Here is a 68,616-nt window from a genome sequence, read left to right as displayed (position 1 = left end):
TATTTTGAGTTTTTTTTTTATTTTCAAATCATAAATAAGAATTATTATTATTTTTGGACTAGCATATAGTGTACATATATTAATATTATTTAATGTGTAATGATTTGAATCTGAAAGGTCGTAAGTAGAGCTGGCATAATAGCTCCTCCTACACCTAAATTCATGGAAGAACCTTTGCCTTGGGATTGTTAAAGTTAATATTTTACTTAATTAATGTCGTTTTCTAGGGTTTTTTTAAAAATAATGTAAATTTTTTTTTTCAAAATTAATGTAAAAAAAAATGTTGCAGAAATACGGCAAACCGTGCTTATGAAGCACAGACGCTGCTTATGTGGCAGCGTCTATGGCAAACCGTGCTTATGAACCACAGACGTTGCTTATGTGGCAGCGTCCATGCTTTGTAAGCACGAATTGAGTTCCACGTTGGCATTTTAGCGACTGTTTTCAAAACTGTCGATATTAGCGACGGTTTTATATCCGTCGCTATATACACCGTCGGCAATAGTGACGGTTTAAAAAACCGTCGCCGATTAATATTTGCGACGATTTTGTTAAAATTTTCGCTATATAACAAACCGTCTCTATATTGCCGTAAATAATAATATTAACGGCGTGCGATTTATGTACGCCGTTAATGTCCAGACATGATGTTTTTAAAAATATTTTAGTATTAACAGCGCACATAAACATGCACGTCGTTAATAATATTTTAACGGCGTGTCTTTATTGTGCGCTACGAAAATTGCATATGTTATTAACAGCACACATAAATACATGGCAGATATTACTATCCGCAGCGTGCTATTAACCGATTTAATAAATATATTAACTTAAATTATGTGCATTGTTAATTGTAAAATATTTTAAAAACCTTATATAGCGACAGTATATTAATGACGTGCATGTTTATGTGCGCTGTTAATTGTAAAATATTTTAAAAACCTTTTATAGCGACGTTTTAACAAAACCGTCGCAAATTTTGAATCGGCGAAAGTTTTTAAAACGTTGCTATTCCCGACGGTTGTTAAACTGTCGCTATTTATGTGTGCTGTTAATAACATATGCAATTTTCGTGCTGTGCATTAAAAGCACGCTGCGGATAGTAATATATGCAGCATGTATTTATGTGGGCTGTTAATAACAATGCAATTTTCGCAGCGCACAATAAAGAAACGCCGTTAATAGTATTATTAACGACGTGCATGTTTATGTCGCTGTTAATAGTAAAATATTTTAAAAAATATCATGTCTGGACATTAACGTGCGATTAAACGATTTTGTTCGGCGACGGTTTTTTAAACCGTCGCTATTGCCGACGGTGTTTATATAGCGACGGTTTTATAGCGACGGATTTTGAAAACCGTCGCTAAAAAGCCAACGTGGAACTCAATCCGTGCTTACAAAACACGGACGCTGCTCCACATAAGCAGCGTCCGTGTCGTAAGCATGATTCGCCGTATTTCTGCAAACATTTTTTTTACATTAATTTTGAAAAAAAAATTTTTACATTATTTTTTAAAAAAAACCTCGTTTTCTATGATATTATTAAAATATCTTGATATAAAATAAAAAATAATATTTTTAATATTTTTTAAAAATGGATTTAGAGATTTATCGATTTTTATAGCAACTTGGGTTAATCATTTTCGTAAAGCGAGGACGAATACGATGTAGTTGATATAGGGGCTCCTTGTACAGTCACGCAGACGCGAGACTGGGCTCGGGGCGCGACAGAATGGTATCAGAGCCGGTCACCAGCAAGGAACACCGGAAAATAAGTGCTATGCTGAACAAAGTGCTACGTGCGATCTCATAAATATATGATATGATATTTATATTATATTAGTTGAGAGAATTATTCGTAAATTAAAAATAAATAATATATATTAGTTAATATGGAGGATTGTCGGGTAAGAGTTGGTTTAATTTAACAGCCAAATAAATAAATGTTGACAGCCAAATGTTAATATTATATGAATAATAATTAATTAACGCAGTGAAACGTCGAAGAGACATAAATTGAAATCAATAATTCATGAGTGAAATAGATTCCAAATTTAAGAAAGGCAGTCGGAAATTTCATTTCATGCATTTATTAAGATCAATAAATAAAAGGCCAGTACTTCCGGAATTATTATATTTTGTCGCTTTATTATTAAAAATTTACTTAGAATTCGGGTTAAATTTTTAAATAGTTTTAATCTTGATGGAGTGCTGTGGTAAGCTATAAAAGTTATAGCATGCAGTGAAGATATAATTTATATTTTTTTAATAGCTGTGGCAGTGTATAATGCATCTCTTTTAGTTTCAATGAATTCGAGAAGGTACATGTCTATCTGTTAATTCTATTTCATTTCTTTTAGAAATCAGTCATGTCATTTATCTCAGTCCCCAGCAGAAACAGTATTACTCGTTAGGATTTGACGTCACTATTTTATGCTCTACTTAGCCAACTGGATCAAGCAACGTAATGTCAATAACTTAACGCACAAGAACTTATCGGAAAATCACTCATCTCAATACTACTCACTCATGCATGCGTAACCCAATATCAATAATAAGTGTTCAGACATGATACCATTGTATACCCAATGATTATTTATCCAAACATGTAAATTTTATATTGGAATATGAGTGAAATTCTTTTTTTTAAGACAAACGATTATCGTTTGGATAAACAAGAATCATTGAATTATATATATATGTACTATTTTATTTATTATATTTTAATAAAGCTAGCGGTCGGTAGAAGAGAATGATTGCGTAGGAAGAAAGCTATAGAAAGCTAGGGGGAATAGAATAGAATAATAATAGTAATTTGAGAAAAAAACGAAAATAATGGGAAGATATCATTTCCGAAGTCAACATCGGCGGAAAAGCGATTTGCCTAGGCCTTCGAGTATATGTAGTTCAACCCCAAGCCAAAACAAATTATATTGTACCTTTTTTATGGACTTCAATTATCGACTTCAATAAATATTTAATTTACATAAAGAAATTAATTTATAGACGAAGAAAATAATTTATATTTTATATCTGAAATTAAATTTGAGAATGAATAAATGCAAATTAGCTAGAATAGATTCCAGCTCCACCAGTAATAACCCAAAGTGAAATGAATTTTTTTGTTATTTCTCTTGTATAATTTTGGATTTTGGTTTATTAAGTTTTCAAAATTTGATTTAGATACGTTAACTTTTAATTTCCGCTTTAACTTGTATACTTTTTAGATTTTGGTTACTTAAGTTTCAAATTGGTGTGGTACATCAATTTTAATTTTTGTTTTTTTAGTCAAATTGCTGACGTGATATCTGAGAAGTCACTAATTTCGATCCTACATCAGCAATTTTAAAGTCACATGAGCATTGCCACATTAGCAATTGGAACATAATAATCGAGAATACTATCGTGACATCGAAATTACTAATTTCTTAGATGTCACACAAAAATTGGTCCAAAATATTTTAAAATTAAAATTTGGTGTATAAATTAAACTTTGAAAATTCAATAGACCAAACCCCAAAATAGATAAATTAATGGACCCAAAAATCAATTTCCTACACCATTACTCCATATAATCACTTTGCTTTAAATTAAAAGAATTTTTTTTTTGAAAATTTAAATTTGGTCATATTTAATGAAAATATCACATGACACCAAACATAGTGTTATATCAATAAATAATAAGATGTGTATTTTAAGAGTTTGACTGTGATACAAGTGTGAGTTGAGAGTGTGCTTTGGCCAACTCAAGGTGGAGACAAATTTTCGAGCTTGAGTTGCGAGTATGATTCAACGTGAAGAACTTTGGTGCCATTTCAAAAATAAGACATGAAAATGGACTTAGATTACGAATTCTATTTTAGGGTTTTGATGTTTTTTGTGGGTACGACTCTTTACTTTTATTTTTAACTCTTAAATTGACGGAATGACCAATTCGATCAAAATTTTGAAACACGTAGGATCAAACGGAGAAGACCAAAACATAAGAGAGCCCCAAACATGCGAGTACGATGCAACAAGAATAACTTTGGTACCATTTCAAAAATAAGACATGAAATTGGACTTAAATTATGAATTTCTATTTTAGGGTTTTGATGTTTTTTGTGGTCATGAATCTTTACTGTATTTGTAACTCTTAAATTGACGGAATGACCAATCGATCAAAATTTTGAAACGCACATGATTAAATGGAGAAGACCAAAATATGAGAGAGCCCAAACATTTAGGACTTAACCGAGAATATTTCCCCTCCCTACTCGAGTCCATGTTACAATTATAAAAATGTTTATAAAAATGTGCTCGATTTTTTATGCTTACATAAAACCCCTTTTTTTTTAAATTTTAAATTTTAGACCTCAGGACAATTATTGATCGTTTTGAAACAGTTTTTCTAAAGTGATGTAATTTAATGAAGTAGGTCAGATTCCTTTCGATTTAGTGGCAACTTTATGTCATCATTAATGCTAATTGAAAGCTTTTCGCATTGTTTGGACTATGGAATACAAAGCATGGGGATATGGACTAATTTTTATTCAATTAGGAACGAAAGTAGATTCATTTCACGTAAAATAATTAGATAAAATAAAGGTTAAACAAGAAAATGATTTAAAACAATTACAAATTACGGATGTAAGAGTGATATTTATAATTTATATAATTGCTATATTTACGTGAAATACATTTACTTATCTTACTTCTACAAGCCGAAGTATTGATAGGAATATCGGAGGTTCTACTTCGTCCGATATTTTTTCGGAACAAGAAAAATATCCCCCACGAGTACGAATTACCAACAAAGAATTGCCAACTTGAGATTGAACAAAACCATGTTTTAATAATGTGGAAGAAAACCTTGAAAACCAACCTTAAGGCTAGGTTGAGCCTATACAACGACTAGTGTGATTTGCAAACTGCATTTGGTTGCCCTCGTCAAAATTTTCCAGAGGCTAAGACATACACACCTCATCCAAAAACGCATTGTTTACATCACGTTTCGATTGTATATTGCATTCAAGGTAATCCATTTCAAGGTACCATCAGCCAAGAACTTAGCTTTATTGAACCTACTTACACTCTGCGGACATTTTCTTGGTGGTAGAGAAACAATGGTCCAAGTGCCATTGCTTTCCAATGCTTGCAATTCCTATATCATGGCATGTTGCCACTCGGCTGTCACAGCAGCTTGGGAATAATTTCGAGGCGAAAATATAGGACAAACATCAACAAAGGCTTTACAAGTGGTCGACAATTTATCTGAACTTAAGAATGAGTCAAGAGCATGTGCAGTGGAAGTTTTGGACAGGGAAGGCACATTATACCACTGCTAATCACACAAATAAGCAGGTTTGTATGTGCGCGTTGTGTTCTATCAGATTTTGGACAAATGTGAAACACTACAGAGGACGAATCAACCAAATCGGGATCTGGAATTTTGTGAGCTGGTAACACACTATCAGTAAATGTATCAACACCATCTGGATGAGCAGAACATTGTTTAAAATGTCAAAAATGTGGGAGGAGATAAGTTGCTATGCATAAACTTTCCAGCTATATTGCATTGTTGTCTGACTATTAAACCAATACACACATTATCCGTCAGTCGTCACGTCGTCTATATATTTAGGCAATCCTGAATATGATGCTAAGACATCCATCGATTGATAAAAAATGTCTGGTGGTTTCCCATATGAATAAACTGAAGATGAATAAGACTCAAAACACTTGAAGTGTCATGTTACATAGCAACTCATTGAGGTAAAACATTTTTTAGCTAAGCTAATTTCATGGCATATAATCAAATGAGGCGACCGTACCTTAACGGTGGAGGAAACAAATCTAAATTCAACCAGACAAATTGCTTCTAAAAGGAATGATAGCTATTCCATGAAACAAAAGAGCAGCTGCCCTAAGGGAGATAAGACGTACAGAAAACCGTGATAAAACAGCAGAAGGTCGCCTTAGCCCAAGCTTATATATACAAATGACCAACCAAAAGAAAAAGAAAGTTTAATGCTTTGATAAAGAATGCTGTGAAGTACAGACAAGTGTTTTATCTTGATTTGTTAACTCTCAAGCAGCAAATACGGAATAATACGTGGAATTATGTGTATTAGAGAAGAGACGGCGACTCCATGAAAATCTCCAGTAGCCATGAAATGAGTTTTCATGATCTTCAAAGTTTTATACGACATGCGGCACTGCATCTGCTAAAGATGTTTGCCTCAAAGTTTTCCTTGCAAAAATGCCACCAGAGAAATAGAGAAGTTATCACTTTCAATCTATTATACGTAAGGACTCGTGGTGTACCTACCTCTTCAGCCTTGAGTCTCACCATTTACTCATGTCATTTAGAAAAGACCGAACAACTTCAGGTGATGAAGCCATGATATCTTTAAGAGTGAATTCAGCACAAGATTTACTTCCCATTATCTGCATAGATTATTTTGCATGATAATGAAAATGGTATTGATTTCAGTTCTTTGACACAAATGTTCAAGGTAATTGACATCCAAGTAAAAAGAGGTTCAAAAAGTAGTGACTAGTGAGAAAAAAAATTGCACAACCCGTCATGAAATAATCGCAAGTTCTAAATGGTGATATTCAAAATTAATCCTCTACACCTCAAACTTGGGATTTCATTCACTAGGTACATTACAAATCCACCTTGTTTCCTACCGCCGTCGGAATTTGAACCCGAATAAATAACGTCCTTCTTCAGTAAAATCAACCATTTGAGTTTAATAATATCACGTGCTAGTTAATCTCAGAAAACTCATGACGTGCTGCAAGAATCTTATCCAGAACTTCCAGGTTTGCACGTGGAGCAGAATTTCTCTGCTTTAAGTATTGTCAACATCCAAAATTGATCTAATAAACCTGATCTTACAAGAAGAATGCTGACATCTTCATGTTGATCGATGCAATCAGAAGATTCTTACAGCAAGAAGATGTCAACAAAATTCAGCAAATGGAGCTCATACTTTAGAAACAAGATGCCTCGGCCAAAACTATTGGCTCAGTTGAAGCTCAGCTTGGTGAGCTGGTGACCCAAAACTTTCCGAATAAGGCAAATAAGGGGAAATTAGCAGTTGGCCAGCACAAACTAGCGGTAGAGGGCCAGCACAGCCTAGCAGACCAGTCCAATCAACATCTAGACCAGCTCAACCAATGTTCTCAACTCCAAGAGGGTCTAGTGTGCCTAGAGGCAGCGGTAGGAGCTCTAGGAGTGAATATGAAGCCAACTGGCTTAATTACAGTGAAGCTCTGCTGCAACAATCTCAGCCAAGACAGCAACATCATCCATAGCAGATGGAAGAGCCAAAACTCACCTTACTCGTAAAAGAAAGCATCCAAACGATAGATAGATTTTGTTTACTTAGAATTTTTTTGTAAAGGCCTTAATTCTCTGATAGAAAGCACTATAATTGTAAACAGTTATGATTATAAATAAAATTGTATTATTATGGTCTGATTTTAGAAAATCTCTCATTTAGTTAAGATCAATATGATTTACTGTTTATGTTCATTGGGTGCTTGAGTATTGTCTTCGTCCAAAAATTGGAATTTGTCGTATACCTAACGATATGATATTGTCTATTTTGAACCAAAACTCTCATAAATTTACTTTTGAACTTTAACCAAATGATCTCATACTAAAGGGGAAATAATTTCATCGTATTAACTCAAGATCTTCGTTTTTATCTTCCAACGTGAGACTTTGGTTACATTCCCGACAATATTCAACTTGTTTGCTTGCTTTGGATTTATTAACCTTTGTTTTCAAGCAAAATTTCTAAAGTTGGAATGTTATTCAATTTTCTCATTATCGCCACACTATCATGAATGGATGATTCGGACTTTTCTTTATTTGATCAAGAGAGCGATTCCTTTTTTTTTTAAGTCATATTAAATTTTTTTTGGTTTGTTTTGGTTTTATGAATCTTTGGTTTCAAACAAACAGAGTAAATGTTAGATTGTTATTTATTATTTCCATTATCGCTGCACTATCATGATTTAATTACTTAAAATTTCCTTTATTTCATAAATACGACGATTCACTCTCGAATACAAGCCGTATTCAATTTACTCTATCAAGTCTAACTAGCGATATTGTCCGCTTTGACTTACGGGACTCACGGCTTTAAAACACGTATCAAGATTATCACATTCTTATTTAAATAGCCAACATCTCTTCTTTGTATGAACAAGGGCTGATAATGGAAGGTATAAGCTCATCCATGCGAGCGTACATCTGAGCGTTGGTTGAAGAAAGTATTTGCCAGACGTATGCACTAACCCACACGAGCATGCCACTGAGTGTGCGCTATGAATCTTGAAAAATATGAAGAATCACGAGAATTAAGGAAATCAAAAATTCAAATCCTACCCATTTCAAGCTCGATTTTCATGATTCCAGATATGGAAGGACTCTATTTTTAGAGATTTTTAAAGTTTTTCACGGAAAATATAAATATTGCAACCCTAATCCATTAAAAAGAATTTTTGACATTTCACAGTGACTACTGGTGCTTGGAAAAGAGGAAGCATAATTTCAAGCAAGATTCACGTCGTTCATACTGAGATTTTTAATCCTTTTCTTATGGAATATATTTTCATGGATTTAGACAATAATTTATATTTCCTGTTTAATTTTATTAATTAATTTATTTTTTGACCAATCTGAACGAAAGGCTAAGATTAAATTTAGCTTAATTACAATATCAATCAACACATGATTAAACTAAATAATACTATTAGATTTTCGTATTTAGTATGCGATTTGTGAAATATTGGGACGGTTAATAAAAATAGTTATTAATTTTAAATTAGGTTAATAAATAATTCAGGGATTTTCACCATAATTAGTGAAGAATTGAGTAGGACGTGGTTAAAATAGAACACGAGTCACATAGTTAAGTACGGTACTATTGTGTTCTTTGGTATTTTGCTTGAATTTGGTTTATTCCTACGATTAATTCCAGATTTGATTTGTTAACTTTCATTAATAATTTTGTTAAATTAGAACTTAGTTTAATAATCCCATTCACTAATTTGAATTGATTGGCCTATATTAAGTTTAATAATCCTAATTATTAATTATCGATTTATGTGAGAACAACTCAAACTCTAGATTTAGTTTATTACAATCTGAGTCGGTGCACTTGTTAATCTCGACTTATTTCGACAGTGAATCTTAAAATAAGAAAAAGGTTAAAAATACCATCACAATTGCCATTTACTTCTTGTAGTGTGCCTAAAGGACAAGTAGGTTGGAAGTTGTCAGAAGTGGGAAACTTATTTAAATATATCAAAATTTTAAGGGTCTTTTTCTATTTAATATTAAATAGATGAAAGAAATTGTGCGAGACGGTTTCAAGGATCGTATTTTGTGATATAGATATTTTATTTGGGTAATCTATGAAAACATATTACTTTTTATGCTAAGAGTATTACTTTTTATTGTGAATATCGGTAGGGTTGATCCGTCTAATAAATAAAAATTTGTGAGATCGTCTCATAAGAGAATTTAGAAATAAATAATTTTAGATGATCAAATATTTTCCAAATTAAGAATTTGAGTGAATAATCAAATGAACAAGCAACCATATCAAAATAAACACTTAGTGAAATGAAGCATAACCAAAGCAAAAATTAATCAAAGTCCAGCATTGAAGGGCACGGCAGTGGCAGGCAGCCAAGATCGCCCCGCAATAAAATTCCCCACCGTAAACCTCCCAGCCTCCACCGGATTTGTTATAACTCGGTAGCCCCTCCACCGAACTCTCCGACTGGTCCCGGAACGCGGACCAGAATTCCGATACTCTCCATAGTAGAGCGTATCCAGAGCGAAGTTACCATCCCACTCCAGCCACCCCGCCGGATCCACCAATGTATCCAAATACGTCTGCAAATAAACGGTCCTTGAATACTGCTTCCAAGGACGTCCCAGAAATGATCTAAAAGAACTTAGAACAGGCACCAACTCAGACGAAGCCATGACTCTTGAACTATGGATCGAAATCCCGGTATTCTGATTCGGGTCAGTTCTGCCTTGGGCTGTTACAACGTTTTTCTGCTTGTCCATGGGGCGGCGGGCGTAGATCATGCAGTTCTGGAGTACAACGGCGGCATTTCCGAAGATGAAATCGACGGTGCCATAAATATAGCATTCTTTGTAGAATTGGCGCTGCGAATGGACGTAGAGTGTGTCTTGGTAGCCTTCGAATGAGCATTGGTAGAAGACGGAGAGGTCGGCTCCGGAGCGTAGGGCCACTGCCTGATGGTTCTGTGGACCGGCGGTGTTTCGGAAGGTGATGCCACGAGCTATGAAGCCTTCGCCGGTCACCGCTGAGAGATTTTGTGGAATGTGTGAGCCAACTCTCAAGAATAGTAATGCATGTGAATCAAAGAAATTAAGGGCATTTGAATATTAAATGAACAGAAGCATTTAAAACAAAGAAATTTAAAGTCAATTGTTATACTTTTCCCTGAGCATAACATAGAAAAAATTTATAAGACTGTTCACGAGTTAATTTTACGAGATATCTCATTTACAATCCGATCAATGAAAAAATATTATTTTTTATGTCAAAATATTACTTATAACTTCACGTGCGTTTCACTGTATATCTCTTTTTTATTACGTAATAATAACACTAACATATTAATTCTACTTGACACATAATTAATTAAATCATTTCTCATTCAATGCCTCGAAATGGGAAAAAAGGCCATAATTCAAACTCAAATTAACTAGTTAGTTACTATAATTATAAGTCAAACAATAGGGAGGTGACGGCGCGGCCGCCAGAGTGACTCACCGACGGTGGCGGAGTTGAAAGTGGTGGAGCCGCCGCCAACGCTTCTACTTCCGGTGATAATAGTTTTCTTTAGTCCATCACCAACAAGCATAATATTCTTCAATTTAGTATCCAAATTCTCCCTATAAACACCCCTCTTTACATGTATAACAAACCTCCCACTTCCGCTCCTCCTCCCAGCCGCATCAATGGCTGCCTTAATAGTCCGGTAATTCCCCGATCCGTCCTGTGCAACCACCACATTCGGCCTAACAGACCCGACCTGCAGCAGCCTCCGGTCCCCACGCGAAACCCATGTAGGAAAGCCACCCTTATAGTAATCACTTGTTTCATGATTAGTGCGATTATCACCAAGAGCCAAGCTGTTGCATATCAGCTTGGAAACATCGTTGGACATCAATGGCAGAACGAAATCAGAAACTCCGAGCTCCAAGAACCCGGTCCGACAAGTGTCAAGGTTCGTAAGCGAAGTGCTGAGCCATGTCTGCGCATCAAAATCAGTGCACTTGCTGTTGGGGTCTATAGTTTTGTTGAGCTGCTCGATGGCGCTTTCATACAGCTTCAAGCAATCAGCCCAGGCCGCCTTTTCACGCTCATTCCGGCACTTGGGGCCGAGGATTTTCGTGTTACTTCGAGCTATTAACGCTCGTTCCAAAGCCAACTCAATGGAGATTTTTCGGAAGTCAGCTTTGTGTTTTGGCAAGAAATGGCGTGGATTATTGCTCAAGAAATGCTTGCATGGCTCGGGGTATGGGGTTTTGTTGCACCACAAATCAATATAAGGGTTTGAAAAGGACAATGCGGGGAGGAAGAAGGACATTAAAGCTACTAATGTGAAGAATCTGAGCTCGATCGCCATTGATGAGCCAGATCTGGTTTACTCTGAGTTTCTTCGTGTGTTACTGAATGGGCAATAGACCTGAAAAAGCGTGTTTATATAGATGATGAAATAAAGGATTACAGGTTGTCGTGTTGTATCACGAGAAGGACATAGTTGACTATTTTGCGAAGGCCAATTCAAATCCAAAAATTGGAACACGAGTATTCTGGATGGATTTCTTAGTTGATTAAATATGTCATCTTTAATTGCCAGCTAAAACTTATGTGACTGTATTGGGGTTTAATCGTTAATTGTAATAATAAAGGGAATATTTAAGTCAATGACCTTGGTGAGGCACAAATTTGATTATATGACCTCCTCTTTTTAAATCATATAATTTATATTTTTACCCATATCTAATAGATGTAATAAACAATCGAGGATATGAGCTATGTGCACTGAGATTTTGGATATATGGCTAAAATGAAAGCTGTAGAGATTTGTGTATCTTCGAAATGAAAGGGAATCGTTAGATTCCATTAAAAATCGAGATAGTTATGCACATTCTACTGAAACTGCTCTGTTACATATTTATGTTTGCGAATTGTTTTGCTACCATGTGTTCTAGTAAATTCTGGGTATAAACGATTGCGATTTTGAATATGCTTTCAATTAGAAAACTTATATATCCATTTGTCTTTCATTTCCAATGGCTAGATATTGGTTTGAGTCAATAGTGTATATTATGACATTCACGTTGAACTCTATCATTCTTGTTAACCGTTGTTCTTTTATATTGTATTCCCGACACACGTGGTTATCTCGAAATCAACGAGTGACTTTCGAGCCTAGTTCTTTATGAGATTGAAATATGATTTTCTATTTATTTGATGCATTTTCTTTTTGTTATATGCATTTGAAATATTGACATCAAACGTAGTTCGTTATTGTGTCTTCCAGTTATATCGTTAAATATGGAGGCTGGGTCGCTATCAGAAAGAGTTTGAACATAAATTAGTCTGTTATCAGAGTGTTGTTAACTAGGAGTCGCAACATGTGATTACTTACTAAAAGAATAAGGGGACTTGGAAGAATTACACCATCATTAAACTTTTAAAAACACCTTCTTGTTATATTACTTATTGCTTTATTTACTCTTTGTATACCATACTGTTTAAAGCCTCGCTGAAAGCCACAATATTTCAATGAGTCCAACCAATATTTTTCCTCACTTTGTTAAAACAACACAAGATAGCCAGGTGTATCGAGCCATATTGAGATTCTTTATGGCTGTTAACCCAATCAGAATTCAAAGTTAAATAGCAAAGAAAAATCTTGTTATTTCTTCTTTTCTAAACAGTTTCATCAATCTTAACAATATTGACATGATTACAAAAATTGCTGAGATGACATTAGATATTGTTGATACGTCTTACTTAAAATTAATAAATTTATCAACAATAAGCTAAATATTTAGTAAAATCAAATTTTGACAACACAAAAGGATTATGCGTCTCGTAAACCAAATGATATAATCGATTTTTTTCCTTTCCACATTATATCACATGTTTATTCAAAAATAAAATGATGTCAAATTTTAAATTCTAATTATAATGTGTTGGCTTAAGCGTGCATGTGTGAGAGTAGTACTGAGATGAGTGGCCTCATGAGAAGTTCTCGCATATCAAGCTACTGACGTTGCGTCGCTTGATCTTGTTGGCTATGTTGTTGGATATGATACAGCACCAGAAGATAGACGCACGCATCTTCAAACTCGTGGGTCTAATAACCTGATCATTAGCACCCAAGTAGGTGCACTATGTGCAACCACAAGTATAAGAAATTAAAATTATACATTGACTAATATTTATAATTTTTGATATAATGGTAAACATTTGATTCTAACATAATGTACAAGTTTGATCAAGATGATTATTATATAATAGTAAAATACTTTGTTATATGCTGAAAAAGTCAAATAAAATTTAATGATTTCTGTGTTGTGATCGTAAACAAAAACATTTATGGAAGAAAATCAAATTAGATTCAGTAATGTTTTTATTTTATCTTGTAAAAGTAGATCTTAATTGGTTTCTAAAATTGAAAATAACGTGGAGAAAATCTTTGTTAATAAAAAGAAAAGCCCGAACTTCAGGGCTGCTATGGTGGCACGAACTTTCATGTGACGACCAAATCGAATTCCCAGTTTCCAAGGCATCAACTTGTAGGGAACCAGAATAATTCAAGTTAGTTATTTAACACTTGTTTTATATATATATAAATAAATTTACAACGCTCTAATCAATTATGTTCACTGATAAATTGATATCCATTTATCAGATATTTAATTTTGAAAAATTCATCATACTGAATATATGAGTGTCAGCTTAAGATTAATTTGAAACTATAGTTATGATTATGATTACGGTTCCGACTTCGTATTTTTATGTCTAAGAATTAGAATTAAACCACAAATAACCAATTTCGATCCGGTTTGTGACGGATGCCTGCGAATGGAAAAAATCAGAAGATGATAATAAAGATATCAAATTTAGGTTAATATTGAACATTATATCATTAAGAAGATTTTGTCGTGTTTTTGATATTTTCGAAAAATGTCAATCTTTTCTCAAGATACAACTTCAACTTGCGAAATTAATAAATCACAAGTTCAATAATCATAAATGATATAAACTCTTTTCTTTTCTTTTTTTTTTTTGAAAGAAGAAGAAGACACAAAATAAATGCATGAAAAATGTTCAGAAATATGATGGAAAAGTATGTTAAATGATGTTTGATCTTCTATATATATTTATTGTTCCTTATATGTAGATACATGTTCTCTCAAGATATAGGGTGTCTATTGGACCAAAAGATTTGAAAGAAACATAAAAAAGACACCACTTGGATGAAATGAAATGACATCATAAAACTCGAAAATGAATCTTGAAACAACACGATCAATGGTGGGGCGTCACTTTTCGTGCGCTCCAACACTGCTTTCGCTGCCTGTAAATTTCCTGGCAGCTCTTTGGGCGCTCCTTTGTTGCCTGAATTTTTTCCAGACAACTTTCGGAGCGTGGTTTTTTCTTTGGTGTTATCGTTTCGAGTTTTTCTTTGCTTAACTTTCATTAATTAAGCATAACAAATTCTAATAGATTCCGCTTCTGATTCATATAAACAGAAACAAAAATCGATTCTGATTTAATTGTAGGATTTCAATTTCAATAAAATCATAGTCAAATCTGTTTCCGAGTCTTGCATTTGCATTTTATAAGATAATATCAACGATCTTTAAAAAAAAATTGGAATACAAATAACAGAACAAACGCGTGAATTTGAGCTGTGAAACGTTGAGTCAAGCAACTTAACGTACTTCTATTTGGCTACAATTTACATAGGAAAATAGATAATTTAACTGAAAATTGACAACTCTCTTACATAAAAATAATGACGATGTAACATGATTTACAGGAAGACATTGACTTTTTTTGTTTTCAATCAAGAAATTCTCGGCATGTCTTTACACGTATTTTTTTAAAAATATTTGTTCCCTTCTGAAAAAATATTTCCTATAATTATTTCAGAATTATATATATATAGTTTGTATTCAGTTGACCGTATGAACATTGAAAATTCACTGAATATTTCCATATTTAATTAACCATTATTTAATATTTAGCTCTAGTTGCTAAGTATATAACTTTTCTTTTTAATTCTGATATTAATTTGGCCAATACCTAGTTATTATGGGATTTAGATCCTCTACTGTGTTGAAAATAAAGCACTTGATGCTGTGCAATTTTTACACGAGATGATCACATGATCATCTTGTGAACATCACACCTATGAGATAAATTTAAAAAGTTGTCTGATTAAACGAGATGTTCATGTGATCATCTCATGTAAAAAGTGCATAACACACAGTGCTATGTTTTCAACACAGTAGATTATCTAAATCCGTTAATATGGACCATGTGGATATGAATTATTCATGTTGTATCTCTAAGAGATAAATGGTTGCAAGTGTCATGCCATGTTCTTTTATTTTTTACATATTTATTTAATGAAATGTATTACCAAAATCTATTTTAATATATTTATAATACACCTAATACTACCATGTCATATGGCATGCACTTTCCAAAAATTTTAAAATTAACCACATAATTCTTTATTTTTATGTAAACTTCTGAATTTTCGAATGGTTATATCTCATATAACCTTATACATCAGCGATATTTGCTCTAGACGAGTCAATATGTAATTACGTAAGTAAAACTCCCTCATAAAAAATATTTTTAAAAATAGTAAAATTTATCATACTTAAATAATTATTATAGTTAATTATTTAAAAAATTATAAAAAAAAATCATTTCAAATGTTTTACATTTTAGTGTAGTTTATAAATTTTTTAAATAATTATCTAACACAATAAATGTTATATACATCACACGTTACATGTCAATGAGCCCAAGAATCTTTAATATTTCTTTACTGTTCTTATATACTTTACCAACTTGTAGAAACTATTTTGGAATTAAAATTCAATTTTATCCATGCATAATATTTGTTATATAATTTTGACGATTAGTGTTTAACTGGTTATTGATAATTACCGTACATTTCTCCATCTTCTTTACATATTTTCTCCGACTTATCTCTGTTTTATCTCAAAACTCACATGTTTTTTTTATCTCTTATATTTTTCTTAAAATTTATTTCTTCAAATAATTAAATTATGTGAGTACGTGAAAATCATGTACGATTGTTACTAGAATTATGTTAAACATGAGGTACTCGAGAGTTTAAAGTTTAGGGTTATTACTAGGAGTGGGAAAAAAAACCGAATTTTCGGTATGCCGAGATTATCATACCGAAAGAATATCGAATTTATCAAATTTCGGTATACCGAAGATTCGGTACGATACGATAACAATACTGAATTTTTCGGTACGTTAAATATATGAAATTTGAAAATTTTGATATATAACGAAATACTGAAAATATGTATAAATTTTAAAACGTATAATATTTTAAAAACAATAAATTTTAAAAAGTAAAGTTTTTTTCGGTATAAAACGATATATACCGATACTATACCGAAATCTCGGTATACCGGTACAATTTCGATATAATCAGTATGCTAGTTATATGTACTGAAATTTTCGACATACCGAAATGGTATCAGTATAAAAATTGGTATCAGTATAAAATTGGTATCAGTATAAAAATTGTTTATACTGTAATTATCGATACGAATATATAATTTCGATACGATATGGTACGGTATAACCACCCTAGTTATAGCATGTTTCATTTAGGTGGGTAAAATTATCCGTCTTAATAAATCTTTTACAATATAATATTTAGCAAAAAAATTACAATACGTTCAATAAGACTAATCTAACTACAATATTTGTTTCAATCTTATCTAATATCATATAACACTATGATACAAAAAAAAAAAAAAAAAAAAATTATTCATAAAACATAATCGCATAACACTGATACGCATTTATTTCTTATCCAAATATTGAATTGGATTTATAAATTGCAAGTCTAAAAGTTGGTATTACAGCGTAAATGTTTGGCTAGGTCTTTAAATAATAAATTGATAGGTTGACTTTGGCAAATGAGCAATTGGATAATTTCCTGAAGATTTCTCATCACAAATATTCCCTTATTTAATTAGAAAGAGCAATGAAGATGGCAAACGTATGTAGTACAAATAAGGAAAAGAAAGGAACTAAACATTGGAATAATTGTTACAAGCCAACTATTAACTTATTTTATAATTTATTTTAAACATTTATTATTTCGAATATTAGTATTATCATGGGATCTTGAGATTGCTATGGTACATGTGAAATACCGATGTGTAATTGTTTAAGGATTAAATACCCAATATCATTAATTGAACTTACAAAGAAAATATTACATCTCCAAGCCTTATAAATTGACGTCTCAAATTATCTTCTTCCTTGACAATTTCTCCAAATATTTTATATATTTATCCTCATCATCTGGATCATTATCTAAAGACAAATTATTCAGTATACTCATGCATCTATCCACTAATAAGATCTTAAGGATAACGACAAAAGTTTTCACAATAACAAATAAGAAATATACATGCAGATAGAATGCCAAAATTTAAGAATAATGAAATAACATAAGTCATACAAGAATCCCTATTATGCAGCACTAATTTGACCATAGAAAAACAAGAGTTGGCTCACATGCTTCTCCACACGCAGAAATTTGAACCGCATGAACCAAGAGGTAGCTCATATGACAGTATTAATAACACCGTCATTAAACATTCCGACCATAGGAAAACAAGAGGTGACTCACATGATCATCACATGCAATACTTTGATCCGCATGAATCAAGAGGTAGCTCACATGACACGCTATCAACCGGAATATCAAAAGAACATAACCGAATGCAGAATTCCAACAGATAGAAACAATAAAGCACTATGACAACAATATGCATCCAATCCATTATCGTGGATCTTTTGCGAAATAACGTCGAACTTGGAGTGTACACACCTGACATCCTTATATTAATTCTAATAACTTAACCAAAAGTCTCGTGGAAACACCAAATTTATAAACATAAGTTATGTATTAGCGAACATATCTTTAAAATAATATTTTTAATCCATTTGTTTTACAAAATATCAATAATATCTAAGACTCCATATCTCTAAATAATAGGATATTTAATAAAAATATTTATTAAATGTCTAATAATATCTAAGACTCCATTTATTTTACAGTTATCAAGAGATGCTAAATTGAGATATGGTAGACCTTCTTCTCAATTCGATCAATGATTTTATTCTTCTAATTTTTTGTCTTCAACGGCGGCTCATAAGGGTTTGATTGTGAGGATTTTAACGCTAATTATTATAGAAAAATGTTTTAATATATTGGTGTATATATTTGGATAGTATCACCAAACCAAAGTTCAATAAAGAATTCAATTAACTTAAAATACTAATGACATTTATCTAAAAGGCCATTTTATTAATTAAAATATAATACCATCTCAATTTTGTTTATTTTTTTTCAAATATTATCTTGGTTAAATCTTATATTATTTTATCTACTTGCATCATTTCATTTTCTTTTAAAATTACTTGGCTAATATTTGGGATGTTACAATTTTGGAATTATTGACTCCGGCTTTCCTACAATTCAAGAGCAACTATAGCATGAATAAACTTAATTATATAACATAACACATCTGCTCAACGAGTTGCAAAATTTTGACACATTTCCATTGGAGAGGTCCAAGAAAGTGAGACAAGAAATTTCATGGATCGAAGATAAAATTTCTGTCAGAATCTTATTTCTTTGCGACAGAGACAACATTTGATTTAATAGCGATTGACAAAAGTTTTCCTCCACAAGTTTTATGATTTGAAACTTATATTCTTAATAATTTGAAAATTTATACATTTATTCTTAAAATATATATGTGTTATTTAATCTCTTAATCCATGTGATAAAACTAATACACACACAAAAGCTACTTTTAATTTTTTACATTTATTATATCAATTCATTTAATTAATTGGGATACAGTTTTGTGTTACTATGATATAATTTTCGTTATTATAAATTGTATAAATAATATAGTTTGATTTATGTATCACATTGATGAGGTAAATCATTTAAAAAAATATATTTTTATGCTTAAATTCTGATTAGTTCGTTGATATTATCTATCTGCATATGGAAACAACATAGATTCAAGTTTAAAATTAATTTTTCATTATCAAGAGGTTATTATTTTTTTCCATGCATTTTATTTTTTTATTTAGAAATATTATTTATATTTTCTTTATTTTATATGGTTCGCACAATCCCTGGCATACAATCTCTAGCACTATCAGGAGCCCAAGCTCACGTTTCCTAACATTATCAGGGACCCTAGCCCACATTTCCTAGCACTATCAGGGACCCTAGCCCACACTCCTTAACACACTATCAGGGACCCTACCCAGATTCCCTAGCACTATCAGGAGCTCAATCTCACGCTCCTTAACACTATCAGGACCCTAGCCCACATTTCCTAAGACTATCAGAGACCCTAGGCCAGATTCCCTAGCATTATCAGGGACCCTACCCCACGCTCCCTAACAATATCAGGGACCCTAGCCCACGTTCCCTAGTATCATCAGGAGCCCAAGCCCAAGTTCCCTAACACTATCAGGCACCCCATACCACATTCCCTAGCAATATCAGGAGTCCAAACCCGCACTCCCTAGCACTATCCGGAGTCTAAGCCCAGAACCCCTATCACTGTTAGGAATCCGAGCCAATCACGATCCTTGACGCGACTGAAGGATATGAAGATATTCTCGTTAATAGATAAGAGTCCCGATAAATGTGAAATTCAAGAAAATCTAATCAAGTTAATGTAAGAGTTCTAGCCGCCATTAAGGTAGAGTCGCAGTGTTTGAAGTCTCCTATTTCAGGTAGGGCTCTACCTCAGCAGGAGTCCTACTCTAACAAGATAGATAATCTTCCATCTATAAATACCATGTATGTAATATGGTTTTACACTCTCACATTCTCTTGCCTTCTTCACGTTAATATATGTATCTTTTCCTTAAGTTTGCTCTCCGGATTGATTTAAGCATTGGAGGGACACGTTGAAAAACTCTCCGGCGTCCCCTAACCATGTTTTTGTCTGTGTAGAGCCCAGAATTCCGATCCAACCTAATCAGCTGTGAAGATTTGAATATCCGCTCTCCATACCGAACTCGATGTAAAATTTCGCTATCATTAAATTTATTTTTTAAAATTAAAATTAAAATTTGATGTTCTTTGAATTTGTAAACTACATTTAAGTATCTGCATTGATTATATCATTCTATTTAATTTCGATTATGATTTTAAGTTGTGTGTTACTTTTATATATTTTATGTTTACTACTCTCATCATATTAAATAAAATATAAAACTTTTAATATACTACATTTTTGACTTTTTAAAAAAGTGTTTGTAAATTATTATTATTATTATTATTATATTATTATTATGTGTCTTAATATAACTTTAAAACATGTATCTTAATAAAAATTTAATATAATATTTTAACAAATACAAAAAATAATTACATTTTAATCAAAATTTATTCATCAAAAAACTTGAATTTTTGAAAAATGTTTATTTATTGTTTAAAATTTGAAAAACAAAATAATATAAGATTTTAAAAAAAATCTAATTTTTTTAATAGAAGTTTAACTTAATTAAGATAAAAAGTCAATTTAACAATAAAATATTATTTTCATTATTAGAATGTTATCTCAAATTATATAAAATTTCGATATAATTTTTTTATAATAATATTTAAAATTTAAATATAAAAATTGTTGGGGATCGATGTAGAGTTTAGAGGGGGGTGAATAAACTCTTCTCCTTCGATGATAGTTTATGCAAATGGTGCTAAAATCCTGTTAGAGATTGTAGCTGTTTTTGTTCAATAGTACGTCCAGCTGCCAGTAGATCACAATTAAAAGTGCGGAAACAATCCGATGGAGTAGGGTGGTGAAAAACAGTAATAGCAGTAGGTAGTAACACAGTAGTTGTTGCTGGAAGTTCGAAGATAAAATCTTCTACGTCTTCCCTTCTTCTGCTTCCAGAAGGTATCACTAAAAGACTTTGGTTTTATAGTACACACTTGTACACACCCACTTCAGCAGGGCTTTTCTATTGTCTACTGAAACTCTTAGCAACTCAATACAATAGTTCAATATAGCAATGTTCTGGAAAAGACTCTTTCCAGTTTACAAACTCTTCTACACGATTTATAAAGTTTTGCTTGAAGAGATGAAGAAACAACAGTACAAAATGATCTCCAAAGATCAGGTGTATAATATGATGCGTGTACTAGTTTTCTGCAAGTTGAGCTTTTGAAGATATTGGGAAATTTCGCGGTTGCTCAATGTATCGTTGGATAGATAAGAATGATCAGCGTTGTTATCTAAATGGTTTTGATTCATATATATAGATAACTCATCCAACGTCTATAATAAAAAACGGCTCTTTCGACTCTTGATATAAGCAGCTTTATTTCCTAAAGAGGATCTTGCAAAAAGCTTTCAATCAATCAGTTTTGTTACTTACTAAAATTAGCAGGACGAATTAAATGTTTTCGTACAGCAATTAATGTCGCAATAAATTCTTGGTACTAGATAAAGTAACGGTAACAATTAAGATCAGAAACAATCCGTTAAGTGCTGATCCAGTAGGACTAAGTTCTGCTACTGTTATACTAAGCCGTTGAGTACTGACTAAAGTACTGATCTGATAGAACAACTCAAAAGCTACTGTTTTGCATAATCTTCTGGTTGGTATTATTACTACTGGTTTTGATACTCATCACCACAATAAAATTAAGTCTAACAATTTCCCCCTTTGCGGTGATGCCAAAACCTGGAAGTTAGATATCAACTAAAACCAGATGATTAAAAACTAAATAAATAGTTCAAACAGAGTTTTGAGAAAAATCAAAAAATTTAGTCATCTGTTCCAATATCTCGGAACAGAGTACCTTCATCCTGAGGATCTTGATTTCTGTTGGATGGTTCTGCTTGAGCTTCTATCATGCCTTCTATTTCCCCCTTTTTGGCATCAGCAGCGTGAACTCGAGCAAGTAATAGATCCATTCGGCCACTGAGTGAAATAATCCCATCATGCAGAATATCCAGTGTTGGTGTGTGACGGGATACTTGATCATTCAAGGCTTGGATTGTTTGAGATTGAGATGTAATCTCAGCATTGATAGTATCAAGTCGGGAGTCTAGATTGTCAACCTTGGTGGAAACAGTTTGGAGATCCGTAGCATGAGCAGAAAGAGTTCGACGAGCGTCGAGTTGTCCAAGAACAAGATCAGCATGGCTTTTGAGAACATTTCGTCGGAAGAGATCAGCTTCGTTCTCAATTTTGGCCAATGATTCTGCGGTCTTGTGGACATATGTCATAACACTTTTTCTAAAATTTGTGGAAGCATAGACTTCACCAGAATGATCATAGGATAAATTCTTGACGGTCTGAGAAAGAGTGTCAATAGTCCTCTTAAGATCATCAATCTCAGATTCAAGATTGAATGGAGCTTCGTCTGGCGATTAGCTTTCGTTACGCAGTCGTTCTCGGATTTCAGCAATACGTGCAACGCGATCAATTTGAGTTGGTGATTCAGTAGGAACAACAAGTATCGCAGTAGAAGAAACAGGAGCAGAAGAAATAGTAACGAGAGCAGTAGACGATGCAGTAGGGAGGCCTTCCTTAACAAAAAATTGCTCAGCAGCAATGGGTTCAACAGCAGCATGTTCAAAAACAGCAGAAGGTGCAGGAAGTGTGCTTTCTTCTGGTTGACCGACTTCCGTGGCTTCCAACTGTTCAACTGGTTGAATCGGATCATTCAAGATCATGACCATCGCCTCTTGATGTTCTCAGTAGAGAAAACCTCCAAAATTTGGCAAGGAGGGAGACGGGGCAGCATGCGATTCTTCCTGAGCTTGTTCTGCTGGTTGGACTGTTGGGTGAACGGATTCATCAGCTGTAACGGTGTCTGATACCGCAAGGTGTCCCGAGTGATGGATTGAATGACTTCATCTACTGAAGCCAATTCTCGAACAGATACAAGAGAAGAGAACTGAGTAGGCATCGTGGGAAATGCAGGAGTACTGGAAACCATAGCGTTTGTAGGTGCTATAGATTGTTCCTCAACTGGCTGAATCTGATCAAGATCTAGAATAAGGCCTATTGAATAGTTCGGTCTTTCCAAAATTCTGTTCTTGAGCACTAAGTTGCTCATCCATTATTTTCAGACGTTCCGTTAATACAAGAATCACTTCTTGATCGTGAGCAGCAGTGGGAATCAGTGCATCAAAATTAGACTTAAGAGTCTTTAAAATTGATTCCAGCTTTTGATGTTTAATCTGCTCGAAAACGAAGCTGCGACGGTGCATCGCTTCAATCACATTTTCTGTCTTTGCAAATTCAAAGACCTTGCTCTCATATTTTACTAGCCTTCCAAAAGAACTTTTTGTTCTAAAAAACGTGAGGGGGTAGAAAACCCGAACCTTGTGCCATTCATTGAAGAACTCCATTTCTTCATTTCCAAAGTTCTCAGTTTCTTCTAGATGGAGATCAATACCAGTAGAGACAGATGATTTGGCAACTTGAAAATTTGGTTCTTCAATAAGTTTTCCCTTTCCTTTTCCTGATGAAGAGAGTCTTCACGGAATGAAAAACAGAAGACCCGGCAGTTGATTCACGAATAAAAATTCCAGACACGGGTCTGAAAGTTGAAGCAGTAGATGTTGTTGGAACAGAAGCAGTGGTTGGTAGTGAGACAGAGACAGTTGGTCGTGCAGAAGGAACGGCTTCTGGAAATACTTGCCTTATCGGAACAGTTTCCAGCTCAGAAAGGGCTGCTGTCTTCTTGATCCGAAGAACTGTGCGAGCTTTCTTTTTGTGGGGAGTGAGTAGCAGAGATGGTTGAGCAGCAGATTCCTCGGACATTGTTTTGTCAGAATCAGTAGAGATTACCACTCTCTTTCTTTTGATTTTCTTCTGAGGTGCTAGATCCTCAGCTTGAGCATCCCCCACTTCCTTTTTCAGAGCAATAAATTCAGCCACAGTTGGCTTTGGTCTTAACGCAAACACATTATCAGCATCTGCCATGGTGACATACGATGAGTCCGAATCAGAAGTAAGAGCAAAACCAGCACCCTTAAGCATTTGGCTGATCTGCACAGCAAAACCAGAACTCCTTCCAACCACCATTTCCTTCATTATCTTGAATAGAAAACGATTCCAATCCACCTGGTATCCAGAAGTGATGGCGACCATCCCTTGAACTTTTTCTTTCGTTAGACGATCAAAAGTACTGGCTTTCACAAGAAGTGTCTTAGCCACAATATCAGCAAATACTTGGTATTCCATTTTCAGAAGCTTCTTGAAACAAGATGGAGACAATTCTTCTCCAGAAGCTGGGAAGTTCAGTAAAGCAGTGGACATTTCCTCTTTGGAAATTCCAGAAAGTTCATTGAGTCCTGAACAAGGGAGAAAATATGTCGATCCAAGCACAGCAGCATCGATAGAGATAGATGCGTCACCCTGGGAACACACAATTTTCCCTTCTTCCACAGTAGCCTTAGCATAAAATTCCAGAAGGGCAGTTTTATATATCACAGCAGGTGCTTCTAAGAATTTTCGGAGTCCCGATTTTTCAATGGTTTGAAACATCTTTAGGAGATTTTCATCCTTGATAGTAAGGATATATGTGAAGTTAACCTGGTAAGCATTCAGGATGTAAGCTCCGGCCATTTTCGTTTCCTATAAAGAAAGTAGCTTCGAAGTAGATGTGTGAGCACGATTTCGAAAGAAAGCAGTAGTTAGAGAGTAAGATTCTGGAAACGTAAAAAGTGAAAAGAGATGAAAAGGCGGTTAAGAAAATGTACAGCCATCAATGTAAACACAAGGACACGTGTCAATATGTTTACGGTTGAGTATTTGAAAAGCTATGCAGAGTGTGTCAGAGAGGCACTAATTATTTCAAAATTTGAAAAGTAATAAAAAGAGCGGGCTGTCCAATCGTTCTTAAGAAACACCAGAAGGAGGTTTGTCGTTTTATGATAACGTCTGCTGGAAGTTTCAAAGTACTGAAATAAGTGAGCACTTTGATAAAACCAGTAGACTCGTTGTTTTATCGAAAAGACAAACCATCCTCTCTGCTTCTGATAGGGTAAAAATGTCAGTCTGAAAAACGATACTGTTCCCCCTCGATCAATGCAACTAATAAATGCAAAGATATGATATCTGAGGATAGAGGGGAAGAATCTTGGTATTCGAGTAACCAGATCGCCGTCTCTTCTGCTTCCCGTGACTCTATATAAGTGCATGCATGTTCACAAACTAAGTCATTCAATCTTTTCATCAAACCAATACATATGATAGGTGCAAGTGATCTCTCGGAGTCTTCTCCAGGGTTAGAATCAGCAGAGGAATTCCAAAGACTACTTCCAGCCTCTCGTAAGCAGATGTTTGAAGACATCCTTTTCCAATACATTAGTGCTGACAAGACCCAAGCTTGCTAAATTCTTTTCGAAGAAGACCATCATTTTCCTGCTGAAATACTTTACAACAAGAAAAGTACTTCAAGCTGCTGATATTCAACAAATGTAGTAGATAAACTCAATGTAATGCTTCTGGTTTTATGAATGAAAAAGAATCTTATTTTGGCATTTTTGTTTATTTACTGCTTTCATTGAATGAATGATGAAATAGTTTGAGTAAGAAAAACTCAGTCAGGTGAATTAGAAGACGCTTCGGCTGACTTGAGATTCTTCAATTTCTTCACCATAAATGTAACCTGTGTATAAATAAGACAACAACAAACGACAAGCTAAAAGGATTTCAAAATGTCAGATTCAAGTAATTCCGATGCTTGCAGTAGGACGCATGTTTTTTTTTATCCTTCTGCAAAGAGAACAGAGTTAACACAAAATTGATAAAATAAACCAGATGATATCATAAAATCAAGTTAAGTCAATTAAACCCAATATATTTCGAAAGTAAGAAAACTTATTCTCAGGCAGAGGTTTAGTAAAGATATCTGCTGCTTGTAAATCAGTAGAGATATATTCCAGACGAATGTCCTTCTTCTGCACATGATCTCTTATAAAATGATGTATGATGTCTATGTGCTTCGTTCTGGAATGAATTATTGGATTTTGCGTGATTGCAATGGCACTGGTATTGTCACAAAAAATAGGTGATTTAGAGGCCTGAATTCCATAGTCTTTAAGTTGTTGCATCCATAGTATTTGAGAGCAGCAACTTCCAGCAGCAAGATATTCTGCTTCTGCAGTAGAGGTAGCTATGGAAGTCTGCTTTTTACTAAACCAGGAGATCAGCCTATCACCAAGAAATTGACAAAAACCACTTGTGCTTTTTCTGTCTAGTTTGCAACCTGCATAATCAGCATCTGAATATCCAATAAGATTGAAAGATAAATCAATGGGACACCATAAGCCGACATTTTGATTTCCCTTTAAGTACTTCAGAATGCGTTTAGCAGCAATATAATGAGATTGCTTAGGGTTAGATTGAAATCTTGCACAAATGCAAACATCAAATAATATATCAGGTCTACTGGCAGTAAGATATAACAGTGAGCCAATAAGACCACGATACTGAGTTACCTCTACTGGAATTCCACTTTCATCTTTATCAAGCTTGGTAGATGAGCTCATTGGAGTAGAAGCAGCGGAGCATGCTTCCACACCAAACTTTTTCAGAAGCTCCTTAGTATATTTAGCTTGATTTATGAAAATTCCAGTATCAAGTTGTTTAATTTGTAATCCTAGGAAGAATGTTAATTCTCTCATCATGCTCATTTCGAATTGATCCTGCATCAATTTAGCAAACTTTGCACATAATTTGGGGTTAGTTGACCCCAAAATAATATCATCAACGTAGATCTGTACCAATAGAATATGTTTATTCTTGACTAAAGTAAACAAAGTTTTGTCTACTGTCCCAATTGTAAAATCATGATTGACAAGAAATTGTGAGAGAGTGTCATACCACGCTCTAGGTGCATGTTTTAGACCATACAAGGCTTTGTGTAATTTGAATACATGATGAGGTGAAAAATGATCGGTGAAACCTCGAGGTTGTTCGACGTAGACTTCTTCTTGTAGTAGACCATTTAGAAAAGCACTCTTTACATCCATTTGATAAACTTTGAAATTCTTGAAAGCAGCAAAAGCTAAGAATATTCTGATAGCTTCGAGCCTTGCTACTGGTGCGTAGGTTTCATCATAGTCGATTCCTTCTTTTTTCTAAAACTTTGAGCCACCAGTCTTGCTTTATTTCTGATCACTGTGCCTTCTTCATTTAGTTTGTTTTTGAATACCCACCGGGTTCCAATGACAGCTTGGTGAGATGGTCTAGGTACTATAAACCAAACTTCGTTTCTTTTGAATTGATTCAGCTCTTCTTGCATAGCTTCAATCCAACTAGGATCCAGAAGGGCTTCTTCAATTTTCTTTGGTTCATCTTGAGAAATGAAAGCAGCATGCATATATTCATTAATCATTTGCCTTCTGGTTCTCAAAGGCGCTGCTGGATTTCCAATGACCAAAGAAGGAGGATGAGATTTTCTCCAAATAAAAGGGTTTGAAGGGATTTCTTCCTGATCTGATATATATGGATTGATCTCATCTGAACCAGTAGCAGGTTCTTGAGTGTCTTCTGCTGGTACTGGTAAGTCTAATGTTTGTACTTCTGGTTCCACTATTGGAATGTCTGGTTCTGGATTTTGAACATCTTTAATGCTTGGTTCTGTATCTTCTTCGCTATCTGGTTTCAGATGAATCCTGTCTATCCTGTTACTCAAATTTGACAAATTAGATATTTCAGGAGTACTATTATCTTCATCAAAAAGACAACATGAACCGATTCTTCAACATTGAGAGTTCTATTGTTGAAGATTCTGAAAGATTTGCTCACAGCAGAGTAACCAAGAAATATTCCAGTATCTGATCTTGAATCAAATGCAGTTAAATAGTTTTTGACATTATTGAGCACAAAGCACTTGCAACCAAACACATGGAAATAGGATACATTAGGCTTACTCCCTTTTCATATCTCATAAGGAGTCTGATTATGCCTTTTGTTGACCATTGTTCTATTTTGCGTATAACATTCAGTGTTGATTGCTTCTGCCCAGAAGCGCTGAGAGATGTCTGCATCTGCTAACATTGTTCTAGCAGCTTCTTTAAGAGTTATGTTTCTCCTCTCAGCTACTCCGTTTTGTTGAGGTGTTCTGGCAGCTGAATATTCATGATGAATTCCCTGCTCATCTAAATATAACTCAAGTAATTTGTTAGTGAACGCAGTACCCCGATCACTTCTGATTTTAACAATAGAAGAAGATTTTTCATTTTGAATCTTTTTTAGAAGCTTGATGGGGAGGTTATTTGTTTGATCCTTTCCAGCCAAGAAACATAAAAGAATTGACTATACTAAAAAGTTTAAAATCAATCACATGCATATGTAACTTATCAAATACAAGATTCACCTAAAGACATGTAAAACGTAAATGACTACTTCTCATCAGTCAAAATAAAGGCCTTATAGTTGTACAACATGACCGTGAAGTTGACGCATACGGCATACAACAGCTGAAATAAAGAAGTTGAGTTCAAGGAATCACAGAAAAAGGATACCTATACTATTAAAATGAATAATCTATTTTTTTGTCCAAATATTCTGCCCGATGATTACGTATTGAAAATTTTGACTTTTATTATTTTGAGTTAAAATATTCGACTAGATCATGAATAAAGATCATGAATATTTAATCATCCATCGTATGTAGGATAGCCCATTATTATATTTAAGAAATTACATATATTAAGATAATCTGCTTTCAATATAAATTAAATTTATATCCAAATATATATATTTAGTACTTCGTGTAATATGTACGTATGATGTTTTTTTTTTTTTTTTTACTTTCACAAAGATTATAAATATTATTTTTTTCGATCACAAAAACTAATTTAATAAAAAGGCAATAGCAATTGGTGCAGGGATAAAAGAAAGAAACTCGACAAGGTATTTAAAATTTTTATATAAAAAAAAAAAAAACATCATGTGTACTTGACAACTACACCTTCAACGCTGATACAACTTATTTGTAACGCGTTAACAAAAACACGGTGAACATAATTAAAAATAAAAATGTGATTTATGATATACTTTCATCGCGGCTGGTCACGGCCGGAGCCAAGTCCATGCACCGGTGGTCTTAGATGGGAGTGGTGTTTGCTCCGGTGCAATTGATCCAGTGTTGGCAAAGGCCAAATCTGCGGCACTAGTTCGTTTCGTAGTACTATTTCTACGAACATGATCAGTTTGAAATTGTGTGGCAAGCGCAGCTGTGTTGGGTTTAGATTGAGAAGAATTATTGGGAGGAATGGGACATGGTGCTTGAACCATCCAGCTTCCTAGTCTCTCTGCTGCACAATTACCCCTCGATCCCATCAATGTATCTCTGAAGCCTAGCTAGTAAATTTTCTTCGTGTTTGTCATATAAATGTGCCGGTATTTATAGATCTGATATTTGGGGTAAGCCATTTTCTAGAAGCTTCGCATGCACATACAGATCGATCTCTTCGTCAAAGGTCTGAGCTGTCTGTTGGATTTTCCGTTGATATCGCTCCTGCTGATTCATCTCTTTGCTTGCATGAAATTTCAAATCTTTGTATATTAATAATAATATATCTGATCATGTTCCAAACTAAAAGTATGTCGGTCATACTACGTGGTCGGTCCGTGGAACCAAATCCTAAAAACACCTTTTTTACAATTTAAGGTTGAATATTCTTGAAACTAAAACTTAGGGCTAGATCGATCAACATTATATTTTAAGATCTACACTAAAATTATAATATATTAATAAAATCTCAGGTATACTGTTCATTTTTATTTTATAAACAGTATAATAATGGATTTGTACTATGATATTTTATTTACCTTGAAAACACATTGTTTTACATCAAAAACTCTTTTTTTTTTTTTATTATTATTCTTTTTAAGTAGAATGATTAAAGAATAACAAAAAGTTATTTCACGTCGAAGATTATTTTAATATTAAAATAATTAAAAGTGGGAGAGAGCACGTGTCCCGTTGGACAGAACAAACCCCCGCCTCCCATTTTTTATTTGACTTGATTTGATTGAGATCTACTGAAGGTTTGCTGGTATTCCTATACCACTAAAACGACATTCTAAAGTAGCTGAAAACGACTTTGGAGCCACCAACCGCCACCCTACTTCCCCCGCCGACACCAGCTCTACTCCCCAAATTGCTCCGTGTATCTTTTTTTATTATTTAAAAATCATTGTAAGAATAGAAATAATAAATAATAATTAAAATATAATACAAACCTTAAACTAATTATCCTACGTACCTACTTCTATTTTCCTTATTTTCATTTTTCTTTACCCGTGACTTCTTCATCTTTGAGTTTTTGTCGTCGAGCTTTTAAGATATTTATGTTTTAGATATTTAATTACTGGTGTATGTTGAACATAAGTTAAAATATGATAAATGATGATTATATATAAGCATATAATGTTATTTTTACTTATATATTACTATTTTGGTAACAATATTAAAACACTATTTTATCTCTCTTGTTTTTTTTTTAATCTGTTTTTCGCATACTAGATTACTATGATTCAAAATTTTGATATTGTATCTTCTTGCTCTTTTTATATAAACAATATATAGTAGGTCTCTTGTGAAACGGTCTCACGAATCTTTAGTTGTGAGACAGGTCAACTCTATCGATATTCAAAATAAAAAAGTAATACTCTTAGCATAAAAAATAATATTTTGTCATGGATGACCCAAATAAAATATCAGTATCACAAAATACAATCCGTGAGACCCTCTCATACAAGTTTTTGCCAACAATTTATCTTAAAATCGTAGTTTTTTTTTTTTGCTCTACTAAATTAATATTGTTTTTATGATCGCATTTTTGTTATTTTAATGTAAATATAATAATGATTATCATTTTGTGCATACATGTCAATTATTATATCTACTAGTATTGCTGCATATTCATTGTGCGTATAATACAATAATTATATAAATATCATGTGTTTTTTTATGAATATTGTATTTTTTAAATAATTAGTTTGGTTAGGTAAATAAAATTATTCATCCTTTTATAAAAGTTATTTAAAAAAGATGAAACAAATTGGTGAAATAATAAGCTCATTTTTACGACTAGTTATCTTCAGAAAACAAAATTTCGCCCCCTAATTCCGTACCTATTCATATCCTCGCAGCTTTTCATTCTTCACTTGCTTTTTACAGGTGCAGGATGTGTACATTCAGCTTCAATATAAAAACATAGAACACCTCAAAATTGCAGAAACAAGAACTGTCTCAATTAAGAACAAACACTAAGTTGATATATTTCTCAGATAATATATAATCGTCAGGTATAAAATAATCTTCGCTAGAAGATCAACTTCACAACTGGAGTTACCGGAAGCCCAAGAACATACATTTTCATCATAAATTTAGTTTTCGTGTCTCATTTGTATGATATGGGACCAGACCTTGACACTGCAAATCTTGGTAAAGGACTAGGACCAGTGCTGGCTGATGCGGATCCTTCTACAAATTTCGTCTTCCGACTTAAACTGTAGTCCAAGGGCCCAGACCGCCTACCGTTCCTGTGTTTGTTGTCTATGTTTCTTGCATGGAAATTGTCGGAATCATCTTGATTCTGATCATGAGCTGATGTAACCTTGAAATAACCTGAATCATGAGTACTAGAATGTGAAGCATCGCTACGGGGCTGCCTCATTGATGGAGATGCATGGGCCAGTGACATAGCCGGAGAATGATGAGGAGATGAACTCAATAATGCGAGAGGAGTGGAAGAATTTGAGTAGTATTGGTTATAGAGCGAACGGAGAATGGCATACGGTATATGAGATTCCAATGTGCTCCTCGGTAGGTATGGCGACATTTCACATATTTGATCAAGAAAGATAAGCTTCGCAACAAGATGAGACCTATTCAAATAGTGAGCCATCTTTTGAGTATATCAGCAATACAATGGAACTAAAAGAAAAATGTCAAAAGAAATAATCATCGACACAAGTAATGGTACTTGAAAATTTCAAGATACTTAGTAACATCAAATGAAAACCTCTTCGTCAGAGTCGTGATAATTACTCATAACTGCAATTATCTCTTTGTGAGGCAATCAAAACTTGAAATGATATAGCTTCTGCATCTCATGATGAGATCATGAACTCACCTATTGCTTTCACTCCAGGTATCCAAAATGATCCCTGCGCAGAACTTTACGTAGAGCTGCATTACGGACTTTATGTTTGCTTCTATTGACAAATAGTTTTGTGCTGCAGGATTCAACATTTCGCCGGCGTGGCCATTTGAAAGTGATTGATTCTGTTCATATTCTCTTTCAAGTCTAACGAATTCACTACCCACAATCACAGCAGAAATGCACCTGATAAAGGAAATTTAAATGACAAATTTCACAATCAAAAATATTCTCAAAGTACATGCAAAGAATAAAGATCACAGGATTCATTTGAACGTATCTTCAATCATCTACCAAGCAAAAAATGCTAATTACAACTTGAAACGTAAACTGAGACAGGCGGATAACAAAATATTATGCATTCAATCTTGCTTATAATAATGCTCTTCAAATCACAACAGTGAAATTATATGGACCTGGCCAAACAGTGAACATTGTTGCTGAAGCCTCCAGTTTCTACATTGAAGGTAGTAGTGTCCCAAATAGTAGAAGTCATAAATGCTGCAAATAAATATGGCAACAAGCTCCATGAACCATCACTAGCCCCGCCAACATCCTCTAATATGGATATAATCCATTTGGAATCATGATCACCAACTATGTTTACAGCGTTTGCGACCCTTTGCATCCTCCTTATTTCTTTCTTTTCAGGTATTTCAGAAGGTAAATGCTTAGCAGAACCTGCTAGCAACGAATATATTAAAGGTGCACCTTCTTCAAGCACAACACCAGAAGCTTCTGCTAAAATAGAATCAAAAGTGATGGCCTGCCCTGCCTGAATACAGAACTTAACCATGGTGTCCATATCAACAATCTGCTTAATATTTGCTTCTGTGTCAATCCTATCACCGGAATGCATACTCCCAGCTACCGCCTCCAAAATTTCACGATTCACCCTCAGTGTCGTGTCAATGCAATTTAGAAGTGCAGCTGTATGCTCCTTAAGCATCCTGTTCAACCTGTCAACTCCATAGCTACCAAAGGTGCGAACAAAGGCTTTCAACTCCTTGAGATCTGTCACCGACTCTGCAAAATATCCACCAACAGGCCTTGTACTCTTGAAGCATCCATGAAACGGTGTAAAGAGTATGCCAGCACCCGATACATCCTTAATAATGTTATCGATATACCAACTGCACACAGCTTCGGTAGCCAACCCAGTCAGCTGTTCTGCAGGTTTCTCAAACAAGTGTAATGAAGAAACCGGACCAGCATAGGTTTCTGCAAGGAGAATTTCACGAATACCCTGTGTCAGGTCCATGCTGACATGTTGTTCTGCTAGGTGGACGATAGAAGTATGTCTGTGAATAAGTGATTCTAGGACAGAAGGCCGCTGAAGATCAGTATCGGTTTTCAGCACAGTGAGCAGCCTCCTTTTGAAATTCCCGAGGATGCATTCTCTCATGTACTGCATCATAATAATTATAGTTGAGAAAAAAATTAATCAACCAAACAAAGTAATCGGGGTTTTGAAATTTGAATTATCCAGCAGCAGCAGAGGTCAGATTCCGAACTTCTCTCAAGCTGACAAAGCTGAATTATCTGACGGTTTACAATCTCATCCATCTACTAACTTCACACTTACTGTTTTGGAATCATTGAGTAGGTTATTAAGAATCTGCATTCAATGAGCAATTTAAAAAAATTATAACATCGTTTACCTCCCGAAGAACAAAAACATGGTTTAGAACGCAGATGGGTTCCATGTCATTCAATACTGAGCATAGATTTGTCAACCGTTGAATTGCAGCTTCCAACCTGTCATCCAACCGGATACTAAGTCAAACGAGAGCAATATGACGAACATAAATTTCCAGGGCATGGAGGTAGAAAAATCACATTTTGATAGCATTATTATTTTCAGGATAGCTCTCATATCCCGGCAAATGAAAACCATATGAAGCTTTTGGAGATTTTGCCGGCAATCTGGATGTCAAATTCATAAGATTTGCTGCTTGGTCTGGAAGAAGCTGAAATTTTCTTACAATTAGTCGAATAAATATACCCAGCTAAAAATTAAGCGAGTCTTGGCAGCATGGAGAAGAGGATCTACCTGCATCTCCAGAGAGCCAAATCCTCCTTCAGAGTCGAGAATATTTATTAAACCTTCCAATCCTCCCATGATGGATTCAATAAGGGATTCAACATACAGAACCGCATCACGGCCGATTTTAGTCAACTGAAACCCAAAATGTTGAAGTCATTGTAGATCAACAACAACCATTTTCATTCACAAAAATTACACCGGGTAGAATATCAAACATAACGTCCAATTTCTCCACCCTGAGTGAACTGAGGGCATGAAGGTGCTCCTTGTCATTTAGTTGGAAGCAGGTAATCTAGAGGTCAGAATCCATATTGAAACTTACAATTTGATACAAATCAAGTTCTACTAAAAGGTTCAAAATTTTCTTGTTCATAAACTTATTTTACCCTCCAACTGGTATGGCTCTTGCACAGTATGCAATATAAGACAATCAACATACAGTCCACAAACTATGGTTTCCACAACCGTGAGAAATTAAACCTTTGATATTGTTGATCAATACCTCTTCTGGGATAACTGCTGATGCACATTCTGGGAAAGTGCTAGCAACACCAAGCCAGGCACAGCAATGTTGTGGACGACCTTCGGGCCCAAACATTGTGTTACGAAAAACCTATAATACCACAAGTCAAATGAGAGCTACATATGGTTGTCTAAGAAGACTTGTACATTGTCATACTTACAGTTGTAAGATGCTGATGGTAAAAGTAAAGTTTCTTCAGACTCCCATGCTTTGACAACTGAGTTTCAAGCTCATCAACACATCTGCTTTTAGGAAAGAAATTCATTAGTACTGTCTCTTGCACTGTGAAGAAAAAATCATCTGACTTGCTTTTTCTATTGATCAACATTGAGCCGTTATAGAGAGATTCAGATCAGTGAAAACTGGAAGCTCCGGCTAGAAGCTGACCAGGACAGTTAAACTCTAGCAGTAAGAATCCTAATATTATAATATATCGTCATGTTACAGAAAACGCGAGCACCTGGACCAATTGTATGTAGCATTTCCCTCTGACAACAACCCCTCTTTTCCAGTAGATACTGTAGCCTTTTCCAAATGCCTAATGTTAATAGACGACCGAGCAGAAGTGACAATCATCAATACTGACAACCAGTCCTTCCGTAACTCCTGCGAATTTCAAAAAAGAAATAAAAATCTTTACAAGCAATTAGCAAAAAATACCAACAGCAGCAGCAAGATCAGGGCAAGCAACAATTCAAGAACAAAAACTTATTTTTAAAAAAAACATCCTTTTGACATTGGATCAGAAAATTGGAAAGGTCATCAGAGTTCAGAATCAGTAACGTACTAGCTTGCCAAGAATGCAGATCGTAAAAAAAGTAGATACTCGCTGATAATAAAACACAAGAAACACACTGAAGCCAATCCATTTTTAATACTGAATCATCCATTGAAGGGACAAATATCTTGATTTACCAGAATCAAGAGACCGAAATAGATACACGATAGTAATTATCTGCTCACAGTCATCCAATCAACATTTGGAGAAACTCAAGTTAACGTTCTCAATTTTATAATTTTCAACGTAAAGTGTAGGTCACACTTCAGTTCAGTAAATATATTAAATCAAGTTTAAAAAAAATACTTAAAATCATTACATTAATAACTGGGCAGATATGAACTGATGGTAGAAAAATGTTCAGGTAAGGAAAAGAGCGAGCAATAGTAGGTCTGACATGGAAAATACAAAATAGATGATGAAATGCTTACTGATAAATCACATGTGATGGCAGAAATATTTTCGCCCTGAGGCTTTGGTATGTTCTCTAAATGCTGAACAATCCGATGGAAAAGCCCCTTCAAGGTTGCATCCAAGTCAAGAGCCACCATCCCCGGAGTGCTCATCAGAAAGCGGATTCTTCCAGCAGAGGATGATAGGTATGACAAGGCATAGCCTCTAATGGCTGAGAGAAAATAACACCTTTTCTATCTTAGTATAAATTTCTAATAACCAGTAAAATACAAAAAGTATGTCACTTTGATAAATCGACCAACAAAATGTATTGTAAAAATATGCTGACATTTAAGGTTTAAGTCGTAAATTTCGTGCAAGCTTCTACGTAATGTTAGAATGAAAAATTATAGTTCATCAAAATTCAGATATTCTATCTTTATTCTCACAATAGAACTGATTAGAGGACCTAATAAGCACCTAACCAAACCATTGTACTGAAGAACACTCCATTTGAGAGCAAGCTGACATAAGTAACAAGCCAGAAACTTAAATATTTCATATATGATCACGAAATTGTCAATAAAATCTAATAATCTTTTTTCTTGAAAGGAACCAAACCAGCAATGTATTTTCGGGCTAGAGAGCAAAGATGGTCCATCCCATCTAATAAAAACCCAATAGTTGGATCATTTGGATCCTGAAATCAAGAACATTCAAAGGAACTAAATTAAATTGATAAGTCGCATCTTATAAATCAAGATAAAGAAATATTACTAGTCATCTTTTTTATCTTTGGTATAATATCCACAAAAGAGATGTTTTGGTAATAAATACAATTGAATCTTTTTCTTACAGATTCTACAGGCACAAATCGAGCTGCTTTTGATTTAGAAGATGCAACTCCAACATGCTGAAAGTACCATAATACCTCACTTTGGGCAAAGGCCAAGGCAGAAAAAACCATCTGCACAATCACCAATAACCATGCATTGAGTGTAAAGCCACAGCAAAACAACAAGCAGTCACAAGCACAGGATTAGTAACTTCTTTAATTCCATGTTCACTTCACTGGAACAATAATTAGTTTCCCTCATATATCAATAAGACTATAATTATTAGTTTCCGTCAAAAATCATTAAATAAGACCACAATCCCCTTGACCCAGTATTTTTTCATTTGTGCTGTTATCATCCCATACCTCCACATTGTCGGTAGAATAGTCAAATGGGCATAGTCAGCAAATGAGTTGCCAAATTTGATACAATAATTGAGGGGAATAAAAACGTGGAATACTGCGGAAATTTCGTGGAAAGTTTGAATACGCGTTTTTAACGCGTATTCATACGGTCACGGGGCTCTATAAATAGAGCTCCCCCCTTCATTCTGAAATCATCCCTTCTTCGAGTTTTCTCTCATCTTATAAGCATTTGAGTGCTTAATTTTATAATATTTGTGAGCTATTTTGTTATCCTGTATTAAGAGAGTGTGTGTTCTCTTTGGAAACACAGTGAGTGAGTTGTACACCACAAAATATTATAGTGGAATTCTTTTCATCTTGCCCGTGGTTTTTACCCTAATAATTTTTAGGGGTTTTCCACGTAAATCTCGGTGTCCAGTTTATTCTTTATTTTCGGGTTTTATTATCTCAAATTCCGCACGTGGGACCAACAAGTGGTATCAGAGCCTAGGTTTAAAATTTCTTAAAATTCTGAGTATGCTCTGTGGTTGCAGCCTAGACTGATCTTCCACATCAGAAAAGATTTTTTTGAGATTTTTTATTTAAGGCGGGATTATTTTGTCCGGTCTACTAAAATTGTTGTAAACATAATGGCGGGAAGGTACGAGATAGCAAAGTTCAATGGAAGCAATTTTATGCTGTGGAAAATAAAGATACAAACAATTTTAAGAAAGGAGAATTGCTTGACGGCTATTGGAGATAGACCGGTGGAGATTACAGATGATGGAAAGTGGAACGAGATGAATGATAACGTTGTTGCCAATTTACACTTGGCTATAGCTGACGAAGTTTTGTCAAGTATCTCTGAGATAAAAACAGCCAAAGTTATCTGGGATACTCTGACAAAGATGTACGAGGTCAAGTCGCTACACAACATGATTTTCCTAAAAAGAAGGCTTTATACTCTTCGGATGGCGGAATCTTCATCGATGACCGACCATATCAACATACTAAATAACCTATTTGCCCAACTCACTTCCATGGGGCATAAAATAGGGGAAAATGAACGTGCGGAGCTTCTAATTCAAAGTCTACCAGATTCATATGATCAACTTATCATCAACATTACCAACAATATTCTTATGGGCTTTCTAAGATTCGACGATGTCTTAACTGCGGTTCTCGGAGAAGAAAGCCGGCGCAAGAATAAAGAAGATAGGTTGGTAACCTCGAAGCAGGCAGAGGCGTTACCGATGATAAGAGGAAGATTTATGGACCGTGATTCCAGTGGGAGTCAAAGTCGAGGTAGATCAAAGTCGAGAAGTAAGAAGAAAAATATTTACTGCTTTAAATGTGGCGGTAAAGGGCACTTCAAGAGAGAGTGTACGAGTATCGATAAAAGTTCTCAAGGAAATGTGGCCAGTACTTCAGGCAGTGGTGAAATATTATTCAGCGAAGCGGCAACAGTTGCAGAAGGCAGACACAAATTTTGTGACACATGGATTATGGATTCAGGTGCGACGTGGCACATGACGTCTTGGAGAGAATGGTTTGATCATTATGAACCAGTCTCAGGAGGATCTGTATTCATGGGAAATGATCATGCCTTGGAAATCGCTGGGGTCGGTACTATCAAAATTAAAATGTTTGATGGCACCATTCGCACCATACAGGAGGTACGACATGTGAAAGGACTGACGAAAAAGCTTTTGTCCTTGGGGCAATTGGATGATATCGGGTGCAAAACTCGGATCGAGAACGGGATCATGAAAATTGTGAAGGGAGCGCTTGTGGTTATGAAGGCGGAAAAAATTGCTGCAAATCTGTATGTACTTTTGGGGAAAACACACAAAGAAGCAGAACTAGTTGTTGCATCAATTGGTTCAGGAGAAGAATTAACGGTGTTATGGCATAGAAAGCTCGGGCATATGTCAGAACGAGGGTTGAAAATTCTCTCAGAACGGAAGCTGCTACCGGGACTTACAAAAGTGTCACTACCCTTTTGTGAGCACTGTGTTACCAGTAAACAACACAGATTAAAGTTTGGCACTTCTACTGCCAGGAGCAAAAGCATATTGGAGCTGATTCATTTGGATGTTTGGCAAGCACCGGTTGTATCCCTAGGAGGAGCGAGATACTTTGTCTCGTTCATTGATGATTTCTCTAGGAGATGTTGGGTGTATCCAATCAAGAAGAAATCAGATGTTTTCCAGATCTTCAAAGATTTCAAAGCGCGGGTTGAACTTGATTCAGAAAAGAAGATCAAGTGTCTAAGGACTGACAATGGAGGAGAATATACCAGTGACGAGTTTGATGCATTTTGTCAACATGAGGGCATCAAGAGACAGTTCACGACGGCTTACACACCTCAACAGAATGGAGTGGCGGAGCGGATGAACAAGACCTTGTTGGACAGAACAAGAGCTATGTTGAGGACTGCAGGTCTAGAAAAGTCATTTTGGGCAGAAGCAGTCAAAACCGCTTGTTATATTATCAATCGTTCTCCTTCAGTGGCGATTGATCTGAAGACTCCGATGGAGATGTGGACCGGGAAGCCGACAGATTATTCTCATTTGCATACATTTGGAAGTCCTGTGTACGTTCTGTACAATGAGCAAGAAAGATCAAAGTTGGATTCGAAATCCAGAAAATGTATCTTCTTGGGTTATGCTGATGGAGTAAAGGGGTTTCGCTTGTGGGATCCTACTGTTCACAAGCTTGTCATCAGCAGGGATGTTATCTTCGAGGAAGATAAAGTAAAGGGAGACAAAGGCACACCGAATTCAGAAACTACTATATTTCAGGTGGAAAATAAGACGGACGAAGGTCAAGTTTCTTGTGAAGCAGTACCAGAGCACGAAGAACAAGAACATGTTGAGTCTGAGGTTTCCAATGTGAGGCAGTCAACTCGAGACAGAAGACCACCAGGTTGGCTTTCAGATTATGTCACTGAAAACAACATTGCATATTGTTTATTATCAGAGGATGGTGAGCCATCAAGTTTTCACGAGGCTACTCAAAGCTCGGATGTATCCTTGTGGATGATAGCAATGCAAGAAGAGTTGGAGGCATTAGACAGGAATAAAACTTGGGATCTTGTTACACTACCACGAGGGAGGAAAGCCATCGGCAACAGATGGGTCTATAAGATCAAGCGAGATGGCAATAACCAAGTGGAGCGGTATCGTGTTAGATTGGTGGTAAAAGGGTATGCTCAGAAAGAAGGCATTGACTTCAATGAGATATTTTCTCCTGTGGTTCGGCTTACAACAGTCAGAGTAGTGTTGGCATTGTGTGCGGTGTTTGACCTACATCTAGAACAGCTAGATGTGAAAACGGCGTTTCTTCATGGAGATCTTGAAGAAGAAATCTATATGCTCCAGCCAGAAGGTTTTGCGGAAAAAGGCAAAGAGAACTTGGTTTGCAGGTTGAACAAATCTCTGTACGGTCTCAAACAGGCGCCGAGGTGTTGGTACAAGAGATTTGATTCCTATATCATGAGCCTTTGATACAACAGACTGAGTGCAGACCCTTGTACATATTTCAAGAGGTCTGGTGATGATTATATTATTTTGCTGTTGTATGTGGACGACATGTTGGTGGCAGGCCCCAACAAAGATCAGGTCCAAGGATTGAAGGCACAGTTGGCTAGGGAATTTGATATGAAGGACTTGGGACCAGCAAGCAAGATTCTAGGGATGCAAGTTCATCGAGACAGAAGTAACAGAAAGATTTGGCTTTCCCAGAAAAATTATTTGAAGAAAGTCTTGCAACGCTTCAACATGCAAGATAGTAAGCCAATATCGACCCCTCTTCCTGTTAACTTCAAGTTATCCTCCGAGATGTGTCCTAGCAGTGAAGCAGAGAGGATGGAGATGTCTCGAGTACCGTATGCATCAGCAGTGGGAAGTTTGATGTTCGCCATGATCTGTACAAGACCAGACATTGCTCAAGCAGTGGGAGCAGTTAGTCGGTATATGGCGAATCCTGGACGAGAGCATTGGAGCACTGTTAAGAGGATCCTTAGATACATTAAGGGTACCTCGAATGCTGCATTATGTTATGGAGGATTGGATTTTACACCAGGGGCTTTGTCGATTCAGATTATGCAGGTGATCCTGATAAGAGGAAATCTACTACTGGTTATGTGTTTACACTTGCAGAAGGAGCAGTAAGCTGGGTTTCAAAACTGCAAACAGTTGTAGCATTATCTACGACGGAGGCAGAATATATGGCAGCTACTCAAGCTTGCAAGAAGGCAATATGGATTAAAAGGTTATTGGAGGAGATCGGGCACAAACAAGAAAATGTTTCTTTGTTTTGTGACAGTCAGAGTGCCTTGAACATCGCAAGGAATCCAGCCTTTCATTCCAGGACTAAACACATTGGAGTCCAATTTCACTTTGTGCGGGAAGTAGTGGAAGAAAGAAGCGTGGATATGCAGAAGATCCATACGAAAGAAAACATTGCTGATTTTCTGACCAAGTCAGTGAACACTGATAAGTTTGAGTGGTGTAGATTCTCAAGTGGTCTAGCGGAAACATAAGCAGCAGGGAATGACAAGATTGAAAGGATGTGTGGAGATGTGTTTGTTTCTCAATCAAATCTCCAAGTGGTAGAAATGTCGGTAGAATAGTCAAATGGGCATAGTCAGCAAATGAGTTGCCAAATTTGATACAATAATTGAGGGGAATAAAAACGTGGGATACTGCGGAAATTTCGTGGAAAGTTTGAATACGCGTTTTTAACGCGTATTCACATGGTCAGGGGGCTCTATAAATAGAGCCTCCCCTTCATTCTGAAATCATCCCTTCTTCGAGTTTTCTCTCATCTTATAAGCATTTGAGTGCTTAGTTCTATAATATTTGTGAGCTGTTTTGTTCTCCTGTATTAAGAGAGTGTGTGTTCTCTTTGGAAACACAGTGAGTGAGTTGTACACCACAAAATATTATAGTGGAATTCTTTTCATCTTGCCCGTGGTTTTTACCCTAATAATTTTTAGGGGTTTTCCACGTAAATCTCGGTGTCCAGTTTATTCTTTATTTTCGGGTTTTATTATCTCAAATTCCGCACGTGGGACCAACACACATAACTCATTAACTTGATCAGTATGCATGCAAATAATTTGAAACCATACACATAATAATCAGTGCCCTAGTGCCTAGCAAGGTAAGTCATCAAAGATCAAAATCTGACATTTCACATCTCTCATAAACAGCATTACCAGTTGATCGGTTCAGAAAATTATTGTAGCGAAAAATACATATTTAACTTATCTGTACTACTAAGGATCTTGCTTCATCATACAGCAAACATCTCCTGTATAGAACTAATCATGCCTGTAAAAGGCTTCTTATGTCCTCGTTATCATTCAACCTACCCATATGATAATCTCATGAAGATCAAGAAAATAGGTATATGGATGTATAAATGTGCAGCATACCTGGATGTTTGGAGCCAATAAACTAGGCTGATCAGTAAAGAAAAGAACCATCCTTCCAATCTCCTGCTTCAATAAAATTCTCCTCTCACGGTGTATGGCATCACAGGAGTTCAGTGCTTGCTCGTGAACTTCACTGCCATGATCAATGAGCTCAAATGTAAGTTAGGCATAGTGCCAAAAAGTATAAGCTACGACATACAACAAGAACCAAATATTGATTTCATCAGAAACAAAAGTAAAGATGCGATATTAAACCGGTCTCAGTGCATTTAAATTCTAGTTCTAAAGGAGTAAGATGGAAAGTCTGTAATTAATCTAAAGAGATGCCAATGCATCATCGCAGTCCTTACAGGCATCTTCCGATAAAGTGATAGTATTACAAACTGAACATGCTCCGTTGGCATCATTCATTACCTAGTGTTAACTACATCAATCAAATCAAATCATAGAATTGCCTCAGCCATAAACAGTTTTCTCTATAAAAATAAACCAAATTAAAAAGTCATATCTCCAAAAGGTCAATACCTGATCATTTTCTCTACCTGCTTGGCAACACTATACTCTAAATCTGCTTCTTTTTGTTTAGTTCGTCCAGACTTGGCAATTTTCTTTGATTCCAGAATTCTTGGTAAAACATATGATTGATACTCCTCATGCAATAGTATATACTGCAGTTATAAAAAAAAAAACCAATCAGTCATTTTAAAAACAGAATAAAATTCTGAAATCAGGCCAGCCACTAAGGTCAGAGGACCTCCAGATATTTTATGGATCAAAACCATTAATTTTTACTGTATTACAGCAGAACTCAGCGCTAGCATGTTTAAGTAACTGGGACTGAAGTCTCAACGTTGTTCGAACTTTCTAGGGAACACGATCACCTTTTTTCTATTTAATATGATCAAGTGGGAAAAGAAAATCGAAACTGTAAAGATGCATATAAAACTCACGTCATCCCTGAATAATGTAAGAACTAGGTTTTCTTTCAACACAACCTGAAAGGAAACAAAAAGCAACAGAGCTCAAGAGCTAATGACTGCAGGAAAATTAAAGATATGAAATTCCACTGAGTGCTATGTACCAAAGCAATGTCAATGCTCGTGACCCTGAGAAGCTCATCTGGGCAAACGAGATATCCAAATAATACCCATTCCCGATAGGAAGTAACATTTGCCAGGTCTTGAGCTCTCTGTAAAGTAGAAAAGATGTTAAAAATTAAAAATGGTTATGCAAAGGAAAAGGAAAAAGGGCTTGATCCTTGTAGTACATAGATTTACATGAAATGTAAAAGTTTGCATTAGGACATTCCAAATCCTAATAGGTCCTGCTAAGACTATCAACATATAACAGAACTTCAGTTACCATTGGATGAGCAGAGTTCGTCAGTATGTCAGGATATCTAGGATGAAATGGGCTCAGAAAACCCTCATTTCGCAGTTTCCTTGTATCTGTAGATAAAAAGATAATGGGACCCACAGCCTCTAAAACCTGAAAAGTATGCAACACAGAAACATGTTATATTCAATTCTAGTTTACCACAGATCAAGTGAAAATGAAATGATTATAGATCAAGATACCATTTTAACTACATGTAGCCCCACTGCTAACGACATGTAAAAATTCTACTTCTCAGACAACTTTAAAAAAAAAGAGAGATATGAGCAATTTATTTTCTGTTCCGAGGACCCCAAAATTACTAAGCAGTGAATTCTGTGTGTAATTTTTGGCTACAGAATACAGAATGTCTTTATTATGCTTATAACTTGTAACAGAATTAAGATGGAAAGAAATTTGAGGTAGGGAATCAAGACATGCTTCTACCTCATGCAAATGAGAGAGTAGACTAAAAAATGTACAAGGTGTTTCAGAAGCTCTAAGCCAATACAATTAAAATTTTGATGTACATAATTTGTCACAGCAAGAAGTATATGAAGGTCAACTACGAAGAAGAAAACTAACTCAATTTTTGCTCAACGAAATAACCAAATTTCTAACAAAGCATTGTAACTTTGAAGTAGGATCATGTCTGCCAAATAAAGAAACAAAAGAAAGAGCTATAACCTCTCCAATTCGAGGGCTGACAAAGTTAAGATCTTCATGTAACCCTTTCAGAGGTGGATCATACGAATCAACAAATTGAGTTAATCTGCTAGCCAAGAAACATAAAAGAATTGACTATACTAAAAAGTTTAAAATCAATCACATGCATATGTAACTTATCAAATACAAGATTCACCTAAAGACATGTAAAACGTAAATGACTACTTCTCATCAGTCAAAATAAAGGCCTTATAGTTGTACAACATGACCGTGAAGTTGACGCATACGGCATACAACAGCTGAAATAAAGAAGTTGAGTTCAAGGAATCACAGAAAAAGGATACCTATACTATTAAAATGAATAATCTATTTTTAAAATATATATTTATATTCTTCTTTGAGAAAACCAAATTTTATTTCCTGAGGCACCCCTGTAGGAATTAACTAATGTCAAAAGACAACTTCGTCATTATTTGATACTTGAATACATTGGCCATTTTATCTTCTAATCATCATTCCAAAACATATTTACCAATATAACCCTGTAAAATTGTTATTTACAAATATATTCCTAGGACAGTAATGTCCTCACAACACCATTCTTTACACAACATGGTCTGATTTTCAAAACTGGTTCCAAGCGGTTCACAACTTTTTGGGTCCGGAACCAGTCAAAACCAGACCGCAACCTGTACTTGGGTAAACCGGTTCCAAACCGCTCCGGACCGTGAAAAAGTTCAGAGTTTCCGCTTCAGTTCGATCCGGTTATGGATCTGATTTAAGCCACCTCCACTATACATTTAAGAAGAAGAAATTTCTGGTTCCAGACCGGAACCGTGGCAAAGTCCCATAACCGGTCCGGTTTAGGGTACAAATTCATGAAACCACCCCGAACCTATATTCGGAACCGGTCCAGCCGGTTCCAAATTTATCAGGGCGATTCCGAACCAGTTTCGGTTCAACCTGCCCTGTTAAGCATCCCTACTATACATGTACACAGCGGTTACATAAACACATTAGTTCAAATAAAATAAAGTTAAGAATAGCATAACTAAACACTCAAGGTAGTTTAACCAAAGACACCAAATCCCTTGAGGTGGAAGCCAAATAAGTAAACCTTTCCATTCTTCAAAAGCTAGTGAGTTTGTTCTTTCCAGCACACTAACACCAATTCTCTATACCTTAGAAGTGACAGTATAAAGTGATCAGTTGTCCCTTGATAACCAAGAATTGACACATGTATAGCATTTGTTGTGTAGTCAAGATACTCGGTGAGCTGACTCAAGAACTAGCATATCTTGCTTGGTTGAACACTTGAACCTCGTACGCCGTTTTTCATTTCTCTTCAAGGATATACACTTACGCAACAATCTATCAGTAAACTTTCGAATACGAAAGTGCTGTGTAACAAGTTACTTTTTATTGTTCTATACTTATTTCCAGTAGCATGTTTAGTATGATCTTTATCTTGCTTTTTTTCAACAAAGAAGCTCAAGATATATCTTATACAAACTATGCCTGTCATAAAGTATCTCAACAAGCGATCCCTATTAGGCATAACAGACAAAATGTTAACACCAAATCATAGAGTGTCTGAATTGGATTCCAATAGAATAAGGTTCATAAAGCTAAACAGTAGTTGAAGTCTCACCTATGGTAAAAATCGCAATCTCGATCATTCCGTGCCATGGAATACAAAAGATTGTACATTTGCAGAATCATTTTTCTAGGTACCTGTTGAACAAGTGTTTTTCATCAATGTCAGAGAATTAAACAAATCAAAATAGCTTTTCATCAAGAAAAAAGGAGAGGGAGATGGGAGCATGAGTCAACCATGCCATAAACTTGCCTTCTCAGAAAATAAATTGACACGAACAAATGAACAAAAGAGATCCATGAAGGCATGTAGTATGAGAGAGTTCTGGTGCGGCTGGGAAAAAAAGGTCAAACAAGTCAAAAGTTATTTGAAACAATTTTGCTCCTCATTCTGACACTCTCATCATAAAAAATACATTCCTCTGCTAGATATACTCCACAGTGAAGGCCGTGGGGTATAAAAAGACTACTATTATGTTTGGACAGCATCAACTTGGTGCATCTGTAGCTTCTCTACAAATTAATTAAAAAAAAAAAGCCATTTCTCACCAGCAAGGTGATCACGGTACTGCTTAGATCCAATATGAGCCGCAAAGCTTGTTCTCTAAATGTCAACAGGTCAAGAAGCAGCTGTTCAAGAGATGGAACCAGATTTCAAATTATGAATAAAAAAATTCCCAAGGCAATCTAGGAAAACAAAAATATTATTAACACCTTTTTTCTTGTTTAGATATTTTCTCTTTTTTGTAGGTGTGAATTTGACTGACAACAGCTATATTAGACGGCATGCATAAAGTTCTCTATCTCAGACAAATTGCCCGGGGGTTGGGGATAGATTATTAGAAAATTTCAACATGGCAATGCACCATTGACGCCGATACCAAAAACCAATATCGACAATTAACAATATTCAGATGGCGTCTTTCTGTTAATTACCATAATATTACAAAATACAAGCTATGTATAGTAATGTTTCACCTGAATCCATGGTTCTAAGCTCTGTAAGTGAAGCTCAGCGCTGTCGCACATAGCGTCCAAAGTAAATTTATCAACCTAGAAGCAATTGGAAAAATCCATCTCACAATTCCCAATAAGTAAAGAAATACAAGTCAAATATCCAAAATTTAAAATGAGGAATATAAAAGTTCTACCCGTTCAAGCTGCAACTTGCTGTGATGCTCAGGAAACTTCTTATCGAGTAAAATACCAATTTTGGGGTAGTTCGGGAACACGCCCGCTTTCCAAAATGCTTCGGAATAGACATGACCGACTGAATCAGGGTAATCGAGAATCTGATTCAGCCGGTACAATTTTGACATTAACCCTTCAGCTACGTGTGTGAGCTGGTAAACCCATTGCATGTTGAAGCCCTTCAGGGATGAGCCGCTGCTGGTTTGAGGAGTTGCACATTCATCTATATTCTTATTCCTCGAGGCTAGTTCTGGACCTAAATATTCGGTCCACCTTGCTGGCCCCTCCCATTCCCTTGACCTAACTGCCGCCGGTGCAGATGCTAACACGTCTTCAGATGGAAAATGCGGCCTCGACTTAGCCATTTTTCTGTTGCTCATTAGCAGAAAAAAACACTCCAAAAGTCCAATATCCCTGGGAAGAAGAATTATAAAAAAGCATTCGGGGGATAACAATTTTGTTTACAATTGTTTGAATCCTCAACCATGTTCTTCCGCGATCATATGCTCACAACTGGAAATTGAAACTAATTCTCGTATCTTCTTAATAAATGAAGATCATTTCACCCATAAAGGAAAGTAAAACTACAGACAAAAGAAGAGCGCAGGCTACATTGATCAATATATAAACTATAACGTTCTCCCCCGTTTTCTTGCCGTTTCACATTCTCACGGTTATAATGAACAGCAACGACATTACTCCCAAACGTCAATTGACAATCCTCTCTCTTTCTCCAAAACCAGTCTGGTAATTCCAAATTAAAAACAAATAATCAAAGAATTAGGGCCAAGAAGATAGAAACAGTACCACAAGGACGAAATACAGGAGTAAGTAAGCAGCTAAAGCAGTAGAATAACAGCAGAGTGGTGGAGCTTCCTCAACTTCAGATCCACCAACTTCTACAGGCAAAAATCGTATACAGTTGCCTGCTACACTGGGAGTTGACGATGTGCCTGACGGGGACCTCTGTTTTTCTATTTTAGGTTCATTTCAGAATTCGGTAACAATAAATTGGATTTTAAAAAATATATTCTAATGCAAAAATTTAAAAAAAAAAAAACCAATATTTTAATTAGTAAAATTTCAATAAACCGTGTCTTAAATAGAAATGAAAAATAGTTTTCACCATTTTAATTTTGATTTTCAAATGCACTCCGTTAAAAATATTATAATTAATTAAGTTCAAGTTGAATAAAGGTTGGGGGAAATATGACATCACAACCATGTCATATTTACCATTTATTGACGTAGCTAATTTACCAGTTTCCACTCCCAAGTTACCGATGAACGCAACACAACAAACCAAAAATGATTGCTTCACGAATGAGAGTACTCATTATGATTTCATGTCATCCGGAGACGGATTTGGAAGATGAATGCTTACCAAAGAAGCATAACCGTGTGTTACTGTTTTTTTTTAAAAAATATATATATTTAATTAAAAACGTGGATGAAGTAAATCTCGGACTAGATATGTTTCGAATTAACTGAATTCTGTGGTGCTTCCTTTTTTTCCGAATGAACAATAAGACTTCTCCATCAGTGTTTGGCATTTGTTTTCTTCACAAAACTTGGGAGTATTGTATTTTTGCATTAGTAAAAGTTTTTCAAAATAGGTTTAAACTGGATAAATAATATATGTTACTTAATATAATTAAAATTTTAAGACATTGTTTGAGGTACGTAACCAAGGTGAATAATCGGAAGGCCATCATTCATACGAGTACTATGCTGGTACACATTATTCGAATTATGGACCACTTCTTCGCTTGAATACTCCCTTGTAAGATCGTGTAAGCCAAATCTTTCTGTCGCCAATCCCTTTGATATTTATCAAACACTTTTGTTTCCTTGCAAGCAAAAACAAAAATAAATTTTAAAGTTCTGCACTGCTCCTTATATATTTTCCCTTTTATCAATCTGATTGATTTTGCTACTTGATTCATTCTCCATCAACCAGTTGTAGCTACAACAGACCCAAAATGAAGATTAGATTTTGTGCTATTATCAGAAAGTTGTTTGCCTGCGGGGGTACGTAACAATTCTTTATACTTATACTTACTTTTTCCTTTGGGATAAACAGACATCAATAAATCAAATAGAATAGTTTTCGCTTTTTTCCTATTTCAATTTTCCCAAAAGAAGAGCAGTAATCTTTTATCATCCTTTACGTTTACATTAAAATGACTTTTTTGGATACTGCCCCAAAATCCAAAGGGGGAAGAAACAATGGCCGGGCCGGATTCGTTATCGTTGATTATAAAATCTCTGTTTTTAGAACTAGATTGACTGGAATTTCAACTGAGAATTCATTTAGTTATGTGATTGAGAATGTGTGTTTATATTGGATTTGCAGCGGCCCAAATGGATAATCCGGATCCGATAAATATGGACCTTCGAGAAGAGTATGCTAATGCCTTTCGAACCGAATCATACAATGAATTTTGGATGCGGGTCCTATCCTTGAATAAAGGGGATAATCTCACCACCCTCGCGAGTGTGGGCTCCACGTCAGCGGATCGGCTTCCTTCTTACCGGATGTTCGTGGAGCAACTCTTGGATCCGGATCAACCCAATGTCGCTCGAATTTTGGGACTGACCCGAACCCGAAAAGACGATTTCTCCCTCTATTTTTCCGTCACAGCTGATGCCTCACACTTGTGTGGACTACTCCTTAAAGACCTGGACCATATACGAAACGAATACCAATCCATTAAAAACGGGTCATACCCGAAAACAAACCAGTTCACACGATCCAACCCCTTCGGACAATCAGCTCCATCTTCGACCCGTTTTCGAGCCGTGCAAGACGATTGTTCCAGCCTGCTCACACAGCTCGAGTCACTGCGCAACGAGACACGGTCCAAGATTAGGCTCAAGAAGCTTAAACGCGGCTCTGCCGTTGTTCTCGTGGCTCTCACGGCTTCGCTGATTGTGATTGTTGCGACTCATGCGTTCGGGATATTAGCGGCTGCGCCTGGAATTATAGCTGCCTCCTTCGAGCTGATTTCAGTAGCCAAGATGTCTAGGTTGTCAGCTCAGCTCGATGTCGCGGCTAAAGGGACTTACATACTGATTCGGGAACTGGACACCATTGGCCGGCTTGTGGCTCGTCTAAATAACGAGCTGGAACACGTGGATGCTTTGATGCAGCTTTGGCTCGAAAGAGGGAACGATCGTCTGCAAGCCAGTGGGGAAGTGGTGAGCCAGCTACAGAAAAACGAACAGATTTTCATTGAGCAGATGGATGAATTGGAAGAACATTTGTACTTAGGTTTCATGACTATTAACAGGGTTAGAAATCTAGCAATACAGGAAATCCTGAAGATGGAATCATAGTAAATTTTGGCCAACATTTTACGGATTAATCCAAAACCAGCCAATCTAAGTTCAATGCTCATCTTTCTTTTTTCTTTTTCTTTTTCTTTTTCTTTTTCTTTTTTTTTAGTGATATCATATTTATTACGAGAATTTATAATAATTATATATATAATTGATATACCAATAATTTTTTTATAAAAAAAAATTATATGCTAATATAGTATCAGCATCGATATGATATTTTAGGATAACCGAAAAACTACAAATAACATTATTATTTAATTATATCGATTATTTCAATATAATATATTTAAATAATAATCGATATAATTAAATAATAATGTTATTTGTAACCAACGACACCTGAAATGATTGGCTAAATTGTTGTCCGTAGTCTCTTGAATAATAGTGGGCCTAATGGCCCAAATATTGATCAATTGTAGGAGATTTTGGGCCCACCTAATCTTATCTCCACAGCCCAATCCGTACATCCCCCACTAATGCAGTCCACTCCTGACATTTTCTCTGCCATCCATCCATCCATCCAACCAACCAACCTCCAAATTTTAGAAACCGATTTTAAAATTTGTGGCTGGCGTTAGGTTAGTGCCCGATACCAGATCCGACGACTTTTACGGTGATAATATGTATATACGTACCATAGTCCCAAATCAATCAGGGTTAATGGTGTAGACGATGTGACTTACGCGAGAACACGTATATTATGAGACATAAATGCTGCGATCTTCATGAAATTAATGAGTAGGGTCGGGTGCTCCACGGATCGAATCAATAATGTTGTTCAGGAAAATGAGCAAAATACATGGCTTCGATCCTGACCTGCAAATAATGAAAGGAGCTCGTGAATGGGCGCCGGAGGGGTGTCCCGGCGTGGCCACTACTTTCTGACGTGGTAGGTACCTTGTTTTTAGTGCCTATCTACTAAATATTAAATATGGCAAGTTGGCTGTCCATATTTTCTGATGACTTATATGACACACCAAAGACATGATGTTCTGACAAATAAGATTGACCATATTAATACACTCGAGTGTGATGCGTTTTTCGAGGTAGCCCGGGTAGCAAGGTGCTCGGGAGTTTTGTATGAGGGTCCGGGCTCTTGATTTTCCGAGAAAAAAATAAATGCACAGGTGATGAAGCGAGTACCCGGTGCATTAGTTCTGATTTTGGGTTGTCCATATAATACCGCAAGGTCGTCCATGCCCCTGATCTTTAGGGGAGTATCAATAAATATTTCGAAAAAGACCTCTGAATTCGATCTCAGATGATAATGAATAATAATAATATCAAAGAGGCATTTTCAATCGTTCATACGTAAGGTTGGAGAAAGTCTTGGTCTATTGTATAATAATTGAGAAATATATATAATAACTAAATTTAGAATTATAAAATATATATTTTTATTTCTAAAATGTCACAACAAATAAATTGTAAAATTTATAACCATCAACATCATACAGAAAACCAATTTTCATACACAAATATGTATATTATTTATTAGTTTATCTGAATCAACAACGTATGGCACACATGAAATGTGTTGTAAATTAGTTAATCTGAATCACTATTATTTATTTTATTAATTCTAATAAAAGCAGTAGATGATGATAAATAATAATAATGATAGAGTAAGTCTCTTCTGATATGGTCTCACGAATTTTTATCTGTGAGATGAATCAATCATACCGATATTCACAATAAAAAGTAATACTCTTAGCATAAAAAATGATACTTTTCATGGATGACCCAAACAAGATATTCGTCTCACAAAATACGAACTGTGAAACTGTCTCACACAAATTTTTGTCTAACGATAATTTAGAAAAATTATTTAAAATTTAATAGGTAATTTTTTTATAAAAAAATCAAGAAAGCACAGAAAAAGGCAAAACGACAGTCATTGACTCATTTGACAATATTTAAATTTTTATAATTTAAAGAAAATTAATACATATGGATCTTTGATTTTTTTTTTTAATATTTCCATGCAAATAAAAAAAATTCAAATTTCCACACCAATGATGATTTGATAAATTGACAAAATGCGATGCATAATTTGTATCATTGTGACAAAAGTCTGAGAAGATAATGAAATGAAAAGACAGTGACAGCAGCGCCCCACTGTCTCCCCTCACACGCGAAAACAAGAACAGTTTTTTGTGCTTTTTTTTCCCCCTTGAGAAATGGCCTCAAGAAAAATTATTGCTACGAAGACCACAATCATTTAGAATACACTCGGATCATGCATTGAAAATATGTGAACTTACAGGTTACAAGCGCTTTATTTCCGTTCTTTTACAGTCAAATATCTCTCGCATCATCGTCTGTTGCTATCCCAATCACACTATCTCTTAAGGATCAAATCTCTTTGCCCAGATACCATTTTCGTGCACAGATCAAATAAATAAATGTTTGAAAAGGCGGGGTGTTGTGTAAAAAGCTAGGTGAAAATGAATTCTTTATTGGGCAAAAGTGCGGCTTTTCGATCGGGAGAAAATTCCCATGGGTCCCTAATCCCCCAGATACCAATAACTATAGCAATGGAGTCCAAGAAAAAAGGTTAGTATCTTTTTTGCGACGCCCCTTTACTCACCAATGGAGGTACTATCATATTGACTTCTTTAACAGAAAGAAAGAAGCGTGCGCACATCATTTGATCTCTCTGTCAAATGATAATTGTGGGGAAAGAACTGTATAAAATAATGTTTTAGAGGTAGGGGCTGCTAAAAAGAGCAGTGGGAGCAAGGGAAAATTTTGTATGATACTAGGAAAATTAACAGCTATGTGTTTTTATCATATTGTGAGTCTCTTTCTTGAATTATTAATTTCGTCGATTGCCATGGAATCTGATTGATCTTTGGCACTGTCTGTTAGTGGACTCAAATGATTGAAAGTCGTAGGCTACCAATATCAATATGTTAGTTACTGATAATAGTTTACTAAAATACCGTATTAAAATTTTCTAATATCGGCCTCCTTTTACAAATAGGGAAGCAGTATTTCGCTGCTCTCTCTTTCACAGAGGAAGATTGAAAACGAACTATCTGGCGTACATATTAGCTTCTTCATGATTGCCTAGAAGGATGTTCGTATTAACTTTTTATTGAGAACTCATTCATTCTTAATAAATTGATTGTTCTTGGCAGGTTGTGCTTGTGAAGAAAATCTATGTTGAGAGTTGCTGACAGGTTAGCATCGATCTACTTTCAGTATCGATACAGTCTTTTTTATTTGTCAATCTCAGACCGAGTATTGATTAACTCAAGAGATGGGTGTGCCTTTCAGGAGTTTAATGGTGTTTCTTTAAGCGCTCAAATCGTCATTCTATAAAATATTTTCTCCTGGTGTTTTAAACTAGGTTCTTATTCTACGGCTTTTCAATGGAAAAGTTACCCTTTTTTGTTCGTAGTGTCTTGAAATGTTTCAATCTTTGCTGTTATTTTTACATCCCTTGGAATTATGTGGTTGGTGAAGTAACAGTTGGTTCATGTTATCATAAACAACATACCCTTTGCGTATTAGCTTCCAGTTGGTATTTCACTCATACAAATGAGTTCTTTAAATTGGAAGAAATGGAAAATTTTCTATGGGTGACTTATACATTGAATCTTCTGAACCTTTTACCTTCTTTACTGATCTTTAGTTACCTTGCAGGAGTTTCTATTTGATTTCTTGAAGCGACAGCTTTGTGTAGTTCCCTCTTGGAGGCAGTGGGAAACTCATTTGATTGTCTCACTACTTCTTCATGAATATCAAGATCTAGGCTTGGCTAAAGGGTTTTGCTATTTCTAAATTCTTGTTTTGAAATTCGGATCATCTCGTATTCCTGTTGTTTTTTCCTCATTTATGGTTGACTTCTATAATTTCTGGCATTTTTTTCTGATTGAAATTTCCGTATGTTGCCGATAGGAAAGCTGAGGCATGGATCAGGCTGGAATGGTTTTGAGAGTTCATCATTCTGGTTCTGCTAAATCTGAGGAATCAGCTTTCGATTTGGAAAGGAATTACTGCGACAATCTGAATCTTCCTGAAGCAAGTGCAACTGCGTCGCAAGGCTTTGCAACAGGTTGTCAGCCATCTGAGAACAATGCTGCTTACTTTTCATGGCCAGCTCCCAACAGCTTAACCGATGCTGCTGAAGTTAGATTGCTCTACTTTGGGAATCTTCAAAAGGGAGTTCTACCTGAAACTCATGGTCGATGGCCCACTGGCTTGCGGGCTAGCACCTTGCTTGAACTGATGACAATCAGGGCATTTCATAGCAAACTTTTACGGTGCTTTAGTCTTGGAACAGCAATTGGTTTTCGGATTAGAAGGGGTGCGCTGACTGATATACCAGCTATACTTGTATTTGTTGCCAGAAAAGTTCACAGGCAGTGGCTCAGCTCTGCCCACTGTCTACCTGCTGCTCTTGAGGTTTTGCACTAACTGCTTTTGGTGTTTGGAACCTTGTTTGAAAACATATCCTGTTTTTTTCCTGTAAAAATTGTATCCAATGAATTGAATTTTCAGGGACCTGGAGGTGTTTGGTGTGATGTTGATGTTGTTGAATTCTCTTATTATGGAACACCAGCAGCCCCTCCAAAGGAACAACTGTGCACAGAACTTGTTGATGGCTTCGGTGGAAGTGATCCATGGATTGGATCTGGTTCCCAGGCAATAAAATTTTTACTATCTTATCATTTTTTTCCCTCTGATTTCTTATCAAATTACGCTTATACTGCTGGGTTCTAATATGGTACTTTTTTGGTAGAATGTCATTACATAGGTGAAGTTCTAAACATTTTGTATCAAGTTGGGTTCAGAGTCCTCTTCCTCTTTAGAACTCTTGGTTTGTTTCCTCGATCTTATTCCTAGTTCTTAATAATCTAATTCCGTGTGCATTTTTAGGTCGCAAGCCAAGAAACTTATGGGACATTAGGTGCTATAGTCAAAAGCCGGACAGGAAATAGGGAGGTTGGTTTTCTCACTAATCGGCACGTGGCTGTTGATCTTGATTACCCAAGCCAGAAAATGTTTCATCCATTGCCACCAAGTCTTGGGCCAGGGGTGTATTTAGGTGCAGTGGAAAGGGCTACATCATTCGTAGCTGATGATATCTGGTACGGCACTTTTGCTGGAACAAATCCAGGTATACTCATTCCAGCCGCTGATTGTAAATTTACATTTTCTATACCCACAATAATATAACAAAGCATGGAACTAGTTTCTTGTTTTTTATACCATTCTTCTGAATGTCATCCTCTGAATGGATCACTATTTAAATAATCATGGTTGTGGATCCCTAATCATATTCTGATCCATCCTGAACACAACCTTGTGACCATGCAGAAACATTTGTTCGAGCAGATGGGGCTTTCATTCCTTTTGCGGAGGATTTTAACATGTCAAACGTTACGACACTAGTTAAAGGTGCAGGTGAAATTGCTGATGTCCACATAATAGATTTGCAGTCTCCTATAGATAGTGTAGTTGGGAGGCCGGTGGTGAAAGTTGGAAGAAGCTCTGGCTTGACTACTGGGACTATAGTGGCTTATGCTTTAGAATACAATGATGAAAAAGGAATGTGTTTCTTCACAGATTTTCTCATTGTAGGCGAGAATCAACGGTCTTTTGACCTTGAAGGCGACAGTGGAAGCCTCGTCTTATTGACAGGTCAGAACGGTGAAAAACACCGGCCTGTAGGAATCATTTGGGGTGGGACAGCCAATCGAGGCCGACTGAAATTGAAGGCCGGCCAACCTCCAGAGAATTGGACCAGTGGAGTTGATTTAGGACGTCTTCTTGATCTTCTTGAACTTGATATCATCACAAGTCCAGAAGGGCTTCAAGGTTCGTGTATTAAATTGAAATAAAATTTAATTCTGTCATCAAAATCACGTTTCATTCTGTTTCTAATATCTTTACTGTGCTTCTTTGCCCTTTTGCTCCTTTTTTTCCTTCTTAAATAGCTGCATTACGGGAGCGGAGAAATGCATCTGCAACAGGATTTCATTCCTCTCTCAGAGAATCTGCACCACTCGAGTGGAACACCACTACTACCTCAAAAGATAAATCAGAAGAGAACTTTGTTTCAAGTATTGTGCAAAGAGCCTCTGCTGATATCTGTTCTGGTCTGGAGTTACTGCCACCATGCAGCCATGATGAGTTTCGTATCAAGGGTGGTTGTGATGTAGCTCCTCCGAGTATAGAGCACCAGTTCATGCCGAGCTTTTCATGTGAATCTTTGGCATATCCAAATCTTGGAAGAGAAAACCTGGTTGGACTGGGGAACCTTTCTGTGCTGAAAAACACGTCCGAAGGTAAAATTTCTGTTTCTTTGAAGTTAGATGAACCAGAACCAAAGAGAAGGAAGCAATCAACTTCTGTGGGTGGGCACTAGAATTTCAAGTTAAAAACGCTTCATTCCATCTGATGTCTTTATTTCATGGCATTTGGTGGGCAGTTGGAACCATGCCTATTGTTGGAATTAATGTTATTCTTTTTTACTCATATTTTGTTTCAAGTTTGTATCGTACCAAGTTTGATTCAGTGATGTGTAAGACGAGACCAGTGGTTATGGGTAGTTTGTTGGTCATATGTTTGTATTAACTATAACACCAAGCCAATCTAAAAAGGATGCATTTGTATGAATAAGAATAATGAATTTTGAGTGTGTTATTCATTTGTTATTCAATTTGGTCCTTTATATTGATTCTTGAGATCGAATTATTATTTTTAATTAAACCAGGAGTTAGATCGCTTATTTTGGTGCCAAAATAGATAAATGGCTAAACTTAATTATGAATAAATAAGTATCTTAATCTTAAATTTTAAATTGATAAATGATCATAATTACTTAGTAGTAAATAATTCGCAACGATGAACGACCTAAAAACGTTACAGCGACTAGACCAGAACGCACAATGTTTTTCTTTAATAGTTATTATAAAGGCTGTGCAGAAATGTCAAGTAAGCAGTAAATGAAAGCCGGATCATTATTACTGTTTCGTATTTACATTATATACCATTCTTGTACACCATGTTATGATGGCATACGACGTATTTTTATATACAGAAACAATCGGCACATGAATTGCATAAACATAATTACAGGAGCATCGATTTGCATGAGGTTTTCACGCATCCGTGGAGATGGAAACAGCTTTGAGCTCTACGTGCTTTTTACCACCCTGTTGGTTTTGAACTATAATGGTGGCACAAGCCTCTTCCTGCAAAGATTCATCAACTTGCATACGCGAGACGCAGACTGAACCCACCAACGGCTTTCTCTCCCCCGACTCTTCTTTAAGATTTTGGTTGTCACCGATAATTTCCCATTCCTCTTTGAGAGAAGTAACTTGCAACCCTTTTATTTTGTGGAATTCCATGTCCAAAGCAGAAGGTAGAATTACATAATCATTAATTGGATTGTAGAAGGGATCGTGATCAGCTTTCAACCAATGTTTGAGAATTCTGAACACATGACGGTCACAAATAATTCCTCGGTGGTCTCCATGGACTCCAATTCTTGCTTCAGCCCGAAGACCGTCTGCCTGTAAGAAAGGGAGCACGGGCAACAAGAAGTTATAGCGACATTGACAAACAGTTAATGTCGAGCACAATCAATGAATGAATAAACCACCACGTGAAAAGGTCAAAATAAATCTCTACAGCCTACAGGAGGAAATAACAAGCATTAATTCCTGTATAAGGATCGTTAAAATTTTGAACTCTATGGATGAGCAAATTCTGCATGCAGTTTCACAGCAGTTCTTAGCTCAATATCATTCATTACAAATTACACCATTATGCAGTAGTTTCAAAATCAAATCTTGCATGCAAAAACTTTTACCTTCGCTGATTCAACTGGAACAGTTCCATCACCATCAACATTAATATACTCTGCCTGCAGGTTTTTCATAAATGTTTGAGTATCTGAATCTCTAAGAATCAATATCTTCACAAGGGTGTTCCACACCATACATCACATGCATAGATATAGCGGGTTTAAATCAAGGATATTGAAGACTGAAAAATAAAATAAAAGATATCCAACTCTTCGTGCCTGGTATGTCACAAAACTTGTGAGAGTTTTACCTGGAGAGTTGGTAATTGCCGCAGATCAGAGACAGGGGCATCTTCACTTCCATAACTGCAACATAATGAACTATGTGAGCATAAGGTAAAATATTACATCCTATCATGTTCAAGACATAAAAAAATTAAGCATTAAAATGAAAGTTTCAAGTACCAAACACTATGAGGTGTCTCATGATTTGTGCCATAAATATTATAGAACTTAATGTGACCAGGAACCTCAGCACAACTCAAAGTTCACGCGTCTTATTAGCCCATTTTAGAATCTCAACGTTAAAAGTTAAAGAAATATCTGCACCTTCGAAATTTATCTGCACGGAAAAATAGTCCATTATGGAAAACCAAATCTACTTGCATATAAATATACCACTTTCAATTATGAATTTCCACGTTTTTGTCCTTCTCTATTTATTTATTTAGCTTAGCAAATTATTTTTTATATGGATTAACTTGTAATTTCATTGTTTTATTTTAAATAACTAATGACTAATTATTAATATATGTGGATTAATATTCATTGAATACTTTGAATTTATTCCTACTTCCCCTCTTGCGGTTCTACATGGCTGCTTCTTGTTTTTTTTCCCAAAGTTCAGTTAATTAATCTACTTACACCTACTTCCCCTCTTGCAGTTCTACATAGCTTCTTCTTGTTTTTTTCCCAGAGTTCGGTTAATTAGTTTACTTACATATAAATATAGCACTTCCAATTCTATTTATTTATTTAGGTTAGCAAGTTGTTTTTTATTGGGTTACTTTAAATCTTTTGTTTTATCTTAAATAACTAATGACTAATTATTAATATATGAGAAAAAATATTCATTGAATACATTGAATTTATTCCTACTTCCCCTCTTGCGGTTTTATACGACTTCCTCTTGTTTTTTTTCCCCAGAGTTCGGTTAATTAATCTACTTACATATAAATATATCACTTCTAATTGTAAATTAGTAAAATATATTTGTCACTTTTCACAAAATTTTGAAGATTATTTATTTTTATGGTTATTTTGAACTCCCTTCATCTAAACTATATATTAGTTTATATTTATTTTAGTTTTATTACATTAATTTGTTTAATACGTTGGATTTTTTAGGGTTTCATTTTATTTTAGTGATTATTTATTTTTATTTTTTACTTAATTATTTGATGTTATGTTTGTTTTTTTGATTTAATTAATTTAATTTATCGATGGCTTGTGTTTTGTTTCCATTTCTTTTTCTTAATTTTTTTTACGGTTCGGTTAATCTATATAATATACTTATCATTTTCACAAAATTATGAGAGTATATTAGTCTCGAAAGATTTATTTTGATAGTCATTTTGTGCTCTCTTCTTCCGAATTATATATATATGAGCAGTAATATTCATTGAATACATTGATTCTACTTTTCCCGTTCTACACGGCTTCTTCTTGTTTTTTCAGAGTTTGGTTAATTAATTAGTAAAATATATTTGACACTCGTCACAAAATTTGAAGATTACATCTCGATCTCTAAGGATTTATTCGTTGGTTATTTTGAACTCCCCTCATGCAAACTATATATTAGTCTATATTTATTTTATTATTACATTAATTTTTTTAATGCATTGGATCTTTTAGGGTTTCATTTTATTTTAGTAAGTATCTATTTTCATCTTTTTATGAGTTTTTTTACTTAATTATTTGACTCTACACGTTGGTTTCCTTGATTTAATTAGTTTAATTTATCATCGATAAGTGTTTTGAATCTATTTCTTTTTCTTAAAGGGTTTTTGTGCTTCTGTTAATCTATATAATGTTCTTATCTGAATTATATGTTAGTCTATATTTATTTTAGTTTTATTACATTACCTTGTTTGGTACATTAAGTTTTTTAAGATTTTATTTTATTTCAGCGCCTATATAGTTGGTTTCGTAACTCTATTTAAATATAAAAATTGAATACGCTAAAACTTACCAGACTATTTCACAAAAGGTAAATATCTATTTTATGAAGAATTTTTGTATAGAAATTTTTATGAGTAGTTCTTAATATATATAGTTTCTAATAAATAGTTACTAATAAATATATTATTATTATTATTATTGAAATTCAACGAAGCGTATATGTGAGTAAATGATTGTTATTACCACCTCCACTCGAAATTTGTCATGATGAAATAGTTGGTGTAAAGTGTGGGTGTGATAGTATATTGATTTTCTTTCGGATGAGATCATTTGATTTGTGATCGAGTATAACTCAGATTAATATTATGTTAATTTAACTAAATTAATAAAGAAAATTTGAAATTCTCCTCAAATAAATTAATTTAGCCAATAGATGAAAATTTCAAATATTGTTATAAATTATTCGATAAAAATATATTGGGATTGAGGTTGAAAATGAGAATAACATTATTTCATTATTTGGTTGAATTAACGACAAATATTACAAAAGACTTTAATATGATACTTTCTTTTATTTTTAATATCTTACATTGTGATATTTAATTATTATCTCAATATATATATCAAGCTTACGTTTTTCTATACGTGTGAATGTCATTTTTTATGGTACTTTTCCAATAAAAATAGATATTGAGCTATATGCATTTTTGCAAATTTTTCTAATATTTTATTGTAATTTAATTTGATTAGTTTAATTTATTTCAACTTTATTCATAGAAAGAAAAATTAATGAAAAATTAAAAATAATGAATACTACTTTATATTTTTTAATTAAATTTATGAAATAATCCTTATAATTTTTAAATCAAGATTATAAATAATTTATTAGCATTTATTGGATATTAATTTTACATATGCTGTTTTTAACCGAGTATTACATATTATTTTATCAGTAGGTCTCTTGTGAGACTGTCTCAAAAAAATTATCCGTGCGACGGATCAACTTTGTCATATTTACAATAATAAGTAATACTTAAATTACTTTATATTTTTGAATTAAATTTATGAAATAATCCTTATAATTTTTAAATCAAGATAATCCTTATAATAAATATGAATTATAGTGATAATTTATTAGCATTTATTGGATATTAAAATTTTTACATATGATATTTTTAACTGAGTATTACGTATTTTTTAAAAATTATCCGTGCGACGGATCAACTTTGTCATATTTACAATAATAAGTAATACTTTCGTCATAAAAAGTAATAACTTTTCATGAGTGGCCCAAATAGATATTTATCTCACAAAATTGACTCGTGAGATCATCTCATAAAATTTTGTGTGTTATTTTATTTATATATGTGTTTTACTACACATATATTTGAGTGATATTATTTTAAAATTTTATTTCACATGAAATTATTAATAATCAATATTAGTTTACAAATGATTCATTCTAATATAAAATTAACTATATATAATATGTATTCTAAAAACAAACAAACAAACAGATAAAGTTAAACAAAATCTACAAGGGGTTAAAAGTTAACAAAATCACAATTGATATTTAACTTAATAACAAGACTAGTGATTTTATTTTAACATTATTATCATAATTTAGTTAATTAAGGGATTTTCATTTGACAATCGAGTATCTAAGTGTACTCCATTTAAGTACATTGTGGTTTTGGTTTTGATAATATTCACTATTATATTATTTTTATTTTTATTATTTTTCATTGTAAATTACATTTGAATGAAAAATATATTGTCGATATGATAGAACTATCATTATAATATTGAAAAATGTCATATGAACAAGTGAATATATATGATTTATAGTCATGATGTATTTTATCTATTGTGTTTTGATATATTTAGATTCATAAATGCTCATAAACAAAATTTTATTCAAACGATTTTAAATATTATTTAAATATTGTGATTATGTTTTTTATTATTAATCACCCATGTGCATTGCACGTTAATATTCAAAGTACATTAAAAATACTGCAGTCTCTGAATATAAAATGCCAAAGTAGCAGTTAGATAAACGTAATCAATAATGGTAAAAGTAATCACACACACACTATCAATCAATTGAAGCTCTATATTAATTCCATAAGTCATTGATCAAATATTGATTGCATGATATATATCACACAGAGGAATTCATTACCTATGACTGAAGACACATTCACTATGCCTCCAGTCCCTTGCGTATATCAAATAACATTTGTAGCTCACCTTGTTGATAGAAAGTGCTTCCATAAAAACAGATGCAGCTTCTACCGGAGGAAAAGACTCCAGCTTCACGGTAGAATTTCCATCACCATCACATTTTTGTCCCCATATTTGAAGAAGTGGAACGTGTTCCCATTTAAAATCTAAACAGGCCATCAATTCATATATTGATGGGCATTCAAGCAGCTGAAACAAAGCAACAGTAGTTAATCACCTGAAGAGGAGGAAAGAAGAAGAAAAACCTTAATAATTATGACAACAAATTCAGGCAGTCCTTTCATTCACAGAGGCAAAAAAAACTCCAGAGTAAAAATAAAGTCACGTCAGTATTTCAAGTAGTGGGACTGACTTAAACATACTGAAATTATTTGTTTCACCTCTAATTTTAAAGGTATTAGACATGGCAAGGAGGTTTCTAATTGTTACTCGATGTAAATGGACAGACTCACAGGAGGGGTTGAAACTTGAAAGTAAGATGAGGGGAAACTCAACAAACAGAAATTCATGGAGTTAGAACTGAAGAGTATACCAGTTGCTGCATACTCCATTTTGAAATAAAAAAATTCTGTTCCCATCCTTGAACAAATGAAGTTCCATTCAATAATACGGAGCCTATATATCCAGGTGCACCTGTTAAAATATATAAAAAGGGCATTTTATCAGAAAACTTTAATGGGGAGGTCCAATATCAAGCTCAGTATTTAAAATGAATATGTATTATTGCTTCAAGAAGTTCTTATGTAGACCAAACCGGTAGAAAAGTTAGACAACACACACTATGATCTCTTTAAAACGATATAGAAATTCAATGGCTGTCATCACCTTTGCCACACAAACGACACATAGATGCGGAACTTTCAAAGATTCCAAATCAGAAAAAAACACAAACTATAAGGACACACAATCCTCTTTTTTTATATGTAGGATTTGACATGGCAAGGAAACAAATAGTCGAGCATTTCCGAACTTGTTGAAAGTTAAAAACTATCCCCTCCCACAACAAAGGTACTTAGCATACAAGTCAAAACCGCGGAAAACAACATTATCCCAGTGACGCCCCAAAGCCATGGTTAAAGGGAAAACATACCTCGAAATGGTGCAGCTATTGCGATCCAATTTTTCACATACTTCTCAAAGATCTACAATGAAGACATCTTAGTCAGAGATAGCGTCGCAAAGAAAATAACAGAACAAAAGAACAAATACAGGAGATAACTTTTTGAGGGGAAAAAACGGTAAACAAAATGGAAGAACGTTATAACAGATCAAGAAGAGTGGGGGTATTACATCAACATACAGGCTCATAAAACATTTTATCAAAAGACCACCCATTGAATGAGTTATTATGTTTATTTTTCTTCCACCAGATGCAGTATAAACAGACTCGAGTTTAGCTGCCAGTCGCTCCAGAGTTCCATGAAACCTGGAACAAAACGGAAACAGAATGTAGAAAGTTATGCCAAAGTATCAAAATGATTGAAGATGTTCAGCATATTTACAAAGAGGTAGAATTCATCGTTCCGTAAAAGAATGAGCATATCTGATGGGGAATTCAGATGAAATTTACATGGTTTTCCTGAGAAATGAAGTAAAAAAATAATGTCTCCACAAAAAATGGGGAACATACCTGGTAGGTTCTTAAATCCGTAGTGAAAGAAACATCGCCCACCCATTCACAACCAACCACTAAATAGGTCGATCAGCCAATTGGTATATGAGGTATATCCCAAATTCAGAGTCCCAGACTTATCTTTAACTTATTTTCCTAGTAAATTGACCATTTCAGTGACACGTTTGAGCAAAAGTTGCATAAAAAATAGAAAATCAGAGCAGCAGTTAACTCTAGTGAATTGCATGTCTATGGCTATAAGGATCTTAATTACTGAGAAACCAAGGAGTTTACTTTGTAACATTGAGTCTACAATGACTGTAAGATGGATAAAAATTCTACATTTTCACGACATTACAAGAAATTCACTGTTAGTCCAAAAACTTTAACCAAAAAATCAGGTAGTTACCGATTGCTCTGGCGGAAATCATATCCAAAGCCAAAAAGTGTTGTTCCCTCTTGGTAGCCCCATTTGAGCATTTCAACAATCATGTCATGAAAATAATATACACAATCACCACCAATAACCTGCAAAATGAATGCAGGACCAAAATAGAAAATGCAATCAGCGTGTATGAGAAAAACAAATGACTGCAGAAATTTAGTACAATACTTAAGTAGGAGAATCTATGTATATATGAATCTACCGGATGACCAAAGTCAAGGCAGGACTCACTGGATAATTGCAGAAACTTGGTACAATATTCAAATAGGAGAATTTATGTAAATATGAATCTACATATGAACAAAGTCAAGGCAGGACTCACCATATCGGGATCTAATGTGTCAATCGCATACAGCCCATATCTGTCTTCAGGAACCTTGATATGGGTGTCAGGATCCAATGTCATAGCTCTACCTGTATCAAGTATTATCTTAGCAATCAAAAATAGTCCAAGACCAAGTAGTAAATAAAGAACACATCTTTATTAAGCTGCGAAAAAAGTATATCATATATGCAGACCCGGAAAATATGTTTTCGAAAATTCCATCAAACGCCCCACACAAGGTTAACAGATTACATGGCAGCCAAGAATTAATCTGAGTTAGCAAACAGCAAATTACAGTAGTGAATAGCATAACCAATGGCTGATTTATTGTTAATTAACTTCCAATCTCAGTTACCTTTTTGGATAAATCTCACCTCTTTGAAGAAATTTAGCATACAACTGTTTGGGCTCAAATTAAATGGGCCAACGAACTTGAATACCACGTCCATAATGTTGTTTCAGGAATTTTAAACCATTGGGTCTCAGAAAAATTGAGTTCCGTACATTTGGGAATTTTTCATTACAGTAAGAAGAGATTAAATACACTCAATTAGATACAGAGACAGTTTACTACGTGCACAAGTAAGTTTGAATTAACATCTTGTTTTTTAACCTTTGGCTCACAACTGTATATCCAAGTTGACACCCCATAAAATAAGATCAATCCAGAGAGCTTGGCCCACTCCCAATTGTCTAGATCCAAGAACCCAGAAAGGTCGGTACATCAACAATCAGGCCTAGACCGGGTGGTCAACCGTGAGTTCATCCCAAGGATGTTCGGCCAACCTCCCAAATATCTATTTTAAGGCCCATTAGGGGTCATCGGGCTGACCTGCCAGCCGACCTAAATCTAACGACAGGGTCGCACCCTAGAAATTTCTTATCAATGGCCGACCTTCTGAGCTGAGCTCTCGGATCGGTCCAAGAAAAGCTCCTTCACAGTTCACATCAACCGAACTCTTCTGTCAGGGAGCCCAATAGCATGGCGCCCAAGCCTCCTATCTAAGGAAGGAATATAACAAATATATGATTCAATCTTATGGAAGATTCTGAATATCTAGATTCCTACAAGAGGGAATTCTAATTAGAAAGAACTCTCCTGACATGTAGCTCTTCTCCGACAAATACCAAGTTTACTAAATACCAGGTTCTGAGGGGATATGCCGGATTTCAGGCTATTCTTAAGTCAGAACTGACCTCCCTAGTTGATCCCGACCTTCAGAGAAGTGTCACTATTTTTATCGACATCACAGATAGTCAATGTTCTTAAAACTTTAATAAACTGGGTGAAATAAAAACACGAGGGTCAAAAGTTCCGACCATAGAAATGATTTATCTAGCCATAGCAAGAATACCAACAAAAACCAAGCAATCACGGCCAGTTGAACGTAAAACTGTTAAGATTAAAACAAGCAAAGAATAGGGAAAAAAAACTAGATAATAAAAAGACAACAATCAAGCAGATACATTGCATTGAACGCAATAAATATTAGAGCGCTGCTGCAACATGAGCACGTTATTAAAAAAGTGGACCTGTGGCAGGATCAAATTTAGACCAAAGCTTCTCCCGGAATTCGTGATCGGCCGCCAGAATCCGGACCCAGATCCTCTCTTTTTTGCCGGTCTTTTCATTCACGGAGTTGAGAATCGAACCGGCTATACCGGGCACAAGGAGAACAGGGTCGAGATTGGGGTCTACGTAGGACTGTTCCTGTCTCTTCTTACTGATCAGCTTCAATAACTCCTCCACAGACTTCACTATGTCCTCCAACAACACCGCCATCTCCGGTCAGAATAATTCCAGATACTCTCTCTCCCCCCAACTAGTTAAAAACAAACCAAACGCGACTCGATTGATATGAGATTCCAAATAGTTTCTGAAGAATTACTAATAACTTCGGAATTTTTCCTTTAAAGTTGTTAGGTCAAACGGCGACCGGAGAGGAATTTATGGCGGAGGCCAGCGGTAGCTAAGAAACCATACGTGAGCAAATCGATATATTTCGTAATTGGTATTTGGTGGCGTCCTTCAATTACAAATTTACCCTTCTTCCTGGGCTGTGTTTTGGTTACATGGTACCCAGTTATCTGGGACCTAACAGCCCATAACCCAAAAAATACCCTTTGAATAATCAAGACATTTATATGGTCTGGCCTTAAATAAAAACCATCCCGCTGATGGGCCATTTGGGGCCTGCTTATTTTTGGGCTTCGAAGCACAACTTTGACTGAAAAATATAAAAATATAACTGTCACGTGACCAAAGTTAGGAATGACAATGGTCAAAGTTGGGTTTATTTCATCTTATTCATGTGGGCATTGTCCCCATGATAGGATGGATGGCCAAGATTTACCCATTTATATATAGGATCCACTTTTTTTTTTTTGAAATGGTATCTGTGGTAAGATCTTACCCGTTGAATTGAAGTGAGGGTAGTGCCCACATAGGTAGGATCTCATTAACCGTCAAGTTGGATGCTTTGAATCAAGCAGATCTAATTCGAGTCGGATATGTGGACCTGTCAAATTTATTTTTTATGTATTTTTTAAAATATTAAATAAAAAATTTAAAAATTAATTAATCAATAAAACTATTTTCAAAATTTATATTAATAATATTTAATAACAAAAAATATTATCATTAATTATCTTTATTAATTTTTTTTATGTTTTGTAAAAGTTCCAAATGTACTTTACATTTATTATTATTCTAAGATTTAAATGCCTCCTTTTCTTAGCTCAGTTTTTCTGAATACTAGTTAATCTGCACACGCGATACGTGTGTGTACAATTTTTTTTATCATCATCGATGGACTAAAGTGAAATTTGACAAATTATGGAGGGACTAAATCGATATTTGAATTGTTGAAATAAAAAAAATAAAAATAAAAGTGTGTGTTGAAATTTAAAAAAAACAAATAAACAAAAGTGTAATATTATTATCA

At 35.0% G+C, this 68,616-nt stretch overlaps 4 protein-coding genes and 1 pseudogene across 10 annotated transcripts; 2 read left to right on the top strand and 3 right to left on the bottom strand.

The window, feature by feature from the left end:
* Window positions 1-9,558: 9,558 nt before the first annotated feature.
* Window positions 9,559-11,684, bottom strand: LOC142534162 (putative pectinesterase/pectinesterase inhibitor 17). The gene is made up of 2 exons (XM_075641094.1): window positions 10,824-11,684; window positions 9,559-10,350 (listed from the first exon to the last, which is right to left on the bottom strand). Exons 1-2 carry the CDS (start codon window positions 11,680-11,682, stop codon window positions 9,659-9,661), a joined length of 1,551 nt encoding a protein of 516 aa, XP_075497209.1. The 5' UTR covers window positions 11,683-11,684; the 3' UTR covers window positions 9,559-9,658.
* Window positions 11,685-31,651: 19,967 nt separating this feature from the next.
* LOC142534165 (protein NAP1-like) lies at window positions 31,652-48,752 on the bottom strand. Of its 2 annotated transcripts, none has more exons than XM_075641099.1 (24): window positions 48,559-48,752; window positions 47,712-48,165; window positions 47,539-47,613; window positions 47,110-47,190; window positions 46,814-46,894; window positions 46,616-46,698; window positions 44,986-45,070; window positions 44,287-44,412; window positions 44,006-44,113; window positions 43,875-43,919; window positions 43,450-43,592; window positions 42,925-43,057; window positions 37,158-37,268; window positions 36,923-37,001; window positions 36,340-36,533; window positions 35,591-35,736; window positions 35,291-35,372; window positions 35,110-35,220; window positions 34,614-34,739; window positions 34,400-34,530; window positions 34,222-34,318; window positions 32,977-33,968; window positions 32,534-32,746; window positions 31,652-32,285 (listed from the first exon to the last, which is right to left on the bottom strand). In XM_075641099.1, the coding sequence occupies exons 2-24, from the start codon at window positions 48,129-48,131 to the stop codon at window positions 31,799-31,801; spliced, it is 4,149 nt and encodes a 1,382-aa protein (XP_075497214.1). In that variant the 5' UTR covers window positions 48,132-48,165; window positions 48,559-48,752; the 3' UTR covers window positions 31,652-31,798. The 2 variants fall into 2 exon arrangements, with proteins under 2 accessions (XP_075497214.1, XP_075497215.1); XM_075641100.1 differs by having other exon boundaries at window positions 47,712-48,120; window positions 48,559-48,746.
* An 854-nt stretch (window positions 48,753-49,606) lies between these two features.
* Window positions 49,607-51,163, top strand: LOC142534163 (UPF0496 protein At3g49070-like). The gene is made up of 2 exons (XM_075641096.1): window positions 49,607-49,782; window positions 50,108-51,163. The coding sequence occupies exons 1-2, from the start codon at window positions 49,734-49,736 to the stop codon at window positions 51,088-51,090; spliced, it is 1,032 nt and encodes a 343-aa protein (XP_075497211.1). The 5' UTR covers window positions 49,607-49,733; the 3' UTR covers window positions 51,091-51,163.
* Window positions 51,164-53,280: 2,117 nt separating this feature from the next.
* On the top strand, window positions 53,281-57,787 carry LOC142534158 (protein NARROW LEAF 1-like). Of its 6 annotated transcripts, none has more exons than XM_075641082.1 (8): window positions 53,281-53,652; window positions 54,240-54,281; window positions 54,748-54,869; window positions 55,003-55,509; window positions 55,606-55,749; window positions 55,984-56,224; window positions 56,425-56,925; window positions 57,045-57,787. In XM_075641082.1, exons 4-8 carry the CDS (start codon window positions 55,015-55,017, stop codon window positions 57,473-57,475), a joined length of 1,812 nt encoding a protein of 603 aa, XP_075497197.1. In that variant the 5' UTR covers window positions 53,281-53,652; window positions 54,240-54,281; window positions 54,748-54,869; window positions 55,003-55,014; the 3' UTR covers window positions 57,476-57,787. The 6 variants fall into 6 exon arrangements, with proteins under 6 accessions (XP_075497197.1, XP_075497200.1, XP_075497196.1 ...); XM_075641084.1 differs by lacking the exon at window positions 53,281-53,652 and adding an exon at window positions 54,028-54,178; XM_075641085.1 differs by lacking the exon at window positions 54,748-54,869.
* Window positions 57,788-58,052: 265 nt separating this feature from the next.
* On the bottom strand, window positions 58,053-67,646 carry LOC142534167 (lecithin-cholesterol acyltransferase-like 4; annotated as a pseudogene).
* Window positions 67,647-68,616: the final 970 nt, after the last annotated feature.

The sequence above is a fragment of the Primulina tabacum genome, unplaced genomic scaffold (assembly GCF_025594145.1).
Source record: "Primulina tabacum isolate GXHZ01 unplaced genomic scaffold, ASM2559414v2 Contig396, whole genome shotgun sequence".
Classification (NCBI taxonomy): domain Eukaryota; kingdom Viridiplantae; phylum Streptophyta; class Magnoliopsida; order Lamiales; family Gesneriaceae; genus Primulina; species Primulina tabacum.
This window is presented reverse-complemented; position numbering and strand designations above follow the sequence as displayed.

Excerpts from the sequence above, each read along its gene's own strand:
- LOC142534162 (XM_075641094.1), bottom strand. The coding sequence starts at position 11,682 with ATGGCGATCGAGCTCAGATTCTTCACATTAGTAGCTTTAATGTCCTTC. Across the intron at positions 10,351-10,823 it reads TTTCAACTCCGCCACCGTCG|CGGTGACCGGCGAAGGCTTC; the intron begins GTGAGTCACTCT and ends AAAATCTCTCAG.
- LOC142534165 (XM_075641099.1), bottom strand. The coding sequence starts at position 48,131 with ATGAGCAACAGAAAAATGGCTAAGTCGAGGCCGCATTTTCCATCTGAA. Across the intron at positions 45,071-46,615 it reads GATTGCGATTTTTACCATAG|ATTAACTCAATTTGTTGATT; the intron begins GTGAGACTTCAA and ends CTTGGCTAGCAG. Across the intron at positions 32,286-32,533 it reads ACCTGGAGTGAAAGCAATAG|GTCTCATCTTGTTGCGAAGC; the intron begins GTGAGTTCATGA and ends CTATTTGAATAG.
- LOC142534163 (XM_075641096.1), top strand. The coding sequence starts at position 49,734 with ATGAAGATTAGATTTTGTGCTATTATCAGAAAGTTGTTTGCCTGCGGG. Across the intron at positions 49,783-50,107 it reads AAAGTTGTTTGCCTGCGGGG|CGGCCCAAATGGATAATCCG; the intron begins GTACGTAACAAT and ends TTGGATTTGCAG.
- LOC142534158 (XM_075641085.1), top strand. The coding sequence starts at position 55,015 with ATGGATCAGGCTGGAATGGTTTTGAGAGTTCATCATTCTGGTTCTGCT. Across the intron at positions 55,510-55,605 it reads GTCTACCTGCTGCTCTTGAG|GGACCTGGAGGTGTTTGGTG; the intron begins GTTTTGCACTAA and ends TTGAATTTTCAG. Across the intron at positions 55,750-55,983 it reads GGATTGGATCTGGTTCCCAG|GTCGCAAGCCAAGAAACTTA; the intron begins GCAATAAAATTT and ends GTGCATTTTTAG.